The 71,577-nt window shown below is 41.1% G+C and overlaps 5 protein-coding genes across 7 annotated transcripts in view; 3 read left to right on the top strand and 2 right to left on the bottom strand.

The window, feature by feature from the left end:
• mzt1 (mitotic spindle organizing protein 1) overlaps window positions 1–54 on the bottom strand; it is a 3,239-nt gene extending 3,185 nt beyond the window's left edge. Inside the window, exon 1 of the mRNA XM_074646258.1 lies at window positions 1–54. This exon is cut by the window's left edge and continues 288 nt beyond it. The gene's annotated coding sequence lies outside the window, so the exon portion shown is untranslated.
• On the top strand, window positions 38–5,900 carry bora (bora aurora kinase A activator). 3 transcript variants are annotated; one of them, XM_074646255.1, is made up of 12 exons: window positions 38–194; window positions 476–636; window positions 1,510–1,616; window positions 2,494–2,539; window positions 2,646–2,724; window positions 2,874–2,918; window positions 3,035–3,091; window positions 3,187–3,467; window positions 3,639–3,801; window positions 3,945–4,531; window positions 4,663–4,803; window positions 5,138–5,900. In XM_074646255.1, exons 2-12 carry the CDS (start codon window positions 481–483, stop codon window positions 5,156–5,158), a joined length of 1,683 nt encoding a protein of 560 aa, XP_074502356.1. In that variant the 5' UTR covers window positions 38–194; window positions 476–480; the 3' UTR covers window positions 5,159–5,900. The 3 variants fall into 3 exon arrangements, with proteins under 3 accessions (XP_074502356.1, XP_074502357.1, XP_074502358.1); XM_074646256.1 differs by having other exon boundaries at window positions 128–222; XM_074646257.1 differs by lacking the exon at window positions 38–194 and adding an exon at window positions 252–350.
• Window positions 5,901–7,871: 1,971 nt separating this feature from the next.
• Window positions 7,872–16,713, bottom strand: dis3 (DIS3 exosome endoribonuclease and 3'-5' exoribonuclease). The gene is made up of 21 exons (XM_074646260.1): window positions 16,384–16,713; window positions 15,298–15,455; window positions 14,960–15,156; window positions 14,642–14,715; window positions 14,342–14,509; window positions 13,962–14,126; window positions 12,871–12,984; window positions 12,535–12,672; window positions 12,234–12,380; window positions 11,981–12,097; window positions 11,801–11,902; window positions 11,395–11,459; window positions 11,145–11,229; window positions 10,863–10,990; window positions 10,445–10,531; window positions 10,146–10,302; window positions 9,592–9,806; window positions 8,973–9,141; window positions 8,499–8,660; window positions 8,266–8,388; window positions 7,872–8,133 (listed from the first exon to the last, which is right to left on the bottom strand). Exons 1-21 carry the CDS (start codon window positions 16,600–16,602, stop codon window positions 8,065–8,067), a joined length of 2,859 nt encoding a protein of 952 aa, XP_074502361.1. The 5' UTR covers window positions 16,603–16,713; the 3' UTR covers window positions 7,872–8,064.
• Window positions 16,714–18,175: 1,462 nt separating this feature from the next.
• Window positions 18,176–41,513, top strand: pibf1 (progesterone immunomodulatory binding factor 1). The gene is made up of 18 exons (XM_074646261.1): window positions 18,176–18,704; window positions 19,747–19,847; window positions 20,462–20,660; window positions 20,785–20,904; window positions 22,814–22,947; window positions 23,224–23,332; window positions 23,450–23,569; window positions 23,673–23,734; window positions 23,895–24,020; window positions 24,497–24,595; window positions 31,197–31,362; window positions 33,218–33,368; window positions 33,757–33,847; window positions 35,009–35,111; window positions 37,259–37,389; window positions 39,339–39,423; window positions 40,866–41,045; window positions 41,342–41,513. Exons 1-18 carry the CDS (start codon window positions 18,429–18,431, stop codon window positions 41,393–41,395), a joined length of 2,307 nt encoding a protein of 768 aa, XP_074502362.1. The 5' UTR covers window positions 18,176–18,428; the 3' UTR covers window positions 41,396–41,513.
• Window positions 41,514–43,851: 2,338 nt separating this feature from the next.
• klf5a (Kruppel like factor 5a) lies at window positions 43,852–54,639 on the top strand. The gene is made up of 4 exons (XM_074646262.1): window positions 43,852–44,306; window positions 45,264–46,407; window positions 47,546–47,605; window positions 51,772–54,639. The coding sequence occupies exons 1-4, from the start codon at window positions 44,127–44,129 to the stop codon at window positions 51,948–51,950; spliced, it is 1,563 nt and encodes a 520-aa protein (XP_074502363.1). The 5' UTR covers window positions 43,852–44,126; the 3' UTR covers window positions 51,951–54,639.
• The last annotated feature ends 16,938 nt before the right edge of the window (window positions 54,640–71,577 follow it).

Below are 71,577 nucleotides of genomic sequence, written 5' to 3' on the forward strand. Positions count from 1 at the left end.
CTGTAAGCGGAAGTGACGTCACGTCTTCACTGATTGGTCCCCAGTAACTTCCGGCAGCGTTCCTATTGGCTGCTGGCTCTGATGGGCGAAATTGAAATAAACGTTTGAAACCTCTCGGGGCTAAATTGTTTGCCAACTCTTCAATGACGATTGTTTTCTAGCCGTGTGTTCACAGTCCTGGCTCATTAACACTTGTAAGTACCAGCAGAAGAGCGTTATATGGTTAGTAATCAAATGTACCTTTTATTTTGTGAGTAAAGTGTGTTAAGAAAGAGGACAGGAGGAAAGTAGTAGCTAGCTAACTGCTTCCGTCCAAGGCTAATGTTCTTACTGCTATAGAAACAGTCAAAGTGATGCAGCTAAATGTACCAAACTAAACATGTTGACTCACTATACAACAACATATAGGCTGTGGTTTGAGTGGCTTTGTGTCAGGTGTGTGTCTGAAATGTCCTTTTCCCTTTTCCTTCCACAGCTAAGATGATGGACCATGTTGAGCTAACGTCAGAGATCACTCCAGAGACTCCAGGCAGACCTTCAATCAGAAACCCCTTTGAGAGTCCTAATGACTACCACCACCTCCGGGAAACCCTGGTGCCAAGCCCATCTGTCTTCAAGTCCAAGCCTTGTAAAGCTGTGAGTTTGAACACACCTCGCACCTTTTAGACCTACTACTAGATAGATAGATAGATAGATACAGGAGATAGATACAGTAGATAGATAGTTAGATGTATAGATAGATAGATAGGTAGATAGATACACTAGATACTAGATATATACAGTAGATAGATAGATAGATAGTAACTTTATTGATCCCGAGGGAAATTCAAGTTTCCAGCATCACAGTTCCATAGTGCAAAACATGTTAGTAAAAAGGCAGTAAAAAAGTTAGTAGTGCAAAGTACAAAAACAAATATACCAGATATAAAAATACAAGGAGATGAAGAAAACTGTTAAAACTGAATATAGTGCAGGGTAACAGCTGTGATACACGACTATAAAAAAAGTGAATATAGTGCAGAAGAGACTGTTAAAAATGAATATAGTGCAGGGTAACTCAAACACGCTGAAGACATCGAGGGAGCAACAAAGAGTCCTTAGACCTACTACTAGGTGACACATCTCTTGCGGCATATATATATAAATGCTGTTTAATGTCCACATGTTTGGCTCTACTGATGATATGTAGATTCAAGATTCAAGCCCTTTATTGTCATTGTGTAGTACAATGAAATTAGATTGTGAAAATCCCATAGGTGCTAATGAAAAGATAATATAATAAAAGAGAGGGATATATAATAAATACAATATGTATATTGATGAGATGACAGTTTTGCCAGATTATTGCACAAAGTGTCGGTCAGATAATTATATAATTATTGCACAGCATCATATAATTATTGCACAGAGTGATCAGCATATGTTATTGCACATATCCGTAACAGTAGATTTAGAGTATTATATAGATTTATAGTCTTTTATTCACTTCCTCATCTGTCTCTCCCTCAGACTCCACCCAAGTTTAACTGGTCTATTGATGAAATGGCCAGTCTGCTCCCAGTACACATAGACCAAGAGGAAATCCAACGACAGTCTTTTTACCTCAGCCAGACAAGGTATGTACTGAAACACAGTAGTCCTGGTAGATATGCAGCTTATAAAGGATGACATTGTGACAAAATTGAACTTGCTTGAAGAGGTAAGCCCATCCTGATGTATGAAATGCAGAGAGCAAGTCAAAGATGGCACTGGCAGGGAGTTCTCACATGCACGTCCCCACATCAACATATAACTCCAATTTTTCTTCTTACTTCATGTTCCCTCCCGCATTGAGTACAAAGTCCTAACGTTAACCTACAAAGCTGCTCATGGATCTGCGCCCCATTATCTCTGTGACCTCATTCAGCTGAAAACTATGGGCAACAGAGCGTTCTGCTGCAGTGCCCCCCCGACTCTGAGATACTCTGCCTGAAAAACGGGGTGGCTGTAGCTCAGTGGGTTGAGCGGGTCGTCCTTTAAGCACAGGGTTGGCGATTCGATCCCCGGCTCCTACTGTCTGCATGTCAAAGTGTCCTTGAGCAAGACACTGAACCCCAAGTTGCTCCCCGGGCGCTTCAGAGCAGCCCACTGCTCCTAACTGCTTAGGATGGATTAAATGCAGAGGTCAAATGCACCTACAGTTTATGTATATGATGATTCTAATAAAGTTTTAAAGTTTAAGTTAAGCTCATGATTGCACCCAGTCACCTTAGCTTTAAGAAACTTCTTAAAACACATCTTTTCATCACCATCAAACAACATGCTTTTAACAACAGCTGTTAGAAATCTTGTCATCTGCCCCCGTCGCTTCCTGCAATGTTATGTGTTTTTATGCCTGATGTTCTTGTTTTTGTCTGCTACTTTGGTTCTAGAAAAGCACTTTACAATTTATAACATTTATTACTGCAAATAAATGTATTATTAAGTCACAAATCCTTTCTTCCAAACATCTAGGATGGATTCTGACATTGAGGAAAAGCGTCAGAGTGCAATTGAGCAGGTATGGGATTCTAATCGTCTAATCACATTGTTTAATGATAGAGAAGTTCATTTATCAATGATTTGTTTATTCATTTTGTAATTCATTTGTCTGTTTCCCAATAAAGTTTTTCACCAAAGGAGCCATTGTGCCCTCGCCCTGGGCAGCACCAGACAGCCGTAAAGCCCCTCAGATGTATATGAAAAGTAAGTTTATCTTAATGTGTATATTACTTTTTAACTCCTAAAAGTATTATTTAGTAATTTTCCTTCCTGTATTTTTGTTTATTGTGGTTTTATACATCATTCAAGCATTTCATGTTCATGTTACTGTATTGTGTCTTTTGCACTTGTAGGTTCCAAGTCTTCAATGATTGCAGAGGAGCCAGAAAAGATCTCAGGTCGGTGTGTTCTTTGAGAGGGTTTGACTTCTACAAACAGTGCTCCATCTCTTTTGTCTTTCCTTCACTATCTACTAACGTGTTTTTGAGCTATCTTTATTATGTTTCTTTTACAGTTGGTTGTCAGACAACGCTTTCGTTACCTTTGGCTTTTGATTTGGAGAAAATACTAGGTAAGTCTCTAATAGATGCCTACAGAGTCTGTTATGACAGAGCATTGTACTATCAAGTCACCATGTTAATCTGTCTGTTTGTTCCCTCTCCTCAGGGGATTATTACCGCGACGAGGTAGCGTGTGATGCCGTGCAGGAGAGTCTCAGTTCTTCCTCCCTAAGACGAAAACTCTTCCTCGATGGCCAGGGCACTTACAGTGGTTCTGACAGCTCCAGCCCGCCAAGCCCAGAGAGAAGCCATGCCGCTCAGGAGAGGACGTCTCTAAACCGAGTAGATGGAGCTGTAGGAGGGGTTGCAAGTTCTGACGGAGAAGCTATATTGTCTATCTTTTGCTCCCCTTTGTCCTGTGGCGTGTCGATTCCGACTCCCTCGACAGTGAGTAGAAAAGTGTAGGGAAGCAAAATGATAATTATTTCGGTAATACCTCTTCTGTTAATTGACTAATCCTTTTCTTGCTAGAGAACTGCAGATTTCGGTCCTTCTCAAAAGCAGTAGCGTAACTTCAAACTGTTAAACAAAAATGTATGTCCATTGTCTTTACTGTAGGGTCAGTTCTCGTCCAGTCCCATCCAGCATGGCTGCTTCCGGGACTGCAGCCTCGGCAGCATCACCAGTCCTATGTTCCCTGATAGGTCGTCTCCTGCTGGCCTCGTCTCCCCCACAATTTCTCCTATTGTTGCACATGCAGCACGCACACCCATATGCTCAGGTAGATCATTTATCTGTTCAAAATGTAGTATGTAAGTATTTAATACTCTTATCAACATGGTAGTGGGCAAATATGTGCGAAATCAGTGCGATGTTAACTAAGTTTCTCTTCAAACTGATTCTCAATCTGTGTTCTTTCTTTAGCTGAGAGGAAGCAGCCGAGCAATTTGACTCCACGCGGTGCTCCGCTGGACACACATGCCACTCCCTGCAATGTGAGTCCTTTTGTCGAGGGTTGCTCTCCCATCCGTAGCTGCTCCCCACACCAGCTCCATTGCCACAATGAGCCCCAGCACAACGGCAGACCCAAGCCCCGGCCCAGAGTCCGCTGCTGGGCATCCCCTCCCCTCATCTCACCGATCCTCAACCCTAAGCTCCTAGACAACCAGGAGGCTGAGCACCAACTCCCCTTCTCCTCACCCACCTCCTCCTCCTCCTCGTCCTCTTCTCTCCCCCCTATGGAGCTAGATCCAGCTTCACCTCTGGCCTGCGACGCTCACCCCGCTGACACTGAGAGAGTTAGCCTGGATCCTATGGAACCCATGAAAATGGAGGAGGGCAAGGAGGCAGAGATAGAAGGGAGGATAGAGGATGAAGAGGAGGAAGGCGGAGGGCTTTCGGGACAGCTGACCAGCTCTCGTATGGGCAATGTGTCAGTAACGGAGAACTCTCATATGTTTGTATCTCTTCTGGCAGAGGGAAGCAGCATACGCTACGATTCCAGCATGCAGGTGTGTGTGAGCAATTTCATCCAGGCAAAACTAAAGAGCTACTAACTTACTCTTCAATGAATGATTTGTTATTTGTCATTTCATATTGGTATGTTTGTCTAATTGAATATTTGCTTTTTGTGTGTGTTCAGGTGGACAGTGGATACAACACTACCTCAGCAGGCACAGCCAGTCTTATAGATGGCCTCAGTTCAGACTGTCACGGCAAAGAGTCCTTCAGTTCAAACCTGGCAGAGGAAGCCTTCCATCTCACTCGACACACTAAAGTAAAGGTAGGTTAACCCGTTACACACAAACACAATCTGGTGGATACGTGAGTTTGTGTTTTTAGATCTAGTGCCAGCACTTCTTTTAAATACATTCCTGAAATTATCTAAGTATCATAAATGCTTGTTTGCCACAGAACTTATTTTCTGCAATAATCCGAAACCCCAATGGAAAAATCCCATTGGCTTTTTGTCGAGGGAACCCAGGGCGATGCTAACTTCCTGGTTGGCCTACAAAAATACGTCATCCCTGGAGCACTTTATTGTGCATGCTTCAAGGCGTTATTGTCTTTTAGTTACTTTTTCCTTTTCAAATCACTAAAAGTATCTTCTTTTCCAGGTATTTTATCCTCACCACTGAGCCATCTGATCGATGCACTTAAAGGGATGCCTCTTCCAGTGGAAGTTTAAGGTGATTATTTTGCAATCAAATACAGCAAAGTTTACACTATGTTTTGAAGCATTTGTGTTGCATTAATATGGTTAGGGTGAATGGGGTCAGCTGTTAAATGCAGTATGAACTGAGGGGTTTCACAAGTGGTTATTAGTTCTTTTCAAGGTTTAAAGTTCAAGTTGCTCTACCACAATACGTTTTATTATCACAGGTTAGAAGGGAGAACCCATAACCTATCTTAGTCCCACTGTAAAGCACTGAAAAGCTATAATTATACAGCAACACTTTTGGACCCAGTACTGTATACTGGTGTGATAAAGGGGAAGAAAAACATGTCAATTCTGTATCATTTGCACAACGGTAACCTCCTTGAATGCTGTATTGATGCTGATGTCATAATTTAAATTTTATTCGGTGATGGACCTGATAGAGCTTCACTTTCAGATGACATAAGATTTGTACTGTATTTATCTTTTTACAGTTTATCATGTTTTTATATGATGAAAGCTTTTTCTTTTATTGAATGAGTAAGAATTCTTAAAGTTCAGGTTACTTGTGGATGTTATTTGAATTGTTAGAATATTTATTCCTGAATAAGACATAATGAATAATGCCACTAATGAATTAAAAGCTGACTGAGCCATTTTTTTTTTAATATGTTTAAAAACGTGGGTTGGATCGTTGTCACATTAAATGAACTTGAATTCTTTGTCTGGCTTGAGAAGATTATTTTATTTTACATTATTAAAGAAGTTATTTTTGAGTTGGGTGTTTCCACAATGTTTTGTGTGTATTTAACTAAACGGCTTGGTCCAGACATGAGATCATATAACATGTATAATCACTCCATGTAACTGCATTCTGACAATTCTCATATTGTGGTTCACAAATCTGTTCAAAATATGTCAGTGTTAGAATAGAGGATATTTGAGAATATACAATAGTGACACGTTTCTAGACCCATTTTTGTCTTTTTTAGGGGGGACAGGCGGTCTTTAGGGAGAGATAGCAGGTCAGCAGTAGATGTCACATAGAAGTGGTGTACATCATCTGAAAGCTGGGAACCTGAAGATTAATTTAAGATGCAGCACAGCACTGTGTGTCAAGTTGATCTAGTCATGAATCAGAAATAAACAAATTAATTAATTAAAATAAATAGAGAGAGTGACAGAAGTATATGATGGCCATTCCTGTGCTTGATTATGTCTCATAAGTTTTTGCAGCAATTTTTGGGTTGATACCATTTGTTACACAGATTTGGTGCGAAATTTAAACATTTTTTACCACTCGAGAATTGATAAAAAACTCAATAATCTCTCCAAAACACCACATTAAGACACTAAGACCTTGAGGAACACCATAGAAAAAGCCATGCTGTGATTTGGTATCAAAAACTTTTGACATTCTGAGATTGCTACAAGAATTGCGTTTTTCGGCAATTGGATGGTGAGCGCTCCTGTCCTGGAAACTGCTCAGAAACCTATCTATCTAATCTACCTAGGAAAGCCATCCATCCTCTGAATGCCCATGGTCTCTAGTTTGTGGTTGTCACGTTTCATGAGGCTGTGATTATCCTAGAGGTCACCAAACGTCATTTTACACAGTGAGGTCAAATTCCCAAAAATTGTCTCACTATGTGAAATGGCTACTATGGGGACTAACATCATCACACATGAAAACAACTGGGCTCATTGGATCCACAAGAGTCTCAGCTTTGCAGTGATGCAGTGAATAGACTTCTAGAAAGTAGAATTTGGATGGAATAAACCTTTATAACTGTAAGTCGTTGGACAGAAAGTATTTGCACGGAATAAACCTTTAAGTTGTTAGAAAGTAGTATTTGGGTAGAATTAACTTATTTTGAAATATTAGGTCCATCCCTAGTTTCCTGTTAACATACAGTGAGAGTTGATGAGACGGATAGGAAAAGGCCCTTTGCCTGAAAATCTCTTAAATCCTGAGTGTGTGTGTGTGTGTGTGTGTGCATCTGAAAAAAGCATACAATTTAAACTGATCATTCAAAAACTGTAACAGATATCAAAAAGCCGACCGACAGTTTAATAGTTCAAAGTCTTGTAACCGGTTTAAAATTGAAATGGTGTCTGTAGCTGAAACGTTGTGGAAGCAGTTGAAGTTCAAAGGGCAGTAGGTTTAAGAGGATTTGAAGATTATTTCCATAGACTTCCATTGGAAAAAAATGTTGGAAAAGAAGTAAGGACGAGGAGAAGAAGCTGTACAGCATTCACACAATTATGACTATACTGACAACTCCATCACACTGTCCCCTGGCCTTCCCTCAATCACTCCCCACCTACCTGACTGGACCTGGAGCTCTCTGAAGACCTGCTATTAGCCCCACTAATGGATTTTCCTGTTGAACATGTACATGTAACTATCTAACATGGTATAAGGATTAACGTGCCTTTCAGAGAGTAATTTAGTAAAATGTAAATGAGTAATGTGATTACTCTCCTCATTCAATCAAAACATAGTTTTCTAGATTTACTTTGTGTTGTTAGATACATGATATGCCGATTCAGCATTCCCACAATAAAGTCGGTCAGGATCGCCGGCAATCCGGCGGGCCTCAGGCAGTTATGAACCACTTTCTGTGCAAGTACTTCTAGAGATAAATATTCACGCTGGATCGAGCTTACAAAACACACAGAAAAAAAATAGGTAAAAATAAAAAACACTTTAATGATTGAGTTACACTGTTACACTGCATTTATGACTTGTAGTCCCTGTCCTTGTCAATGTACCAATAAGTGTTTCATATATAAAAAGAGCAGTGTGGTGAATGTGAGGTTGGAGCATCATCATCACGGAGGATCAGCTGGTGGTTCGGGTGATTTACTGTGCTGCTTTCTGCGTCAGCGGTCCAGTTTTGGTTTCTTAGCCTGTGGTTCAACATCTGGGGCTGGAACACTCACACCAGTGATCTGAAATAAAGACAACTAACTGAAAAGGCTGGTAGTTTTGAGTAAATCCAACGAATTCTCCTATTAGGACAAACTGAAAACATGTTAACCCTCCTCAATCGAAACCCATATTCACTTTTAGTCAGTCCTTACCACCGGGTCAATCAGAGCCATGCGGATCTTCTGGTGCTGAATATTGGAGGCGTCCAGGCTGATGGTGACCTTCACCATGTCAAATATGTGGAAGGTGTGCTGCTCTACCTTCAGAGTGGGACCCTAAACACGCATATAGAAGAGATGTTTTAAGCAACACATCCTGTGATGGTTTTAGTTTATCAGTGTTGATCTAACCAGCTTTTAAAAAAAAAAAAAAAAATTTTTTATACCTCTTCATCAAAAACAAGTTTTGGGGCTGCCTTGTCTTTGGCCTTGTCAAAGAAGACCGTTCCCTCCAGGCCAAACTTGGGGATGAGCACGATGATTGCGTTCTTCCTCACAAACAGAACAAACCCCTCTTCGTTCAGTATGCCTCGGCTCTTGAAGAACAACTGGAGAGAGATCATTAAAAGCGTGAATTTGCAGCGAGTTATGCAGTAATGGTGTGGGGTCTGTTTGATTCCAAAGGTTCATGGGGTTATAAATGGACATTATGATGACTCTTTATCATAGACATTGTGATAAATGTCCAGCCCCCCCGATCACTACTGCGCAGACTCTGGCTCCAAATAACGTCAAAATCTCAAGATGATCTCAAGCTTCTGTATCCGAGATATTTTGGCGTCACTTTTGTACAGCGGGAGGAAGTGGAGACGCATCGTCCATCTATATATATATACAGTCTATGGTCCACATGTGTTTACCTGTGAGTGGAAGGCTACAGATGCCCTCTGTGCATACTGAGACATTTTATGTCTGTAGTTGAGGTTGTTGGAGAGGGCTGACTGCTTCTGTTTGTCCATCAGATCTGGGTAGGTGCTGTCTGCTCCTATGGCCACTGCCAGCAGGCGGTGGACTATGATATCTGCGTACCTGTACAGGAGGGCAGATAAAGAGGGTGGAGGGGGAGGACGGGAGGAGGGAGAGGTTTAGATGGAGAGAAAAAGGGTAGGAATATGGATGACAAAAGGAGGTTAGTAAGAACCGTGCTGTGGTAGTTTCTCAATTTGTGCACCCGTGTTAGAAAAGGTCTGACCCAATATATTAAAAAGGGATAGTTTGGGTGTGTTGAAGTAGGGATATATGAGGTACTGATCCATAGTCAGTGTATTACCTAGAGTAGATGACGTTAGTAGATCTCCAGTTTGGAGAAACGGACAGGAGCAATGTACTGCTGTGGATGGAATCCGTGCGGTAACTCCTGTCTGCTTCTCCAAATTGGGGGCGATGCCGACCTTCATCCACTGTAGTTAATAAACTGACTGTGGATAAGTACCTCATACAGCCCAAATTCAAAAAACCTGAACAATCCGTTTTTCATACCTCCTAATAGGTGACGTGAAGTGTGTATAAATGGGTGAAGCGAGGCCGTAGTGGTGGAAATCGCCGTCCAGGCCAGAACAAAAATAGACAGCCTGCATCATGCAGCGAGTGGCCAAGATGCGCAGTAGCGTGTTGAAGTACGGGAAGCCGTCCACTCTGGCCACGTCGAGGGAGTCAGCCAGCGCCTTGGCCGAATCTGTGTGGATCTCCACATCCTGGAGAGAAAAGGAAACAAAAGTGTTGACACCTTAAAATATAGTTATGGTAGAAATCATGAGCATGGTTGTTTTTATGTAGGTGATGTTTTATCATTGATTTTCATTCACTTCTGTTTGAGTCACTGATTAAATCTGAGATATGGGCAGTGATTCAACGGTCTGGAACCAGGTTTGAATGTGATTCAGCTCATATTTTGAAAATCTAAAGCTACTGCCAAGCAATGGACAACATCCTCCATTCATTACAAGGCAAATTGATCCAATTAGCTCAAGAAACAAGCATATAACTTGAAAACCAGAGCCAAATGTTCTGCATGACCATCCAACTCCACTCACCTTGGACTTTGCAGCCTTGAGCAGGATGTCGTAGTTAGAGGGAGGCGGTGCCGGATGTTTCCTCAGCATGGCACAGTCTGGGAATTCATCGTAAATCTTCTGGGCGACTGAAATATTGGCCAGCAACATGAACTCCTCTACCATGGAGTTTGTCTCCCTAATAGCCAAGAGATGGGTTTATTTGCACATGTCCAAATCACAAAGCGTTACACACTAAACAAATCATTAAGGATGAGCTTTTGTGAAGAAAAGGGTTTCAAAAAGGATTCTGCAGAATGCTCCTCTTTGAAGTTACCTACATGAGTTCTTTGGTCTGGAGGTCAATGGGGTCGTGGGTTTCACTGTCTATGTGGAACCGGACCTCTAAGGATGACAGCGTCAGCGCCCTGAAAGATATCAAAAGCAGCATTAAAACACAATGCATGTTAAAGTCCCAGTGAAATGGAGGTTGGAGAGTCTTTAGTTTCTGTACTATGAGTATTCTCCAGTGAAACGAAATATTTGAGTGATGTACAGTTACAAGAGCAATTTAAAAAAAATGCGTTAAAGAAATTAGTGGCGTAAAAACGAATTTGCATTAATGCGTTATTATCGCGTTAACTTTGCAAAATAAAAACTCTAACCGATAGCATTTTCTGCCCGTAGCATTAGAATCTACCATCCTACATTTTGTAAATCTATTCTCCGCCTCTACTACTCCTAACTCCTCGCCCTTACCCTTTCTCTATCCTATGCCTCTTGAGTACTTTGGCTAGTTTGTTGAGACCTCGCAGGCTCTTGGTGATATCATCATTCTTGGTGGCGTCATCAATCCTCATTTGGGCCTCAGCGTAGGTCAAAGATGCCTGTGAAACAAGGAAACATAAACAAAAATCATACTTAATCATAATTTTGTGTCTTACAAATGGATAATGAAAGCAGGTGGTATTAGCATCAGTGCATTTGATTCACACTTCACCGCAAATAACATTGAGTATATTTTCTCTGTTGCTACTATACCTTGGAGTTAATGACACTTTTTGTGAACCGGGTCTTAAGAATTTCAGCTTTGTGGTTTATCTCCCAGATACATGAGAAAGCCAGCCTGGTAAAAACAAAATAAATAGAATCAGAGACAAACATTTTAACTGCATTCAGTTGAAATCAGTCAACTGGAATAGCAAAAACTATGATCTACTGTATTTATTCACTGAAGGGTCATTGTTGATATTGATTATTGTGTGAGTGTGTATGTATCTCTAGTCCTCACCTTTCCACATTGGAGCGTAGAGAGCAAAGATTGGAGCTGAGCAGCTCAGGAACCATATCTATCCTCTAATGGACAAAACATTGAAATGATTTTAGTTTGTTTGGAGTCAAAATATCATTTCATGAATCAATCAAATACTAAAATCAACTATTTAGTGACCAAGGGAAATCATTTGTTACAATATCCAAAATTTCTTGACTGAATTCATAAATAGATTTTTATAAACATTCAATACTGTCACCAAGTGTGTTTGGCACATTCAGACGGCATATATTCAGAGATTAAAAGATGAATGGAATAGTGAAAAGACTTTTCCAAATAGAAAATCACATGGCTTATGGGGTTCTTATGAAATTTAATGTTGGCAGTGAAGTTTAAATTCGGATGTTGTGAAAACACTCCTTACTTTGCCACACAAGTAGACAGTGGTGCCGCGGTTCGCAGCCTCTTTGTCCATAGCGTTGCAAGGTCTGATGAAGTGACTGACATCAGCAATGTGGACGCCCACCTACAAAACAAACACATACTTTAGGCTCATGTGAAATATAAACACAAATATTTTTTCTACTTTATAATGTATGTGTACCTCAAAGTTTCCGTTGTCCAGCTCTCTGCAGTGCAGGGCATCATCTATGTCTGTGCATCCAGGAGGATCCACACTGCACACGGTCAGATTCCTCATGTCCTCTCTCCTCCCCATGTCCTGTTGCACAAAACATCAACATCAATAAATACGCAGACCTATACATACATACGGATGATAGACGCCTACTGATAAATGATCAACAAAACTGTGACTAGAATACTGCTCAGTGTATCTCAAGAAAAGGCTGTCAAACCTCTGGTGTGATGGCCCACGGCATCGTGGGAAGGAAGCTGAGCACAGCCTGAGAGAAGGCCTGATGGGGGACGTCGTGCTCCAGCAGCAGCACCTCCTGCTCCGTGTCCTTGTCGCCAGCACATCCCAGAGTGCGCACAAAGTGACCCTGGCCAAGAAAAAAAAAAAAGACTAATTTATCTGTCATGCTAGAGAAGTGTGGCTTCATATGAATGTAGAAAACTTAATTCAATTTCCTGTCAAACTTTGGCAAGTGGAAGATGAGGGATAACTAAGTTATAACTAATTTGGTTCCAACTCACATTTGGATATCTGGAGTGTTTGGGCCAGCCATCGATGGCCACCATGATCCTCTGGCCTGCCAGTGTGGATGCCTGACGGGTTTCGATGCGAATGCGTGGAATACGGCGGTCTGCCGGGGTGAAGAGGTGACGGGTCGACTGTACGAAAAAAAGAGAAGAAAAGGGATGGTCAAATCTGAGGCTAAGAGAAAAGGAAGTGCTAGTAAGTTTGTACAGTATACAGAGATTTATTCATTTAAATAAAACATTGCATTTTGAGGACAGCTTTAAAATTTCAAGCCAAACAAAAAATAAACTGTGTATAATATTAGGTATTATAGAGCCGTCTAGACTTACCTCTTTAATGTGGGAGAGATTGAGCATGCCGCAGAATGGCCTCCAGTTCCTTTTGATGATTCCCACTACTTTGCCCGTGGGCTTCCTGGCTGCTTCAGCTGCTGATATCCTCAACTGCTCAGACACACAGGGACACGCAGGTCATTAAAAGGTACAATGTGTTGGATTTGGGCGCAATCTAGTGGTGTGGTTGCAGATTACAACCAACTGAGTACCCCTCCGCTCACGCCTCCCTTTCCAAGACTGCGGTAACTTGAGCCGCCAAGTGCAAAAACCGTGGTAACGCCGTTCGCCTCGCTCAGAGGCCATCCTTACCATGATAACACTACTTTAGGAGCAACAGAAGTCAGACACACTGGTGTCACACACTGGTCCTTTAGGACACTGTTGCTACAAAGGCCAAAGTGGGGTTGTCATTCAATTGCATGTCTCTTTTTGTGTAGCACAGCACCCAGATACTGTACACCCATGCCAGTAAACATTTCGACTATAACACTATAAGAAACAGCAGACACCTCCTTCAACTGTAATGGTATGTGTCCACAGAGTTATTTTTTATCGCGAGGGATCGCTTCGCTTCCCAGCATCGGACGCTTGATGGGCTGCCACTAGACACAGGCACCTGATTGGACGAATGCTTTCCCTCGTGGGCTGCTGCTCCCAGCTTTCAAACCGGAATCAACATGGCAGCTCGTTCGTAAACTTTCTTCTCTTATATCCCTAAAATAGTTCACTGAAATGTGTTTTTGAAAACATTTTATGCGAGGTATAAGCCATGCAGGTGCTGAATCTTTATTTTAGATCAACAACGGTTAGTTTAAAAGTTTCTCTGGAGTTTCCAGAGGCGACAAGTCGCGCCGGACGCCCCCGATTTGTATAAAGTAGCCTAGCCCTCAACTTTATGCAAATGAGGAGCGGCAAACGTGACGCCCCGTTTCTCGAATCGCGCCGCCACGCTACCAGGATGCATTGCACGGCTGCTTACATATACAATGAATGGGAAGCGTAGAAAGGACGGAGGCTGTGGACATGTACCATAAGAGAGATAGCTCAGTCTATTAACGCTTCATTTCAGTCAAACCTAAACTCACCGCTTTCTCCTCCTCCTCCTCTTCCTCGTCATCGTCCTTTGCTGCGCCTTCGTCCTGCAGCACGACAGAGGAGGGCGCCACCCACTGATCGCGTGGCAGCAGCTGCACGGCAACCACATCCTGGTACACTGCTCGGTTGAGGTTCTGAAGACCCTGGAGGAGAACCTGGCAGCGAGCCGAATGGACAGTACAGAGCTTTTAACATTCACATGCTCTTTCCTATTTTATGACAGTCAATTACCTTGTAGTAAATCCTCTAACTGGAAACTCACTAGATGACAAATTCTCACCCAAACCCATGTGAGGTCTGAGAGATTCTTACATGTCCAGATTTTGGATAATTGTTCAGACAAACATTGTACATTCACAGACAAACAAACCTCTGTGCTGTCTTCCCCCTCTCCCTGGACAAAGACTGTGGCCTCCAGATAGTTGTCCCTGCTGGCCCTAAAGGTGCCCTGGATGAAAGAGCCACTCTTGATTCCTGCTTGGATCCTGGACAGAGGGAGGTGCTCTGGGAATATCACCCTGCTGCTAGTGATCTCATTCTGAGAGAGGAATGAAAAATAAATTAAAAGGAAGGAGAAAAGTGCAAAGAAAAGGCAGACGCGTAAAACAGGAGATACAGATACAAAAATAGCTTTTATTTCTACATGGAAATAGTACAAAATTGTTTTTACCTTGTCATCATTGGACAAAGCTAGACGATCCACAAGCTCAGGGTTCCCTATCAGACTCTTGATGTACTCTTCACCTAGAACGGAAGTGAATAAATGCTTGTGACAAAGTGGTAAATACTAAATACAGCTAAATACAGGCCTTAGGAGGCTTCAACTTGCTGAAACATTGATGGTGGTTGAATCCGAGCGACTGTTAACCCTCTGTCTGCAAGTTGTGGTAGAATTTACAACAATGTTTTTTGTGTTCTTGATATGCAGAGCAAACAAATTGCGATTGTGCCCCATGATATTCTCTTTCTCTGAAGAAAGACCACTTACATCTGTACACCAGCAGGCCGCTCTCTTCTGCCTTCTGCTTGTTCCCTTGATCATTGGTAAGGAGGACCACCTTGAGTCCGTCTGCGTCGGACTCGGACGTCTTCAGGTGCTGGCTGTACCATTTTGCCGCCACACGGATTGCACGGTCGTTGCGGTCATTGGCGCTCTCCCCCGGTTCCCGTTCAATGAATGTCTCTCTGGAAGAATAGAAATTACAAGGGTATAAGGGTGACAAGCAGTCAAACACTTGTGTCATGCTTTTCACACTGATTACTTTTACTTTTTACATATTACAGTCATGCAATTAAGATGTTGTGATGCAGTAAAAAGGTCAGTACCTGTGGTGTTCATTGGTAAAGGTGTAGAAGTGTTTCTCTTTCTCATGTATGATGTCCTTCAAGCGTTTATAGACCGGTGCACTGCGGTGGCGTACTTCCTGCAGCACAGTCTGAAGGATTATCACATTACGAATCACAGGGTCTTCCAACACGTCAATCTGAGGGAAACAGAAATTGCAAAGAATAGAATCAGAGCTGTTCAGAATCAGGTGCAAAAGTTGTGTGGGTGGTGTGAATAGAGAAAAGGGATGTTATAATGGCCAAGAATCTAGGAACCACCATCACCTAAAGTTATGTCAGACCTCCACTGCAACTGGTCAACATACTGACATTCTGCTCATCATCAGGTTCATACTTGTATTTTGTGTTTCTACTAGAACATGTTTACATGCTGTAATGTTCCAAAAAAAACTTTATTTTTCTCATACTGTCTGTCTGAAAATACCTGTATTCACCCTCTGTCTGAAACGCTCCGTTTTAGTGCATTTCCACGGAATTGCAATGGAATTGCGTTGCTAGGCACAACACTTTGGGTCCATGTTTACTACCTGTCGGCTGATGTTATTCACATACACTGCAACCACGAAATAAACTGGGACACATTTTGAATGTTTACGTTTAAAACCGTGTAACAATATTGTATATTTGTGACATCACAAATGGACAGAAATCCAAACGGCTTGTTTCAAACGCACAATTTCTGAATACGGGGCTGTGTGTGTATTTCTCCATATATATTGAGCGTTTTGATTTATAAAGCACTTAAACCTGCTATATAATATAAAAGACATGAAAATCTCGTTGTTGTTTTTTTACAATATGGGACCTTTAAACACCAGCTAAGGACACACACAAATAACACTATATAGCTTTGTGAAAAGAAAAACATTAACAGCACAATAACCACAAGATGTGATAATGCATTTTGTATCATCACAATACATGAGAGCCCCACAAAACTGGGGCTACAACTCTGTATAGAAACAATTATATGTTAAGATGTCTGTGAATCATCACATTAGACTGCTTGATGATCAAAAGGACCTTTTTGTTTGAGTGCAAAAATGAAATGGATTTGCATTTTACCTGATGCAGCACCACATTGGTGTCAGGCATCACATAGTGTGGATAAGCACACAGGTTGCTCTCTATAGTCGCGTCTCTCTGCAGCTCTGGGGACTCCTGTTTGCATTCAGAGCACACTTCACTTCCACACCAGATATCATCTCTTAAATAATGCTCCCGCACTATCTTCATCACCCCGCCAGCCCGGGTCTTCTTCATGAAGGTTTTAGACTTCAACATGATGGCAGTAAATGCCTAAAAAAGGTTAGATCCTGATGTTTCTCCTTATAGCATTTGATGACAAGCAATGAGCTGCTAGCTGCACATGTGTAAACTAACTAACTGAGTGGGCCGACAAAAGCTTTCCCAGAGTTTTGATAAACACACGAAGGCGGATTTCAGTTACTCGTTATCGTGTGTGTTAATATCTATTAAGAACCCATGTTAGAAAATAATACACAAGTTATGCATTAAAGCACATTTTACGGTTTTTTTATGTAAAGCAATACATCTCTGTGTTTAGTTTTGGTTGGCCATCTAATGCTTGTTCAATGAAAACAGAGCAGAAGAAGGCAGAAGAGGGATAGTTCATAAGGAGTAGTTGGTTTTATAGCGCCCCCCTGCGGTCAGGAGGAGGTACTGCATGATATGTTCATTGTAACGACCCACAGGCGAGTGGGCGTTCATTGTACTGCAGGCTCATCACCACAGAGGGCGCTGTAGTCAAGTCAACGCCACTCAACTAGTGATGGGAATTTCGGCTCTTTTAAGTGAGCCAGATCATTTGGCTCAGCTCACCAAGAACAGCCGGCTCTTTCGGCTCCCAAACGGATCTTCGTTTTACCACTTCTGCCTTTTATAATTCAGCCAAATTTAGCTTAAGCTGTTTTGACCTATGATTAGTGTGTGTTCACATATATCACTTAAAGGGACTGTTTGTAACTTTCAGAAATGCTTGTTAACAGCGACACCTGTGGCCGTTAAGTCAACGAAAGTCAGCGTCGGGCTCGCGCTTGTGCTTGCTCTACATAGACATGAACGAGCATCGCTCAAAACAGTGAGGCGACACACGTCAGCTAAAACCACAATATCACTCTATATTTCACCTGCTTGGCAGTAATGTTAGCTGACCAGACGAAGGTCTCTCCATGAATCACTGCTGATCCTAGTGTTGGCTTTTCCTGCTGCAGCCTCCGGGGCTGCAGCAGGAAGAGAAGCGTTATCATCTCCGACTGCGTCCGCAGGGAGCCCCGTCACTTCACAAGACACGGAAAACCTCTGTTGGTCTGGAGGAGCTGCAGCATTTATTTCTGCACAAACGTCCACTAGATATTCTCAGAGCTACGAACTCTTCTGCAATGTGTAGTGTGCGCGCATGCACGTGAGGTGGAGCGAGCTGTGAGTGAAGGCAAGCAGGCAGAGGAGCAGAGGAGCAGTCTACAGCAGAGACTCCGGCCCCGAAGACTAAAGCTACGGTCTCCTCCGTGTCTTCTGGCCACAATCAGGGGGTTGGAGCAGGAAGAGTTGACACTGTTTTGCAAGACGGGCTTCACTAGATATAACTTGCGTTTTTTTGGTGCTTCTGTGTAGTTTGTGTTGGGAGTCTGAGTCTGAACAGCGTAGCCTCACGCGCATGGGAAACCAACCCGGTAGATCTATACTTGTAAAAAGTTACAAACAGTCCCTTTAATTAAAGAAAAAAGAAAGAAAAAAAAACGTCTCCCGGACAGGAGCCGGCTCTTATCGTTCACTTAAAAGAGCCGACTCTTAGAACCGGCTCTTTGAACCGGCTCGTTCGCGACCAACACATCGTAGTGGAGCTGTTGGCGGTTAGCAGGCGGCTTGAAGCGGGACCCTTAAACATAAAAACACTCCGTCAGCTCCGGGGTGTCACTTTGACACAGTTTTGGGGTGTAGCGGTATATTATACTTTACTTTATGAGTACATTTCTAGTCTGTTTGAAGCGATATATGCTAACTAGACTGGTGTTCAGTGCGGGTTTGTTCTGGTTGCTACAGTAACTGGCTAGTTAACGTTATCTAGCTTTGACCACAACAACACAAACATGCCTCCCAAGAAGCAACAGCTGAGGCCGACAGCAGCCAACGTGTCCAGCTCCCTGGACCTGGAGTCGGAGGACATCAGCCTGGAGACCACCGTGCCCACCACCGAGGACATCTCCTCGTCCGACGAGCAGCAGCAGCAGCGGGACGGATCCCAGAAGGTGACCCGCCAGCTGATCGAGAGGAAGCAGCTGCTGCACAACGTCCAGCTGCTGAAGATAGAGATGTCTCAGAAGACACTCATCATAGACAACATGAAGGCTGACCACATGGCCAAGGTAGAGAGGAGGAGGAGGAGAGGTGGACAGTGATTTCATTTCATTATGTAGAATACAAAAAAATAAAAAATATATGTGTATGTATGTATACAGTATATTGCATGTTATATTGCATGTGCATATTGTCTATTATAAATTGTATATTATAAATAATAATTTGCGCATATAAGAAAAGATAACAAAAGTCAATATGATTAAGTTAAATATGTAAGTAATGAATTGGTATTTTGATTAAGTTATATTATAACATCTATTATATATTATATTATATTATTAGGTATTTTCATGACGATAATTATATCAGTAATTCATTTTTATTTCTGTATGACACAGATTAAAGGTAATAATTATAGTTAGAATAATTATAAATAATAATAATTATAGTTAGAAAAATTTAATTAGACTATATGTATGGCTCAATAAGGAAGCTGGTTAATAATTAATAATTTACTTATGGAGAAGGGGGTGGGATTAAATAAGTTTATATTTCTTCTCACTCCTTTTCAAATATGTAAATTAAGGCATCAAGTGTTTGACAATTTGTTTTTCTTATGCTTTTCATTGTATGTAAATACTACTTGTTTCTGACTGTCCACTTGTTGGTTTGATCGTTCTTTTTCTTTATTTTTTATTAATCTTATTGACTATTTGTTATCTTTTCTTATATGCGCAAATTATTATTTATAATATACAATTTATAATATACAATATGCACATGCAATACAACATGCAATATATACATACACATACACATATATATACACATACATTCAATGCACATTGCACTGCATGCACACACTGCATACCAAATATACATATATATAGACATCTATACATGTATACAATACACAGCATCCGCTTATGTGGATATGTGGGTGTAACTTATCCCCAGCTTGTGCCTCATATATCATATTATTCTCACATTATGAGAGGCACGAGTTACTTGTAGCTACATATGCCCACCTGACAAAGACAGATTTCCAACATTTTATTTGTTGGAATAACCCCGTGATTGTTTCCATGCATGTGTTTTATATGTCAGACTGAGGAGCTGGAGGAGAGGCTGAATGATGCTCTACATCAGAAGCAAGTTTTGGCCCTGAGACTGGACAGCCAGCTGAAACTGACTCAAGAGGACAACAGGTGAGAAAAAAGTGGAGGTGGCGATGGACAGTGAAATATGCTTTAGGAAAACTGCCAGGCCACTGTAGTTGTTGATTTTTGTTGTTTTGAACTATGTATATTTATCAAGAAAAGAAATAACTCTTGAAAAGGATGATGAAAGTGCAGAAAAACTGACAAATTTATACACAGTTTGAGCAATTCATACTTGCCGATTGTTTCTCATTTAACATATTTTTTGTTTTCAAGAATTTTCTACAGCTACAGTCGTGTTTTGACAGTCATCTGGTCTAGCCACAATTAGAAAACACATCTTACTGGACAAACGGAAAAACCAAACACTGGCTCTAGATAAGGCGATTCTTGCTTTCACATCGGCCACCATAGTTCTCCTACACGCCTGGCTCAAGGGAGAAGCTTCAGTTGGATGCAATCTGCAACCTCACCACTAGATGCCGCCAGATCCCACACACTGCATATTTTAAGATGATCTAGAAAATATGAAAACTTGAATAGTGATATGTATTTGAAGCATGAAAAAGGTTTTAACCAAGATAACTCTACATGTGTTAAATTATCTATTCCGTCATCTAGCTGGTAAGCTCGAATGTGCTAAAAAAGATTGTCATCACCAGGAAGCAGCAGGCTCTGCGTAAGCAAGAGATGGAGGCCATCCTGCTCAGGCAGCAGCAGCTGGAGGAGACCAACCGGCAGCTGTGTGAGAAGGCTGGAGAGCTGCGGAGGTCTTTCAGGGACCTAGACATCTCCCAGAACAGGTACCAGGAGCTCCGCGACCTCCCTGACGACAGAATCTCTATACAGGAATACATAGCTGTGAGTATAGGGGAGCTCGCCCTGATCTCTACAGCACCTTGTTGAACCAGAAACACAAGATATGATACAGTAACATGTATGACGAAGCTGAAATGGCGACCCTTTCTCTGCGCTGTATGTTTAGATGCGTTTCTACGAGGTGGTGACTCCTCTGCGGGTTCAGCTGGCTGAGCTCAGCGTGAAGAGAGGCAGTTTGACTGAAGACCTGGATACACACAGAACCCAGATGAGGGCTTTAATGGAGGTACGGCACACATACACAAGCTTGTACCAAAGATGCTCTATAACAAAGATGACTCATTACAAACTCCGCCAATGGTTTGAAATGGTATACACTTCCTGTCTCCTCAGTGGACGTGATCATAGCATGTTCAGCATCCCCACACCTCGTTTGGAGTTGTGAACATCGTGTGGATGGATGAGAGCAGATTGGGTTCTATTTGCATAATTAATTTATGTTTTCTTTTGCGAACATTAGATATTAACACATTTAACAGTGATATTTATCATTATGAAAATTAGCTGACATGTTCTGCACACAACAAACAGCGATATCCATCTGAGAATCACTAATAATGATTAATGTTGAATATGAATAATTAATAATGATGTGGGATTATTTCTTATTTCATGGGCTATTTTCTGATTTATACATTATTATTACATACTTATATATGAAAAAACATGCAAAACTAAACACAAAGCATTCGAATACTGATTTAGAGGTCGATTACCATGGCAACAGTCGAAGCTCCATTGCATTCGGGTCAGCCTTAGTCCAGTCAGTGGTTCCCAAAACTTTTCTGCAGGGCCCCCCTTTTGTAGATAAAAACTTTTATCATGCCCCCCCACAGGCCAGTGCAGAACCATGCATCAATAATATTTAGCCTCGCCGTGCCCCCCCTTTTATAACTCTGGGCCCCCCTTAGGGGTCACACCCCTCCAGTTTGGGAACCACCGCCCTAGTCCAATACTTATTTTGGTGACTATGGGGCGAAAGATTCGGTCATAATCTGTGTTCACTTTTTTCCATTAGAGTTAATAGACTCAGGACCTGTCGCTAGTCTCTTAAAGGGGCGGGGCAGTGGGGAAAACCCACGTGACACAGATACAGGAAACTGACTCCCAGTGCACCATCTCCTTTCTGTACTGTCTCTGCTTCTACTACACCTCTGTGTTGCATTCTCTCATCTTTCTGTACGAGTTTACATGTTTTGACACATTTTATCTCACTCACTCGTGCATTGTATTCTTTATGTTCCATCACCATTTTTTATTTCTATTTCATCTCTGTTGAAATCATAGACTGTGTGTACAGTGTACAGTTCCAATAAACATAACTTGAACAACATATCATCAACAATGCCCTGCTTATTGCAGCCTTTTCATGTGTTTCATAAGTCCAGAATACCAATCATCAGCTGCATTTTTTTGCTTTTTTTTAAACGCTCAAGAACAAACAAACTTTAAACAACCACTCTCTCCTCCAGGTGTTGAGTCACATATTTAGAAAGCATAGTCATGAAGAATGCAGAAAAAGGTTTAAGAGGTGCGGTTACCTTTAACCTAAATGTGAACAGGCGCGAGACACGTAAGCCACCTGAAACGTTAATGCTAGACGTGTCAGTTACTCAACCTCGAAATGGTAATTTTCACAACCTGCAGTGTTTAGAATGAGAGCGGTGTGATTTACAAAAAAATGCCATCCAGTCAATCAAGTCAACAGTGGCCCTGTAGACATACAGTTAATGACACGTTGATGAGATAATGAAGTAGCACAGAAGGCAGGGTAAGAATCAGTGACAATCATGAGACCCTTTGAGAGTGAATGAGCGTCGTTTGAATGCCACAGAGTATCTAGACGATGCTACTGAACAGGTGCTTGATGTTACAGTTTCCCACTTAAATACATCCAGCAGGTAAATTACCCATCAGCTCAAGAGCGCTCGAGAAAAAGGATGTGATGTTCACTGCATGAATTTGCTATTATAGAATCGTCAGGGACTGTATGACACTGTTAAGACAGCATGCAGTGAGATGCTTGTGGACATTTTCTTGACAGGGATTCTTACTGAATTCCTGCTTATTGCACAGAGTAGCTAATAATATGAAAACGCCATGTAATGAAATGTTCTGTGTTTGTGTTTCCACAGAGCTACGAGGAGGAGCGGCGGTTACGTACTGAGTTGGAGTTGAGGAGCCAGAGACTGACCCTGGAGCTGGCCGATACCAAACAGCAGATACAAGAAGGAGACTACCGCCGAGACAACTACCCTGCCGTCAAACGGTGTGTGTGTGGGGGATAAGTTTGGGATTAAGTCAGCCGTCTACCTTTGACTCCATTTGAAGGCTACAGTGCAGTTTCGGAGACCTTATGAAGGAGAATCGGAGCAGAAGTTTTTGAATGTTGCGTGCATCATTACTTTAGTATTATTTAGTGTTTTAGGTATCATGAAAACAAAACTCCAGAACACTTTTAGTCTAGTCTAGTTTCCCACCTATATTTAAATTGTGGATATGCATGTTGCAAGTTCAAATGTATGTTTTACACTGTGGTTTATAGTGAGCGGGACAACTTCGAGGCAGAACTGAAGGAGTTAAAGAGAAGATTTGAGACACTAGACTCGACTCACACCGCAGTGACCAGAGAAAGGAACACACTCGGCAAAGAGGTGCTTCACACACATACACACACTCACCGTATATTTAAAGTCTCTTTGGTTGTACTGTATTCTGTTAGTTAGTTTATATTTATAGTTAATAGTCATTTTTCTCTTCTTGGCCTCCAGGGGGCAACATTGCAGCAGTCAGTGACTCTCCTGCAGAAGGACAAGGAGTACCTCCACAGGCAGAACATGGAGCTGAGTGTCCGCTCTGCACATGGAGAAGACCGCCTGGAGAGACTGCAGGTCCATTCAGTTGATCAGCTAGGAGGCTCATCTAATACAACAAGCATTCAATGATAGGAAGGAGTCTTCTAACGTGCTCTCATTTCTTGATTCTGTGGTCCAGGTGCAACTAGAAGACACTAAGAAGGCGAGGGAGGATGCCTACGAAAAATATGTAGCATCCAGGTTAGGCTCTGCTGTTTTACACATTCAGTCACTGACAGCCAATGTTCTAGTGTTTTTTAATGTGGGAGACCTAAGCTGTGCCAAAACACTGATATTGAATGTTTTATCTGCCAGCGACATTATGATTCAGTCTGTTTAAAGTTTCATCTTTCCTCTACAGAGACCTTTACAAGTCAGAGTACGAGACCAAGTTGAGAGAGGAGCTGGAGAACATCAGGCTGAAAACCAGTCAGGAGATAGACAATCTGCAGAGAACGTCCAGGGAGATGTATGAGAGGGAGAACAGGTATCTGTCTTTTTTTATATAGAAACAGAATGTATGTATGTTGGTAAAAACTATGAACAAATATCAAGTGCTATTCAGACTAGATTATTATTTAGCTGACCAGTTTTCAGACAAGACTTCAACACTGGTGTTGTGTATCTAAAAACAGAAGTCATTTCATGATGTTCATTCTTAATGATCATGTGCAGGTGTAGCCTGTAATGTTATTGCAGAAAGCTGTGTCTTCATTTGTTTTTATATATTGGGGCAATGTTTTAGGGAAGAGATGAATTGTGCACACACCAAAATTAATAAAGACAATATGTTTTTTTTTTTCAACCACTCATCTAACATAAGCAGCAATTGAAATAATAAACACATATGCAAATATTTCAGAAGAGGAAGAACATCATAATAAAAGAATAAAGGCTTTTTTATAATGCACGTCATACCAGAACACGCTGATGCCTTTGTACTATTTGCGTGTATTTGATCAGGAACTTGCGTGAGGCCAGAGACAATGCGGTGCTGGAGAAGGACAGAGCAGTGGCTGCTGACAGAGACACCCAGTCCAGATATGACCAACTGCTGGAACAGTGAGTTTTACCATCCATCACACACACAGGTGCCCATACAGTTTATATCATACTATGTTTACATATATGTTGAACATCGACAGGCGGGTACAATTTAGTTTTCTGCTTTTTCTTTTGACAACAACTCAGACAGTAAAGTTTGAAGTGTCAGTCAAAGGATTAGTTCACCTGATTTACAACAAAAAACACATTTTCTTCCTCACTTCTAGTGTTATCTAGCCATGCAGGTGAATTGTATTTGTTTATCATAAAGGAAATGCCTCCTTTATTTAGGGACAAAGTCAGAAAACAAAAACAAACCAGACCCCTCAAAACCTGGACAAATAAATCCAAACATAAAGTATATACCACTAGAAGGAAGGGACAAAGTAGTTTTTTTTTGTGACTCGGGTGAACTAACCCTTTAATATGGTTTAAAGTGGGAGCCAGTAAACAATATATAAGCTGCGTTCCGATCCACAGTGTACATAAACAGTAGTCCCTACCCCCTGCTCCCTGTTCCGGGAATGCCAGTTAAGGGAACTTCCCTCTACAAAATTCCTGCATTCAGAACACCCTGCAACGTCACCAACGCAGACATCACTTCCTCTGTGCGTTGGTAACGTAAACACCTCGGACTCCTGTTGCTGCTACTGTGGAAATTTTACACTATTGAAATAAAATATTGAATATCTCCTACCGGGACCCTGAATTAATAGTTGGATATCAATAACATTACCGTTAAACTCAGCAATACTCAGCGAACAGCGATGTCTCCAGAGCACAACGCCGACCGCAGCTAACATTAGCGGCAAGCATAGCCCTATGCTTGCGCTCCATCGAGGCGCAATGACTGATGGGTAATCATGCTTGTCAACCTGCAGTGAGGTGAAGAGCCGTTCTTCAGTTCTTCCCTACACAGTTCACAGTTCTCTTTGAACTGAACATTTTCACTTCCTACGGTTTGGAATCTTACTTTACATGGCTGAATACCTTGTGCCACATCCACTTCGCAGGGAACTATTAGGGCGATTGGAACGCACCCCTAGTATAGTAAAAGCTGCTTTATGACTAACATAGTTTCATTTTTTAAATCAAATCTTTTGTCTTATTCTTCTTCTTCTCAGTATTCACCATTTCTCAAATCTGCAGCAGCTACCTGCAGACCAAGTTGCACTCAATACTTTTAGATATGCATAAGTAATTAATACAAGATGTAGTATTTTAGCAAACATCGCCATTTGACAGTTAAACACTAAAAACTAAAGTTGTAGTCCAATAAAAACCTCATACAACAGCGGCTTTTACTTCCTGAATGCATTCAGGCTGTAATAAGGAGAGGAACTTCACCTGAGGGTAACTGTTAAACTGTCAAGACAACCTGGACTACTGTATTTGGTGCAATTTTCTGTTGTCAAGCATCGGTGAATTCCAAATATGACGGCACGTAGTTGAACCACATCATTCCGCATCTCTGTAGTGTTAGCTTGTTGTGTGCGGGGGGGGGAGCCAAACTAGCAGGCATCATTGTAGGGATCGACTGATTATCGGCCTGGCCGATATTCGTCATTTTGCCGATTATTGGTATCGTTATTTTTTTTAACCGATAAAATAAATGAATTTATAGATGCGCTACTTTGGCTCTGATCAGCCTCCTCTCTGTGTCGGCCTGCTGTCAGTGCTCTCCACTGTGCAGTCTGGCTCCATGTCCCGCCAACAGCACTATCTGATTGGTTGTACATTATTAGCAATAACCAATCAACACTGAAAGCTGCCGCTCCACAGACGTGCAGAGATAACACACAGACACAGACTCAGCTCCGTTGAGCGAGCGGGAGCTGAGTCCTCTCTGTAAGACGGAAGATATTGAAGTTGCAATAAACATCCCAATCCTCTATGCTGAAGTTGCAAAAACACACACAATCTTATGATCTATTTATATGATGACAAGCGTGCCTAGTTTCCCAGTTACACCGCTGGAAATGTCAGAATAATGCAGTTGTTGCAGTGATATTCAGTTAACGAGATAATGGTGCTTATTTATGTAGCGTTAGTTATATCTCTGAGTAATGTTAGTGACGGTGCAACTGAAACTTATTTTAGCTGCTAATTAGCGAACGTAAAATGTAAAATGTTGTTGCTGTGTCTTAGTTCTAAATGTATTTATTATTATACCATAACTTATATTCAGCTTGAGATCCTCTATACCTCCCTGACAGCTGTGAGCTTGTTGTTGCTCTGATGCTGATGTGTGAGCCAGTGGCAGTCTGTCATTAGCACATGTTGTGGGAGCGGCAGGGCTTTGGAGGCTGTGGTTCACCGTCTCTGAGTAAAGATCACATGAACGCTTTGCTGTAACTTGGGGGGCGGGGTGGTCAGGAGGTCACAAGGAATTCAGAGTTTGCTGAAGGACAGTTTGATACTAGCAACTGGTGTCACTGGCCCGGTCACATTTTAAAGGACTCCTCCTCCTCTACCTTCGGGTAAAAGGCATGCGCAGTATTATGACAAAAACATCTCACTTTCACAATATCACTTATCCCGAAGCAACCCACATCATAAATGCTCCACTGGTTGCATAAACAAGCACAAGCGCTTTTACTTGTCACTTTAAGGGCCTGAGCCATCTGGTCGCACTGCTGTATTTATTACGGTTACTGTATTGTAATTATGGCAATGTGTTAGTAGAGTATAATACTTTCAGTGCAGATTTAATGCAAAGTGAGAGTAGGGCTGCAACTAACAATTATTTTTAGGGATGCACCGATACGACTTTTTCAGTCCCGATAGCAATACCTTGGCTCTGGGTGTCGACCGATGCCGAGTATCGATCCGATACCAGCGTTTGATCAGCTGTTTGCCTCACTGTGTGAGAGTCACTGGGATCATTCTTTTATGTGTAAGGCAACATCAGGCCTGACTTAAAACAACTAACTTTGTAAAACAAAATGTAACAAATAAATACAGAGATATAAATTTACTTTATTTTTATTTATTATTAAAATAATAAATACACCAACAACTTGGTAAAACATCTTCAAAATTAACAGGATTCATTTAAATAAATAAAAAAAATTAAACATTAAACCTTTTTAATGCAGCAACAAATTGGTCAAAACTTAAACAGAAATTCAAATTCTAGTATATACGTAATGTATATAGTATATAAACATACAACTGAATTGAATAGATCGGCCCGATTGTCACCGATACCCGATCCAGCTATTTTAGTCAGTATCGTCCCGATATCCGATCCGGTATCGGTATCGTTGCATCCCTAAGTATTTTCATTGTCGATTAATCTGTCCATTATTTTCTTAATTAATCGATTAGTTGTTTGGTCTATAAAATGGTAGAAATTGTCAATCAGTTTTTCCCAAAGCCCAAGATGACGTCCTCAAATGTCTTGCTTTGTTCACAACTCTATTATATTCAGTTAAAATATTCAGTTTACTGTCATGGAGGAGTAATGAAACCAGAACATATTCACATTTAAGAAGCTGGAATCAGAGAATTTTTTCCCCCTTAAAAAACTACTCAAACTGATTAATCGATTATCAAAATAGTTGGCAATTAATTTAATAGTTCAAAACTAATCGATTAAATTGTTGCAGTTCTAAGTGAGAGAAAGGATACCGTGTAATTCTGAAGACTATTTTGATGCTGAGGAAATCCCCTTAAACTGTGGCCAAGGATTTTGATTAGCTTCTTCAGACTTGCTTCAGTTTTTTTTCTTGTTCTTCACAAAGCTGTTGCATTGACAAAGCCCTTTTGTTTTAGTTTTTTTCAGATTTTGCATATTTTAATTTAATGCTACTTTGTAGTAATTTCTAAGCATTCCCAAACATCCTCTCAATAATTTGTATCCAAGTTGCTCGTCACTATCTCTGCCCCAGGCAACAATGCCCATCTCAGTATAGCCTCCAAAGGTGCCTCTGGGTCATGGCCTTGTAGGAAGTTTCAAATCTTGCGTGGAAATTGCAACAGCTATATTGTGAGCCCTGCTGCGCGCACGCACACACACGCACACACACGCACACACACGCACACACATACTTTAAGCTGGCAATTTTTTTTTCTTTTTGGAGGAGTTATTTCAGTCAGCCTCCTGATTGCAACGTGTCCTGTTTTTGTGCTGCATACAAACGTATCTGTCTGTGAACAAATGATGTGTATTTGCACCAGATTTTTCTAATCAGACACACATTTTGGAAATATCGAAAGGAATTATGTCGAAAAAATGTGTTTCATGTCTTAATGTACACTCATGTTTCGGTACTTAGTGAAGCATTTTTGATTTTGTTTTAGAATATTGTATCTTTAACAGACAGACAGAGACGCTCACACATACACACACACACACACACACACACACACACACAGCAGCAGCAGCAACAGTAGTGTTCCTGTCCTGGGTTACTACTACATACCAGTCATTTCTCCAGATCCAAACCACCAGCTGTTGATCTTTCCATACACACACACACACACACACTTCACTCTCCCTTGCTCTCTCTCTCTCTCTCTCTCTCTCTCTCTGCTGCGATCACATTCCCTCTCTGTGTCCCATCGCAAGCCAGCAACGACAGATGCGAGCCACAAGCCCTTAACCCCTAACCCCACGCATGCCCCTATTTTTGGGGCAAAGAATGAGGCGGAGAGGCTTGAAATGGCGTCAGATGATTGTAGCATAGAGGAGCAGCTTGAATCTCAGCGCTCTTGTTTCAGAATGCTGGCTAACAGGCCAGTTACGGTGATTGACTTGTTCAAAACAAAAGACAAAGTACTGAGTATGGTTTTCCATTTTCACCTCTCCAACAGACCTGAACTTTGCTGTGACGAAATTGCCTCACGGGGGCCCCAGAGTCATGTGCTCTGTAGCTGTCAATGTTGGCATTAAAATAAATTATAATTTGAAAGGACAGAGAGAGACTGTGGCTCGCTATACACTCCTCTGATAAAGTACGTTTTTATTAGGAACGTTTTTCGTCTTCGCATCTAGATCGCAGCCGCCCATTGATACAAGAAGCCATGAAATGTCGACCATGTGTACATGTCTGTCACTGTGAGCACAGAGCTCAGGCCTGCGCTCTATGGATGATGAAATCCTATCAGGTCAGCTGTAATCGGGAGTTATTAATATTATCCAACCAACCTCCATGGTTTAATAGAGTCTGTGTGTGTTGGGGCTTGAAAGCTCCCTGAGGAAGAGCACTAGGCTCAATGACCGTCGCCTGTCTTTGGTTTACTTTAAGGGCTGCAGCTTTCGGTTGATCTGTTGATTGAGTATTGTTATTAATCAGTTAATTGTTTAGTCTGTAAAACATCTGAAAATAATGAAAAACGCCCTTCATAATTTCCCAGAGCATAAAGGGATGTGTTTGAGTTAGAGATGTTCCGAAGGCTTTTTTTTGTCCTTCCTGATACTGAGTCCGATACTTGCGTGATAAAAAAAAATCATTTTATCATTATTATTATTATTATTTAACAGCTTGTTGGATTTTCCACTGTGAAATATTGCCAAATGGCTGACGTTTTCCTTGCTCTGACTACCGTTACCGTTACACTCTCCACTAGCACCGCACCTGCAATCAGTTCTTCTTCGCTGCTCTAAAAACAGTAGTTGCCAGTGGCGGACATGATACATCCAGGCGACAGCACAGTGAAGGCTACTGTTTTGGTGCAGCGAAGAAGAATTGATTTTCGGTTAAACAAGGTGATTTTGTTCTGGGTTAATAAATTATGGTATCGGATCGGGGCATAGACTGGCGTACTCGCCTATACCCGATACCGAATTATGGGCAGTATCGGATGCATTTCCGATACCGGTATCGGTATTTGGGAAGGTGGAATCAACAAACGTATGGCTGTCTGATAAATGACTTAAAAGATCAATCTTTTATCAAAATTATCAACAATCTCTGTTCATCTTGTGTTCTGTTTGCAATGTAACGTTGATTGACATAAGAACGTTTGAAGGTGCTTTTAACTGTCTCTGTGTTGTGTGCGTACTTTCCCATCCACACTCAGTTATGCAACAAGACGTTGACTTAATCCAGAATTATGTCATCTGAAAACCGAGAATACATTCCATCTCTTTTCTAATTACTAACACTTAAGTTGAAACACGTTTCTCCAGCTGCCAACAATATGATGAAAGATCAAACAAGACCAAACATTGCTGCAGGTGTCATTGAGAAATACATGCAACCAAATAATTGAAGACCTGCCTTCCCGCTTGGTGACTAATAGTAATACTGTAGTTGCCAAGCTGTCAGGCACCACAGAACACTTTGAACATAAAAACTCACCGTAAAAAATGTTCTTTGCTCAAGGCACGCTAAATAGGGTCTTCCTTGCCAAATCCAAAACTAACATGTCATCATGCTTATATCATCAAATGTGATTGTATCTATATGAGAGAATACACTGCAACACATGTTTGAAACCACCAGTCGTGCCTGAGCTCAACCAGGAGCCAGGAGCTGAGGTTACTTTCTGCATCTGTCTGCACCAAAACACATTATCCCACTTTATTAACACACCAACTCACATTCATATTTAGGCAGCGAAGTGTGTGTCTAACAGTCTACGTTCCACCTGTGTGTCTCCATCCATGCAGGTTCCGTCAGCTCCAGCTGGGTACTGACGGCCGGGTATCCGAACTGTCCAGCCAGGCCAAGCTGCACTCCTTCGAAGCTGAGCGCGCTCAGATGGTCAAGGAGGAGACGGAGAAGGCGCTGGCCCAGTGCCAGGTGGAGTGTGAGAAACAGCAAAAGAAACTGGAGGTACTCTAAACATAAAGACAAAAAGGACAAGATGTTTTACTTGTTATAGGGGTATATCCGTTTACTAGTCTATCGTAGTGCACTCTTAATTACTGCGTGCCCCTCCCTCTCGTGATTTGATTTCAGCCAATTAAAACTAGGGTTGGTAATGTTGACATACTTGCAAGAGTATGCTAGATTTTTTAAATTATCCAACGTACATATTTTTTCATAGGGGCGGGACTTCTCTATTGTTAGTACTTTTTTTGTGAGAGCATTTTATTTATTGATTGCTGTCGGGATGTAATGACAATTTCAACTAATATAACAACATTTTTTACGAAGAATACTACCAACCCTACCTTTAACTTTACTCATTGGTTTGAAGTTTAGATAGATATTAAATAATGAAATGTGTGCATATGCCATTAACAGATTCAGAAACCCCCTTTGTTCATTCAAATTCAATATTTTCAACAGCAAATAATAATCAATATAACTGTGCTCAGATTTGCAGATTGTCACCTTGAGTGTTTCTTTAATGAAAGTCTCAAGGTTCTTCATTACTCCTCAGTAACATTGTGAAAGCTAAGGTAGTACTAACGTTGCTTACATGCTGCAAACATCATATGAATACAACCAAAAATGATGCGTTAATCATTGTTCTGTCCACTTAGGGAGTCCATCCGTAGTACTTAAAGATTAATGTTCCACTCTCTGGAATATGTCTATCTCTCTTTGTATGTCGGTCCGGTGGCTCCATTCTTATCTCTGTCCACTGTAGCACACCCATTTATACAAGAAGTTAATTGAGTGCAGATTGTTCCTGATGTCTGGATGCACTTAGCTGAGGTCCACCTCTTCACCTGTATTTAACCATGTCCTGCTCGCCAGAGGGACATGCATGGTGAAACGATGTATTGCACTTGATCATGGAGGGAAAAGGAAAGGATGAAGATCTTTTCTCTTTTTACACAGTGAATGAAGAGCTAGTTTAGGTTTGGAGTTTGTTGTTTAGCTTTGCTTTTGTTTCAGTTCTTTATAACAGTGAGGTTTAAAGCTATTTTTGTAATAAAAGGCCTTTTTTATTTAGATTTCTTTTCTCCTTTTGTCCTTTCACTTCCGCCTTGTTGTGAATGTTTTTGTCTATGCTTGTAATGAAAATGAGGAATGGTAAATGTAAACATTTTTTAGTAAATGTACACTTCTATACTTTTCATATTGACTATGACAGCGACTCTGAAAGTCTAACAGGAGTTTCAGTGTGAATAACATAAAATACATTTCAATCTTTCAAACTGATTGAATGAAAATTGAGAAAGTTATTTAATTTAATTTCAGCTGATAATTAGTGCTTCAATATTGTTTCAACAATGTTTTTCTTTTTGTTTAAAAAACTTAAAAAAAACTGTGTAACACAATTTGAAGGTTGAAAATTTCCCTTTTGTGTATTATATAGTTTTTTGTGCATGTAAAATGACTGCAATGTTACAAAGCCCAAAGTCCATGCCAAAGGGAGTTACTCTCCCCCACAGAAACACTGCTCGAAACTGCCTGAAACGCCTTGATGGAAGTCCTGTCTTTTCTTCCGTAACATGGTGATGTCACCAAGTAATACATTTGCATAATACCTGCCTAGCGGCTAGTTAAAATACAAAATACAAATATGAACCTGAAAATGAGCATCAACGGTCTTTTATTATGAGCATTATTATGAGCATAAAAGGTCCTATATTACCATTTAACATTATTTTGACATCATTTTGTAAAATTAAAAAAAAATTAAAAATTCAACTGGTCACCACAGTTAACAATGCTGAAATAACCGTCATTTGCTCTCTATCTTTTCTCTCTCTCCTGTCCTCCTGTCCCTCAGCTCCTGACCCAGGAGTTTTACAGGCTGCAGACATCATCAGAGAAGCGGTCGGCGGAGCTGCATGCTCAGAATGCCGAGCAGGCATCTCGGCTGGAGACGTACGAAAAGCTTGAGCAAGAGTTGGACGAAGTCACCATGCAGGCTGCCGAGAGTAAGAACCGTACTCATTAGGTTACACACATTACTGTGAGGTCAGAAAGGCGAAAGCAGGAACAAACACACACTGCTTCCTTCAAATTTCTTGGTCTGGCATCAGAGAACGTGTGTAATAATGTTAACAGATAACATCGTATTGGATTAAGATGAAGGGAACAATAATGGAAAAATAAGTAATTGCTATTGTGGAGCTGTAATTGATGTCTTTGTGACAGGGGAACAGAAATTAAGGAGAATAGAAAGATGTTGTGTAACATGACATAATTTTACTACAGGCTTGTCTGGTATTATTACAAAATCCTAACACAGTAGCAGGACAGATGAAAAACAGCCACACGTTGGAGATGTATATAGACCGTATGTGTGTTTCTGTCTGTTGACAGTTGAGAATGAAGAGGAGGCAGAGAGAGTTCTGTTCTCATACGGCTACGGAGCCAACGTTCCCACAACGGCCAAAAGAAGACTAAAACAGAGGTACAGCACATGACACGCTTCACATTTCAAGGAGAGGACACATTGGCCCTGTTCAGACCTGATATTAACATGCGTCTTGAGTGATCCGATCACAAGTGGACAGCTCTAAGTACAGGTCTGAACGCACTCAAGACGCATTGAGGACTCATTGAGATTCCGATCGCTCAGACCACATTCAGAGGTGGTCTGAATGTACCGTATACGATAGTGTATGGCCACATTCTTTTAGCAGTGTGTACGCGAATGTTTCCTGGGCCACGTTAAGGACCGCCTACTCAACTGACATCCGGCTTGGATCCGCGGGGTCTCACTGCGCTCCTCATGTGAATAGACAGGCAGACGCGAGTGCTTGTCTCTCGGACTCGCAGCATGGAAACGGCTTCTCTGCACAATTATTGTATCCTGTCGGTACAACAGGAAGTACAGGAAGTGCATTATTATCATACTGTCGCATGCTTCATCACCCAAGACGCATGTTAATGCCAGGTTATATCAGGCAGATATTGGATTTGTGCCAATACTTATTTGGTCGTGGTCACCAGCCGCAAACCGCAGTATACCTAGCTGGTATTGTTTTTACCTTGAGTCTGTGTCTTCGTGTATGTGTCATCATGGCAAAATGTTGTCATGGAGACAGCTACTGTATCGGGAACTACCACAGAGGAGGTTTTGAGTACTTTGCCAGGTGTTTATATTGCTGTCTGTCTGTGGACAGATATAGTCACCGCAATAGCGTCACAACAATGCAAGATGCAGTCACGAAACCTCATAGGTGTGTAGTTGAGATCAAATTGAAGGTCGTAGATGGGTGTGGTCTGAGCAATCGCACCGGAAGTAGGGGCTAGGAATTGGGGAAGCCCTCGGCCCAATTTGACGTCACAGCTGGTTTCAATCGCAACGTGGTCTCTAGTTTTTGCATGTTGTTTTTTCTTTTGTTTGTTTCTTTTCTAAAGGTGACACCGAATACGCTTGCATTTTACTCCACACTCCACACTTGATTTGAAGCATTCATGTTTAGCCAAAAACTCAAATTGATCCCAACTGCTGTGGTTGCATAAACTGTAGGGGTAAACAACGTGGAAGTACACACGAGTGTAAACTTGTTGGTGTTGTCATGTTTTGGAATTTCCAAAACTGTGATCGTGTTTGTGTGTTGTGCAGCGTTCACCTCGCCCGCAGGGTGCTGCAGCTCGAGAGGCAGAACACGTCACTGAGGAGAGAGCTGGAGAGACACAAGTCACAGGCAGGACAGATATCTGAAGAGGTAAACACACACACACACACACACAGCATGCAGGTGTGTGCCTGCCTGGGGACCGTCATTAATGATATAAAATTGAATTTAACATTTAAAAAAAACAAGACTCAAATCACTGCAAGTCAGTACCTGCAACACACACTTGTTTTCCCACTGTCACACTTCTCCTACAGCAACTCAGAGTATGTTTATTCCACAGCTTCTATCAAAGCCATATGATTTATTTCAACTGGTTTTTACCCCTCTCTGATGACATTACACGCTCTCTTAAAAGTGCTAAATTCAATATCCAGAGCATTAATATAGCAGCAAACAACTATTTGCAATGTAAAGATATATAGGAGTAATGTCTACCTGAGCAGAGAATGAAGTCACTCTCTCTGTATATGTTGTAATATGAGCTTCTCCTTGCTTCGTTGACATCGCGCGTGCCTTTTAGTGCATGTTCGTGCATGTGAGCGTGCCCCACTGGCTAGCTTATGTACGCTGCTCTGCACCGCTCTCATACGGCGGTTACAGCTGATGGACGGTGTCGTCATGGAAGCGCAGCATCCACCTTCCGGTTCCTCCTCACGTTCACACTGTTATCTTTCTGTCGGAACTTTCCCCGTTTGTTAGCACTGTTAGCACCGTGTTAAGAAACCATGTTAAGAGCAATTGAGAGGCAATAGAAATGCTCCCAATCCCGTATTTAGCACCTTTAAAGACAGACTACAAAAGAAAAACGAGAATTTAGCAGCTGGTGAGGTCGGTCGCCACATCAAATACACTTCAGGATTCCTTAATGAGAGTGTCCTCTGCCTTTTTTTGAGACTTTAAACAAAGTTTAACAATGGTCCTGCCTCTCTGATTCTCTGAATCTCCGTTTAAAGCCGTGCCAGGAAAATGACAGGTTGTTTGGGAGCAGACAGCAGACACCTCATGTTATAAGAGAAGAGCGAGGAGTTTGTCTTAGTACCTGTCACACTTGTTGGCACAGAGGGAAACAGTGCCAGAGACCGTGACGGCCACGCTCTTTACTCTCCCAACAACCCACCAGGCCAATCATTGAGGCTTTTGTTGTGTTTGGCATATCGTGTGCAATGCTGAGACTTTAATTTTGGGTGTGTGTATTTTGTCTGTGCGTGACTGTGTGTGAAGTGAAGTCACATGTCTACTACTCATGCCCTGACGCTGAAAATCATCCAATAAGGTTGAGAGCTTTTGCTTTGCTTGAGAGAACGACAGCTCTGGCTACCAGTGCGCTTGCTTCTTTTTCTTACTCCTTATTATAATCTCAATGAGAGGAGAGATTGTGCAAACTAGAATAGAGAGGCCGGGCAGGTTTGAGACTAAATAAGCCAGCCATTCAACTGTCAGGTGTGACTGACTGGCAATCGTCTGGAATGCCTCATTATTCATCAGGCGTGAAAGAAAAGGGTGAAAAATTATACTTTTTATTCACCAGGAAGGGTGTTAACCACTTAACCACCCACACAGACGCCCTGACTAAGTAACTATTGTCCTTACCCTCCCACCCAGTACTACTCACTCACTACAGGCTGACTGTAAAAGTGGTTTAATGTGTAACACCCTAATTGTTTGGCAGATGTTTAGCATGATACTGACTGAGTAATATTGTATTACACACAGTACATTTTGACTCTTATATAAGGGATCATCAAAAAAACAACTATAAAGGCGCTTTTCTGACAGTGATCGCAAGAAAGAGGTTGTTAAGATTATGAACGTACACTGACTACTTTTAATAGAAAGGATACAACTTGGATACGCCTTCATAAAAACTCACATTTATGGGCACTCAAGCAACCCCTGATGACATCAGAGATAAGGACATTTTGGCCGTGGTTGTTGCTTCAAGAGTCATTCATACATATCAGACAGAATTTATAACATTAACCACATGTAAAGTCATTTTTAAAGTGGAATTATTGCTATCATAACTAAGTCATGTTCAGTGTAATGAACATCATGATGACAGACGTTCAGTTCTCCACGGATCGTTGACTCGCACAGCACGTTAAAAAAATGTAGACCTGAGTCTCAGGTGTATTATTAAGTGAATGGGGACCTTAGTCGACCCTGACATTGTGTACGCAAACTCATTTCTCTTATAATTGGTCAATTATGCACATATTTGTGTTGTTCCACAGTTGATGGCAGCCAACCAGCTGTTACAGCAGACGCAGCAGCCCTATAGCTACCTGATCGAGACCGTGAGACAAAAGGAAACACAGATCGCCGCGCTGAAGGAGCGCCTCGCCTCGCTTGAGGACGATGTCAGGTACATGTACAGAACACTCCTTCACACAAGAGGAACACGCCACGCTATACGAGAAGGAACTGAACCGAAAAAGAAAATTAATACGCATGATTTTTCTTTTTTTTAATTGAAAGTGATTAGGTTTCATGTTGTGCCAAACTCTTTGTTCATTTTATTAGTCACATTTTGTATCTTGTAATTTACTCATCGTGGCAGCAGGCCATACCTCTCCACCCTTGGGTGTCTCTGCTTTCTCCCTTTCTCCCTTTGTATTCTTCTGTGCCTCTCACACCATCATCATTATGTCCTTATGCAACGCTGCATGTGTGCATACGTTTCTCTATGCCAAATAAGTGAGCGTTTCACATCAGCTTCCTGGCACTGACCTAAATCTCCCCTGTCCCCCCCTCTGTATTTTAACATGAGAAATATGCGAACTGACAGACTGCAGGTTTTCTCTTGCTGCTCACTACCACCGAGCTCTCACCTGAGGCAAGCAGCAGAGCGAAAAAAAAATCCTTTAAAATCCCAATAAGCTTCTCAAATCTCCCCATCTGACAGAGATATTGAAGTCTTCCTGTGGCTATGCACTGCTATCAGTTTAACAGCAGAGACACATATTCTCACTTGATGACATACAGCCTCTCTGTCTTCTTAAGTATTGATTTTATTCACACTTTGTTTGGTGATATTCAAAACTGACAACAACAGTGTTTCAGCAGAGGCAGATCTCAGTCTATAAGACCCACAAGTTTAAAGGTTTAGTCCAGACTTCTCCGTGAACAGCGGCGAAGCTACCAAGCCACTGTTTCAAGAGCTGCAAGATGATTTGCTTTAAAGCACCACCATCACAAGCTCCTGCCTGTGTGTTTCACAGCCCCAGGGAAAGAACACTTGGACAGTACTGTAGAGAGTTTTTCCCACAATATAGAAGCCTAACAACCTTGTAAAAAATATTATGTAGTTTGTTTTAGAAATTCATGACTCGTGTTTAATTTATGGCTTGGCTGTTGAGGGTTTTATTCCACTGATTTATACTCACAGCACTAGTAAACCAAACTGCTGCCATTTAGACATGTTTGGTTTATAGTCCAGCATTTTTTGCATACTTAAAGGTGCTAAATTCAATATTGGGAGCATTTCTGTTGCCTTTACATAATAAATAGTTGTTTGCTGCTATATTAATACTCAACATCCAAATAATAATGTATACCACAGCCACACCTGATCCTGTGTTGACCCTAACCTGACCCCTACCTAAAGCAAAATAATAAAAAATCTAATTAACAATGGACATCTACTATATACAGTTCATTATTAACACCCCCCCCCCCCCCTCCCCATTTACTGACGTCATCACTTTAAAAGAAATGACAAATTTGCATAAAGTGATTCAGTGTATTAAATTACTTTTTTTAATAAATCAACTTTCTTTAATGAATAGAATAACGTCAGTGCCTCCCTCTGTGTGCAGCGGGCAGGAGAGCAAACCGTATTTTGAACACAGTGAAAATGTTGTTTTTGAAAGGCTAATATAATACTAATAATATTAGTGGAGCCTGATCTTTATCTGCAACTGTGCAGAACTAATGGGTTTAAACAGCATGTAGTCTACTAAGTAGCAAAAAAGACTTTTGTATAAATTATCAAGTAAGTGTGTTATTATGATTTTAATTATACATGTGCAAATGTAATTTTGACAACCTCAGAGCAGACAAATCCTGGCACACCCCCTGTGAACTTTGGTACCACCCGAAGGGGGGCCCGGACCCCAGGTTGGGAAACACTGCCTTAAAGAATCTCATATACCATCAATCAGTGATTCACAGACTAACTTGTTCAAAAGGTTTCCCATGACGCTTTAATTAATTAGAATGTTGAGTTCATAGCTTGCAGGAAGTACAGTAGTGTTTTCCTCTGTAACTCGAGATGTGCTCTCTGTCTCTGCCTGTTTTTGGGTGTAACCCCAGTTCTCTGAGGAAAGAACGGACTGCATTGCAACAGGTGAAAAACAGCATGGCTGCCGATCTGGAGAGACTCCTCAACCATCGAGAGGTACCTCATGATGAAGATATTCGCCGTTTTCTTTTTTTTGTTAGCTACGATCATATGTAGTTGTGACAACCACATTCAATGTCTTCCATTCTATTCCAGTACATTGGGCTGTTTCAGATTGTTGAGGAACAGGAAAGTCAAAAAGAGCAAAACCTCCCTTTGAAAATAGAGATTTATTAGTGAAACCAACATGTTGCAGCACATGGCTGCTGTCTGCGTCTGACAAGGTCAGAGTACTGCGGTTGATGATGTAACTGCTAAACCGTGGAAACATACAAATTCTCTTTTCCACTTTTCAAACTGAAGCAAAATATGAAAATCGTTGGACATTTTCAAAAAGGGGTACCTGTGAGGGTTTCTGGACAATATTTGTCATTGTTTTGTGTTCTTAATTCATTTCCAATAGTAAATATATACATACATTTGCATAAAGCAAGCATATATGCCCACTCCCATGTTGATAAAAGTATTAAATACTTGACAAATCTCCCTTTTAAGGTACATTTTGAACCGATAAAAAATGTGCGATTCATTTGTGACTAATGGTGATTAACTATGGACAACCATGTAATTAATCGCGATTAAATATTTTAATCGACTGACAACCCTATTAAAAATATTTAAATATAACTTAAGACAAGGAGGAGCAACAAATTCTCACATTTGGGAACGTGGAACCATTAGATGTTTGGTATTTTTGCTTGAAAAATGCAATTAATCAATTATCAAAATAGATGCTGATTAACTAATCAACTAATTGATAAAAACAACTAATCGCAGCGGCTCTAAAATACACAGGCTTTTAATATCCAGACAAGTTATTGCACTGTGTTGCAACGCTTCCTTCAAGATTGCGTGTGCTCGTATGCGCGTGCACGTGGGAGTGTGTGTCCCCCCCAAGCCAGCCGTTTGCTGTTTGAAGTATGTGCCCTGTCACAGACAGCTGTTCCTCAGCCTGGCTGTTTGGGATGCCACTGGTGTGTGCGTGTGTTTTTGTGTACGTGTGTGCGCTCGTGCGTGTGTGTGACATGCCAGGGCTCATGTCCTCAGGGGTGATAAATAGAACCGTGAAATGGCCCAGAGTCCTCCCCTCTGCCCTGCTGCCACCCCTGCAGACCCCTTGAGCTTGTTGAGCTTATTGCAAGTCGTCCCATAGTTGGAGTTCAGCAGACAAAACATGTCACCGGAAAGCAGCAATAAAAATTCCTGAAAACATACATTTTAAAGCAAATGTTTCACAAAATGTTGAAAAAGTATTATCTTAAGATATATACTATTTCAAACATACAAAATATTTGTAATACAGAATTTACGTCAAAATGTACCTGGTGATTTCTGGCATTTTCGACACTACACTCGCAGTTATGACTCATAAAGATTCCTGTTTATTGTTTCACCCTTGTATTCACATCCCTATTTTCATGAACCATGTGATTCTCCAGGAGTTGGCGGTGATGAAGCAGGTCATGATCAGCATGCGGTCCGTACAGGGAGAAGCTCCAAACCTGTTGGAAACAGATAAAACTGCTGTCAGGACCTCTGTTGCTGGAAAACACCAGTCCAAACGTATCACCAGGACCACAGAAGAAGAGTCACCAAACAAACCCAAACCCACTGTGTTTGTAAGTGTCTGACTTGGCAACACCCTTATATGAGTCACACCAACTTAACCTGCCTGGACAGAAGTTCAGAGAAAGGAGCGCTAGGAGAAGACATGAAATGATAAATTGCATTTTTTCATTTAGTTTCATTTGAGCTTTTCACTGCAGTCGGCTGAGCAAAGATAAGCTGTAGTGTAAATCTATGAATCATGAGAATGTCAAATATGTGAGAATATCTTAAGAATCCAAACTCCTGCTTGTATGCACTTCATACTTTTCTAAACATCATTTTTCTTCTCTGTTTCTTTCATTTGCAGACTAATAAAGAAGTTCCTGATTGGCACCACAAACTGAAGCAGAAACCCAAATGAACACCCATTTATTTTACTACTGGTAAATTAATTGTCACTCAGGGCTTTAATAATATTATGATTTTATCAATGTTTTTCAAATTTCAACAACTTTTGAAATACAAAAACAGAAACCGTTGCTGGTGTCTGAGTGTTTTGTTGTTCTCATCCTTGGTTACATATTGTTCAGAGAGGATAAATTCCCCGCGGACTGGTCCAAAACCAGAGGTATTACCTTCCACGGGGTACACATTCCTAGCTAACTGACTGCCCAAAAATTCCTCTTTCTTGGCAGTGGTCTATTTTATTAGGTCTGTCTATCATTATTTCCTCATCTTTTCCAGGTTCGCAGATACTGGTGGCTACAGGCAAACAGCATTGCAGGAACCTTAGCCTCTGATTTGCACGAGCTGAGGCTCCTTTGGGTTTAAATATAGACATAGTAGGCATACCTTTTATCATTTCAGACCATGTTCTTATCGGTGTCATATTAAACTCCACCAGAGGACTGCTTTAAAGCTGTTTTGCCTACAATACTTCACAGTACACCACTTTCTTTTCTTGTTATCGGACATGGACAGAACATGCAATATATTAGAATTTGTTTTAAAAACAATGTGTATCACTTGTATGACAAATCAGCTTTTTCGTACAAACTGAAATGTGTGTCTGAGTTGCCATAGAAGGTGTTATCCATAATAAACTGTGATTTTAAACACCATCCAGTTCACACAACAAAGATGTCCTGTTAAAAAATGATTTAAAACCTCTCATTATCGCATATTAAAGAGGACCTTAAATGCTTATTTTCAGGTGCATACTTGTATTTTGGGTTTCTACTAGAACATGTTTACATGCTTTAATGTTCAAAAAACGGTTTATTTTTCTTAAACCGGCTGTGCTGCAGCACTTCTTTTAAAATGAATGAGTTTGACAACCTGTATTACATAGTGGAGGTGTGAGGTTTGAAAGAAGCAGGCATTTAAAAAGGCTTTGGGGTGTGTTATGAGAGACTTACTTGCTGAGTCCATTCTTGTTTTAATGCGTCTCTTTTACAACTCTCAGCTTTATGAAAGCGATATAAATTGCCGGAATATGCCCTTAAGGGTTTACAGTAGACAAGGAGGTATTTAGATATATGTAGTGACATTATGGCAAAAACAAAATAGAATATTAAGAATTTGATCATAGTTCCTGTAAAATTGATCTCTATATAAATTATTCCATTTATTAGTGCTATTAACATGATAATAACGCGTGATCGCAAATTTGTTTAAATGCCACTAATTTCTTTAACGCATTAACACAACCGATCTTTCGGAGGTTGTAGCTGGCTCTTTAAAGCTAGAAGATACCGGCTTCATACACAATTATAACTAGAAAACCTAAGGAAGCCATTGGTACCAACCATGTCATACTAGCTTGTTGATAAGGAGGCTAAAAAATGCTCCAAAGTTACTCTAAATTTTGGCGAGGAAAAACTGTCATAGCCATTTTCAAAGGGGCCCCTTGATACGACGGAGTATTAGGGCCACACTGAGGGAAAAAAAACGAGAATTCGAGAATAAAGTCATGAATTTACGAGAAAAAAAGTCGTAAAATTACGAGAATAAAGTCGTAATTTTACGAGAGAAAAAAACGTAATATAACGCCGTACCTTAACCTCAAGATATGTGAATGAAAATGGGTTCTATGGGTACTCACGAGTCTCCCTTTACAGGCATGCCCACTTTATGATAATCACAAGCAATTTGGGGCAAGTCATAGTCAAGTCAGCACACTGACACACTGACAGCTGTTGTTGCCATGTTATGATTTGAGCATATTTTTTATGCTAAATGCAGTACCTGTGAGGGTTTCTGGACAATGTTTGTCATTGTTTTGTATGTTAATTGATTTTCAAGTAATATATATTTACATACATTTGCATAAAAGCAAGCATATGCCCACTCCCAAGTTGAAAAGAGTAATAAATACTTGACAAATCTCCCTTTAAGGTACATTTTGAAAAGATAAAAAAATGTGTCATTAATTTGTAATTAATATTTAATTAATTTAAATAAATATTTAATCGATTGACAGTCCTAATATTTATATATTTTTGATATAAGATAAATACACAGGATTTTGGTTTTGAATGTTGAGGTTGTTTATTTAGTGTACTTGATGGGTTTGTCTGTAAGCTCATCTACTTAAAAGTTGGTTTACAGACTGTTGTAATTACAAACAGTGGATTGCATATATGAAAACAGCCTTTGAAAAAAGGGAAAAAATAAAGTATAAAAAAAGAAGATAAATACACAGGAGGGGAAAAAAATCACAAAAATATGTTGTTTAAAAAAAAAAAAATTGGTTTAGGTGAGTTTAACCTTTATCCTTAGTGGGTTGTGTGTATGTGGTCTGGCTGGTCCTGTGTTTCACTTTACGACACTGTTGTCAGTGCATGTAGATGGAGCAGTAGGGCGGTGGCCAGTGAATGAATGATCAAAGCCTCTTTAAAGGCTTGTGGGCGGTGCGTGTTTCTGTATTTACACTGAGCCGCTCCGCCCTGCAGGCAGCACATAGAAAACTGTCTGCGGGCCGGTGGAGGGATGAAACAAGTGGAAGGAGATGTAGCAAGACGGGCACGCATTAATAATAACTCCTCCACCACCACCAACACACACCTCGTCAACTCCTCTCTCTCTCTCCACCGCTCACTAGCGTCCTCCTCTTGGCATAGCGAGAATTAGCGGTGCAGCATCGGAGCTTCATGGCCGCGACTATGGCGCTGAGCGGCGGCGGTGGAGGCTCCGGCTGCAGCGGGCAGGAGGAGCACTTCTTCCCGCTGCAGAAGACGAGTCTGCCCGCTGGGTTCCCTCTGGAGGACTCGGCGCTGTTCGGCTTGGACTGCAAGATCACAGACAAGACTGGACACAACGACTACGCACAGGTTAGAAAAACAAACCTTATAGTGATGTATTGCATTGAATGGGCGTGGCAGATTGGTTGTAGATATATATATATATATATATATATATATTTATTTATTTTTTTTATACTGGCCTCCTAAATTTCCATCCATTTTGCATTATTTGTGCATATAATAAAGCTCGCAGGCTGCAACCAGCTGAGCCTGTAAACGCATTCACTGCATGTTTTCTGTGGCAGCCAGTTGCTCCACCAGTTGTTGGTTGGTTTCTCCCCCTCCTCCTCTCCCCATCATACCATGCTGACAACAACTGACTCCAGCTTCGGACAGAATTAAAGCTCCCAGCAACTCTGTTTCTCAGTTAAGCAAGAAACTTGTGCAGCAGCAGCAGCAGCAGCAGAGGAGAGAGCTGCTATATAACAACAGCTGGTAGGATCAGGAGCCCTAGAAATAGCAGCCCATCCCCAGACTGCTGCTGCTGCTGCTACTGCAGCGGACTAGTGAGGCTATGGGTGTTTCCCTTATTCCCTTTCATGTTGCTGTTTCATCCTCTGCTGTAGGGCTTCTCCAACTTTTATACCTTGCCTTCAGATTCACAGGACCACAAAGTTGTTCGTGCCAGTTTGATCAACCCTCCATAACTGCAGATGTGCAAAATATCCCTAATGTTTTTATACGAGAGAGGTTATTAGATCAGATTTCCGTGGCCTGATCCTCAACTGTTGTTGGCCTGACACAGCTGGCGGGTTTTTGAGTTCAGCCTTGCAGCCAGAGAGGGAATGTGGCAACTGCCTATTGATGACTACTTGATAAATGTTTTAGCGGTGACGGTCCTATCAAAACCTTTTGTCTTCTCGAAATAGCGCCTCAGAATAGTTTCACGGTGGCTCACGAGAAGTCAGAAGTCCAAAGCTGGATGCATTTCATTTCACCTCTAAAAGCTAACTTCTTGTTTGTGTTTTTTTTTTGTGTCAACAGGCAAAGTGTGAGATGGACAGGTATCTCTCCCCTCTTCCCCTTCCATCTCATGCGGACGGCCAGCAGAAGTCACAGAGAGACGGTGCATCTACGCTGGACCAGTTCTTCACTGGCGATCACAACGGGGCTCCCTACACCCTCAACATGAATCTTTATTTCCCCGACGCTGCCTACCTGAGGATGGGCTTGTGTCAGCAGGTGCGGCACCCTCAGCACCAGAACCACACGGGTCTCGCCCATATCAAAACAGAATCTGCCTCCCCGTGTTTCTCCCCCAACATACAGCTGCACTGCCCCAGCACGACGCCCACCGGTAGCTGCAGCACATCTGGGCACGGCCCCGGCAGTATTGCCATGGAAACCTCAGCCATAAACATGTCGTTAACAGGGTTACCGGACTTCACCAGTGTTTTCAACCAGTCGGGAGGCAGCCGCGACGGCGATCCGGTGCCGGAGGTGTTCATCAAACAGGAAATGTCACCGCAGTTCGAGCAGCACGCTCTCCACCACCATGACAACAGCGGCTCGCTGTTTCAGCTACTAAACTCCGGCTTGGACCATCACCATGGCAACGGTATGGAGGCTCAGCATCAGCAGCAGCAGCAGCATCATCATCATCATCATCAGCAGCAGATACAACACACTTCCACTTCCACACTCCACACGCCTTTCCACGGTTTGCCGGTAGCTTCTTCTGCATCCCAGCAAGAGCAGACTGCCAAGCCTGCCTACTGCGGCCTGGTTGGCGGGGCGTACACTCATCCTCATGCTCAGGCGCACCCCCATTTCCTCCAGCAGCAGGTGCCCTACTTGCCGCCCTCACCGCCGAGCTCAGAGCCCGGCAGCCCCGACAGGCAGAAGGAGCTGCTCCACACTATGTCCCCTCCTCCCTCATATGCAGCCACCATCGCCTCCAAGTTGGCAGGTAGCACCCCTGGACTCGGACCCGACCCGGGACCAGGCAGCCTAACCCTGCCCCTCGCTACAGGTCCCACGCCGGTCCCAGGCCAAGCCGCAGGCCTTCCCCAAGGGCCTGCGACAACCCCAGTCCCAACCCCAGCTCAGACCACCGTGCCTGCCCGCTACAACCGGCGGAACAACCCCGACTTGGAGAAACGACGGATCCACCACTGTGATTACCCAGGTTAGAACAATAACAATAGCATGCTGATTCTTGTCACAGTTGTGTACATGTGGGTTCATGTTTAGGTTAATATCTCACCCGCAAAGGTCTGCTTTACGGGAAGCCTGCTTTATTTTAACACACCCATGCATTTTTTAAAATGATATGTTGTGTGTAGGATGACTTTCCCAGGCTTATGAGTCACAATATGTACTATAGTCAAAGCAGAGCTCGCGCTGCACTGATATTAAAATATTTTGGCAAAGCAGAACATCAGTCACTACCTTTCAATTAAGCGTTTGGTTTATCACCTCAAACGGCTTGGGCACGCTCAGCCGTGAGTCCTCACGCATTGTTGTGGCTTCTTTAAACTGGTATGATTGTGTAATGAACCTGTGTGGGTGTGTTAATTAAATGTCTGTTCTCTTAAAGTAATTTGATCACACATAATTTGCATACACAACGATGCACACTTTAAATTGTTGGCTCTGATCGCTGTTGTACGATGTGCAGCTACTTGTAGGACATGTAATGTCAACTAGCCTGTGGCGGCGTGTAAAATAGGCTTAAGCGGAGCCTCCTGCAGCATGTCGCCACACGTCGGACTTCTATTCCATCATATCCACACACACTTCATCCAAGTGTATATTAGTCACGCTGCTGCAGCTGCTCACTGTCTAATGTTTGTGAAATTCAGTCATTTCCTTATTTAAAGTCTGAATGAATCTGAAGAATATCTCTCTAAATGTCATTCAAATGACCTAATGACCTTTTTGACATTGGAATTTACGTATTTTGTATAATATAATATGCAAAAGGTTTGGTAATCCTGAACTTAAAGTATCTTGAGTTTGATGTCAGACTAACATGTATATTGAGCAGTTTGAACAAAGTAGTATTCTGTGCGATTTTCTTGTAAACACGGCAAATTTAAACAGTGTTAATACCAAATACGACTGCTTTTAAACACAGTCATGTACTTTTTGAAAATCCGAAAACAAACATTTACTATATCTCTTTCCAAACAGCTTCTGCTTTTCATTAGTTCACATTTCTAGCATACCACAGCTCAGTTTATTGGGTAAGCACATATCTGACACGTGAATGATTTGGATTAAGCCTTCTGTTTGTGTTTATCTCCCTCTCTGTCTGTCGTCAGGCTGCAAGAAGGTCTACACCAAGTCGTCCCATCTGAAAGCCCACCTCAGGACTCACACGGGTAAGACATTCCTCCAATTATTGTCGCTTTTTTAAAACGAGGACTCGTCCCAAAAAAAAAAAAAAGAAATGACGCTGCCCACACGACTCGTATTTCGGTATCTGCGCTGGCACCATGTTGCTAGGCAGAGTGTTGTGTTCCTGGCATGTGTGTGTAAATGTATCCTACCCCATTCCCATCCTCTGCCCAATATACTATTCCATCAAAACAGGTGGAAGTGACACACTTCTGCCAGGGGATGACTCTCAGACTATGCGGTCAGCGCTAGACGCGTGGTGCCATCTCTCTTAGGATGCCTGTTCAGACATCGATGTTTAAATGCTTTAATACGTGCTTGTGTGGCTCGTTGGCCACTATAAATATATACAAGATCCGTCTGCACGGATACAAAAATATCTTAGATCGTCTTGTTCCTAATGCCACTTCAACCACCCAGAGCCTGTTTTGTTCTTGTCCTAAGAATGCATGCTCATGGGGGATTTCCTGTTGGGTCTCTAGATTATAGAGTACGATCTAGACCTGCTCTATATGAAAAGCATCTTGAGATAACATCTGTTATGATTTGATGCTTTATTAAAATAAATTGAATTGAGTCATGACTAGGGGTGTGTATTTTGGCACAAGAATCTGACGATACCATTCAATATATTGCGATCTTCACTCAGGCTTTAAAACTGAGCCTGGTACAACCTCTGAAAGATCGAATAGCGACCGGGCCCGACAGCAGGCCTTCACATTTTTAATAGATTAATTAAAAATCGATACAGTATCACAACACATAATATTGCGATACTCATTATTTCCTTACAACCCTAATCATGACTGTGTGTGCTTCAGGGTCCATTTTCCCTTTTTCTTTCCTTCCCTCTCCTCAACTTTCTTTCAATCTGTCTCCCTCTTTTACATTTAGATTTGCACTATTAGTTTTAGATGAGGAAAGTCAACAAACAAGCGCTTAGGTGTTGGGCCCCACCTCACTCCAGCTAACAAAACAAAGCTTCTGTTGATATCTACGCATTCCTCACTCATCTGGACACACACACACACACACACACACAAAACTCACTGTTACCACTTTTACGATCCAGAGTTTGTTCCATTTATGAATCCGAACTGCTTGTTCAGAACATCGTTGTGGGTGTGCGTGCCTCGCATTTCAGTTTTGGGAACATGACACGACAATTAGAACTGGCGTCATTCAAGCTGCAGGCTGATTGTGGTTATTGCAGTTATTATAGACCGCAAGATGAGGACACGACGCGTAAAGAGGGATGTAGCAGCAACTTCCTTATCCTCCGCTTTTGTCGGCCTCGCTTAGTTATTTTCTCCTCTCTTTTTTTCTCTCTCTTTCATTCATTTGATCATCCTCTTGTGTGCTTTGTGCCATCCTCCCACCTTCAACCCCCCCCCCCCCATTTCTATCTTTGTCTGTTACTCATTCTACTTCTCTCTTATTCAGCTGCTTGAATGCACACTTACTCATACACACACGCACACACACACACACACACACCTGTCAGTAATCTGTATGAGATGATTCCTAATGCGTTTGGGTCCCCGTGGGAGTTCCCACTCTAATCTCCATCAACATCCATTACCCTGATTGTTTGTGTGTCCGTCTGTGTGTGTGTGTGCGTGTATGTGTGTGTGTGTGTGTGTGTGTGTGTGTGTGTGTACTGAACACTCCTCCCAGTTCACATTTTTTTTTTTCTGTCTTTTCATTGCGTCTCCTCATTGTGTTCAGCTTCAGGTGTGTGTTTCTCAGTTTGATGACGATGTGGTTAATTTCGTAACAGGATTACTGTTGTTGTTTTAGCGTTTAGACGCTGCAGAGCTTGCTGTGCTTGTTTAATCGGAGTTGGTTCACCAAAATGACAAGAAAACAAAACATTTTCTTTTTTAACTTCTCGTTTAGGCTACATTTTATTTGTCCAGGTTTTGATTTTAGTCTGAATAAGTCAACAAATTGTCAACCATTTTTAGAAGTATTTTTTAACGAAACTCTTCGTAGCGAGGTCTGTGGACTATCCAGAGTTATGGGGACATTGTTTCTGTAAAGACACACTGTTGTTGAATTATTACTTGAGATTTGCAGGAGGATTACAAATAGTCGACATATTTCTCACTCTGTTTTTGATCATTAGAAACACGTCAATAGATGTTAAAAAACGAAGGAGGAAAAGAAAAAAAAAACTTCCAACCAGACAGCCCAGTTTCCATTAGATTCCATTATAATTGCTCTTGCAGCACTGTGGCTCCCTTTCAAGGTGCTCTTTGATCAATTACACGAAGAGGCAAACACGTTTTTAACTTCAATGTTATCTCACCTGACATTTAAAATGCAAATACCAAAAGGGACCAAAGAATGAAGAAGGAAATAGGCGAATTACTCATCAAGAATCAAGTTCTTTACCAACTGGTCATATTTCTTAAGCATCCATTGTTCCCAGACAGAGCTAAATTGGCCTTTGTTACGGAAGACATTTTGGCTTGCCATAGCAGGTAAAGCACAGGTGTAAATAATAACAATAACAATGACTGAATTCCATTGAGCTGCTTTGATTTCAGGTTCCTGGTATGGTGCGTGCTGACTCACTGTCGCTCTCACTGGAACACTTGAATAGAACAGAGCCACCATTACTAGGAACTAGGGCTGTCAATCGATTCAAATATTTAATCGCATGATTGTCAATAGTTAATTGCAATTAATCACAAATGAATTTGACATTAACATTTTTTTTATCTGTTCAAAATGTACCTTAAAGGAAGATTTGTTAAGTATTTAACAGAGAACATCAACATGGGAGTGGCAAATATGCTTGCTTTATGCAAATGAATGTATAAATGTATTATTACTGCATTTATCATAAAACATATGCTCAGATCATAACACGGCAAACTCAAGCTTAACAGGCAACAACAGCTGTCAGTGTGTCAGTGTGCTGACTTGACTATGACTTGCCCCAAACTGCATGTGATTATCATAAAGTGGGCATGTCTGTAAAGGGGAGACTCGTGGGTACCCATAGAACCCATTTTCATTCACATATCTGGAGGTCAGAGGTCAAGGGACCCCTTTGAAAATGGCCACGACAGTTTTTCCTCACCAAGATTTAACGCAAGTTTGAAGCGTTTTTAAGCCTCCTTTGTGACAAGTTAGTATGACATGGTTGGTACCTATGGATTTATTAGGTTTTCTAGCTTCATAGGATGCATCTTCACACTAGCTTTAAAACTGAGCCTGCTACAACCTTAAAATCCAAATGTCAAAATGTGTGCTGTGAGAAGGGCCCATACATAGAGCTGGTAGCAATGTGCAAGTTACATATTTGTGTTTCCTGTACAGTCTTGTCTTTGGGGTTTAAAGTACTCAATGAGTACATTACACACTAAAAATGTCAATTATAGTGTCGTAAAAATGTCAGGAAAAGTCTCAGGAAAAAAAGTCAAAGTACAGTATGCCATAAATAGATCATAAAATGTCATAGTATAGTATGTCATAAAAATGCCAGAACAAAAATATCTTTTAATGTCACAAAAATAAATTCCATTCACATCTGTTGTATTTGGGTGGTGGCAGAAATGTCAGAGGCAGATATCTCAAAACCTGGACCAATAAAACCAAAATGATCTGCATGGATAGATACCACTGGGTGAACAAATCCTTTACGCGCACCTTTGGGCCACTGGACCTGGGTTGGTAGTTGTGCTTTAGAGGGTTCAGGGTCAAGTCGCAGGCCTGGGGCTGAAAGAGACAGGTCATACAAGTTTTCAAAAAGCGTCTGAAGCTGAACATTATTGGAATGACAGAGTGACAGCAGAGAGACAGACTGCATCCGTCAAAGAGAAATGCAGAGGTTAAGGCAGACAATGCAGACGAGTAGACCGTGGGAAACTTGTGCAGCGTTAGTGCTTGATGAATGCCTGTGGCAGCGCTATGACTGTATACGCTGTTAGACAACTGGACTTTTCAGTAAAGCCTGTTCCCCCAGTTCCTCCACCCAACTGTATGAATCATGTAATTCAGGGAATTAACGTCTGTTTTGTCATCACTTCTTACAATCGCACATTGACACATCTCGGCCTCAGTGCTGCTGTTTGCTCAGTTTTTTTTCAGAAAAAAGCTGCACTCACTCATGCTTTCTCTCTTTTCTCCCGTCCTGCAGGTGAGAAGCCGTACAGGTGCACGTGGGACAGCTGCGACTGGCGCTTCGCTCGTTCGGATGAGCTGACGCGTCATTTCCGGAAGCACACGGGCGCCAAGCCCTTCCAGTGCGCCGTCTGCTCGCGCTCCTTCTCCCGATCCGACCACCTCGCCCTGCACATGAAGAGACACCAGAACTAGCAGCGTTTACACACACACACACACACACACACACACACACTACAAAAACACAAGCACTATCTTGAAACACACACTCCCATCTCCCACAAGTTACAAGCTGCCTGATGACACCACAGCTGCTCCTGGTGCTGCTATCCTGTGCTGAAAACGGTACGATAGCCTAACAAACATGTTGTTTTCTTAACCCAGAGTGGGACGATTCCGAGGTTGTAAAGCAGAAAGATAACGGCCAGATGAAGTTCCTGGTCCCTTAAAACTTCCAGATATACTTGGTATAGGTTTCTTTGGATGAATGCAAAGAAGAAAGAATTGTAACAAAAAGAAAACGGTAGCTCCAAAATGTGTCTCCAGTCCAATTGGACACTTTTGTGTGACTGGAATGAAAGCACTTACCACTCAAAACTTGTACATCTTTTGTCTCTGTCCTGACATAGAACTGGCTTCATATTTGTCTTTTCATAAAGGAGAAGCTTTTGTTTGCAAAACTAGTCAAGCCAAATCTTTGTTTACTCTGTGGTTTGTTAGTTTGTTCATATAACTGGAATATCCAGGTGTTTTTTTTTTTTTTTTTTTTTAACCAAATCCTTTGGTTTGCACTAGAATTGCTAATCTAAGCCTTTTTTGGCCCATGCATCTCATTCACCACTGGAACGATCATTATCACTACTGGATTGAATCTCCACACAAATCATTGCTGTTCAGATATTAAAAATTGAAGGCATTTATACTCTGGAGAGAGGGAAGATAGTGCAGGAAAAAAAGACGAGGGAGGGGTGGAGATGAAGACATAGGAAGATTTTTTGTTTTTCGAGAGAGGAGATCTGAGGACGACTGAGAAACAGAGGAAGGTGGATGGTTGCTAAAGAGCAGCAATTAGGTGATGAATTATTCATGTTGTCTTTCGGTGGATTTCCAACCAGAGAAATGTAAGCAGAACCTGTAGACGTATCCCAGAATTCACTCAGTTCAAACAGAATTGACTGTATTTGATGCACAAGCTTGAATTAAGCGTCTTCAAAATACAATTACTGTATCTCATCCAGCCTTTTTTTTTTTTTTTTTTACTTCTTTAAAATGTTTTAACCAAAGTATCATCGTCATCACAGACACCTTATTAAGTGCCTCCTTCTCTGATTTATGTGTTTTTGTTCAGTGGTAGCAGAGCTGTGATCAACATAGACAGTACTTTTAAACACATGTGGTGCTGTTTTTATTTCTTAATCTATTGAAATCTCTAGAAAAAAAGTGAATTTCTTTTTTTAAATTACAAAGTTTACCCATCATTCATTGTGATTTAACAGGCCAGGCCACTTTAGGGACATCCTGACATTATGTGGAAATTTTTAGTTTTTTTTATTAAAATGACAGTCAGTCCTCTCTCTGAGGGTTTTCACTCTCTGACTCTGTACACACTAACTTGCAATTTGGCTCTATCAGTCAATCGAACATGGATATGTGTTTTGTTAAAGGACAAGTTCACATTTTTTCTTAAAACAACATGCCCATATGTGTATTGCGAGAGTTATTGACTGCTGCAAGTGTTCCTCAAGCGATGCATTGTGAAGTTCAGCTGAAGATAATGTGAGGTTTCATCATCTTTCAAAGTTATTAGTGCAAAATTCACTCTATGCCAGCGATTAGCCATGTTTCCATAAACATATTTTTATGCACATTTGAAATATCACATTAGAAAAGCTGTATGGGAACGGCAAAGTTCGATCAAACTTCCTTGATTGCGCAAAAACGTTTTAACGCTCACTTGAGAAAGAGTTGACGGACAGAATGGGATATGGAAACATTTTTGGCAAATGAAGTCTGACGTAGCGAACATTTAACCCACACGACTGATCACCCTGAATTGAATCGGATCAAAATCATATCGTGGCAGACTTTGTGATATCAGCAAATATCGTATTGTTGTCCAAAGAATCGATAATGTATTGTATCGTTATGAAACTTACACCCCTACTAAAAAGAAAGTAACATTGGAGTTTATTATCAGCGTATAGTAACTTTGGTTGAAGTCATTCTGTCCCCCATCACTTGCATTAAAAACGCTCTAGGAACGGATCTCGTCACAGTCGGTGGGGACAATAGGAACAATTGCCTCAATCCAAAACTCTTTTAATGTACATATGGACACGAGAGTAGCGTTTTAAGACAGACTTGAAAAAATGTGAACCTGTCCTTTAATATACCCTTGAATGTCCATTTTGATGGTGTGATTTAGTCTGCGCCTATAACTGTATTTGTTCATTCACTGCAGGTAGCATAAAGATAATATAGCACTGTAATGTATCATGGTAAATCTGACTATTTATTTGATTGTGTAGAAGTGGGGGTTGTATCAGATCAACCGTCTTTCTCCCCAGCAAAAATGCCTTAATGTAAATATATGCACTGTAAATAACTATTGATTTTTTTGTTTGTTTTCCTCTTTTGTTATTGTTTTGTAAACAAAAGGGCAAAAAAAGAGAAAAATGCCCTGCATCCAAAAATATTTGAGCCTTTTTTTCTTTGGTTTTGTTCTCTTGTCAAAGATATTTTGATGCCATTGTTTTATATATTGTCCTTCCAACAACTTATTTTGTAGATTTGTTTTCTTCCTAGTTAAACGTTCCAAAGACAAAAGTTGTTTTTTTCTTCAACTGAGTGAAACCGATCCTAATAAAGTCAACTGACACTTTTACAGATGTGCTGAAGTTAATGGGGAAATTTCTTTTGTTACCTGCTAACAGCGACTGAATTCCAGCTATTATGTGCGATCAAACTTTGTGGTGCATTTGTTCATGAGTTTCGTATTAAAGCAGTTTTTTGAAGAGTAAGCCATGCTGTGCAAATAGAGAGTGTGGTGCCTGTGGTACATTAAAACAAGCCTCGCCAAGGCCTAAATGAAACGAATGAGACATAACCACACTTTAATCTCTTAAAATCTAAACATGGTCTCTGTGGAAGTGCTGATCCTCTGTGTCTGGGGTTTTCCGCGGAGATCCGACATGCTTAAACGTTTCAATAAACGGAGATAAGAAGGGGAAGATGTGGAGGAGAGGCCGTTCTCGTCCGGGACCTGCGAGTAACCTGCAGCACCCTTGCTGATCAACAAACAATAGTCCTTTGATGTCCCAGCAAGAGACAATGGACAAGAAAATAAATTTGACCAGCACTCAGGGACCGGAGGGGAATCCCACAGCATAGAAATGGACGTACAAACACGTGCACACACACACACACACACACACACACACACACACACACACACACACCATATGTTCTTGATTTAAGTCATAAATGTGACCCAGGGTCTCTGCTGTAATCTACCTCAGATGTCAGAGAAGAGGGAGGTGGAGGGGAGAGAGTGAAAGAAGTGAAATGCAGAACAATCTAAACAAAAGAATCTCTGGGGGGACCCAATCAACCACTTCCGTCCTCCTACATCTCCTCTCGTTCTCCTCCTCCGCCCTTCTGATTTAATTTCATTTTCTCTCTCTCTTTGTCTTTCCACGCACCGTATCCCCCTCTCCTCCCCGGTGGAAAGTATTGTATGAAAGTCCAGGGGCGCAGCTCCACGGGTCAGAGTGGAGACCGTTCTCATAACCTGCTCCGCTCCTCATCTTTCCCCACCCCCCTTTTTTTTTAATCACACACCTCGTCTCCCTTTAGTCCTCTCTGCTCCATCTTCCCCTCCACCTAAAACTCAAGAGGGGGAATTTTCTTCCTTCTTTGCCAAGTCTTCTGAATTATACAGAATATATGAAAATGTCAACTTGCAGTTGAATTTCTGAGTGTGAGGATATTAAAAAGTTAGCATGAATATTTCACACGCACACAAACACACACACACACACACACACACACACACACACACACACACACACACACACACACACAGTGGTGACGAGTGAGTGGGAGCTACCGGTTCATGTTTTGGATCAACTAAATTAATGTCACACATCTGGAAGAAGGCTCCTGCCTGCTCCACCCTCTGCTGTGCTGCGTTGGTGTGATTCCCAGTTTCCCTTCGTGTGTGTGCGTGTATTTGTGTGTGTGTGTGTATGTAGGTATAATGTTTCCAGTGCTCCTCTCTTGGAACGGACCACCCACTCAGAAGACCAATAGAAGGACTACGGGGAGCCCGGATAGACACAGACACATACATACACACACACACACACACACACACACACACACACACATGCAACTCCCTCCAAAGTCAACCATTCCCAATATTCTCAGAATAGAACATGTTGTTATCAGAGATTGAAGAGATACCAGAACAGCTGACAAGCTATCAAGAAGTAAAAAACAAAAAAGATAATATCGGAAAAATCGAGGAGGGTTACATTCCAAGACGCTAAGTTCATTTTCAAAAAATGTAGCTTCAGGTCAACTCAGTAGTTAGAAATGTTAAAGGTTTGGAATCAAATATCAGTTTCTCATCGTGGCTGCTGATACAAACCATAGACTGTATATAAGAAGTGGACGTAGTCACCGTGACGTCACCCATTGGTTTGTGGACTGCCGTTTTGAAGCCTCAAGTTCAACATTTTTACCGTTGTCATCTTGGTTTCTGGATGTAGCCTTCTTGGTTTTTGCAACCAGAAGTGACACAAGAGGGTGGAGATAAGTTCAACTGAATGCTGAATGAAACAGGCGACCAAAATGTTACAATTCACTTTCATGAACTGAAAACACACTGTGAAAGGGTTAAAGTTCTACGACGAAAACTCAGACAACTCCCAGATCGGACAACGCCGTGGTAGCAACCTGTCAATCACTAGGTAGCCACGCCCTAAAGCATACCCTTGACTCTAAATGGGACCATAATTTACTAAGTGAACATCATGCTGTATTGAAGAAGACTTGAAACTTGCGATTGAGACCATAAACTCATGTTTACAATGTTTACTGAGGTAATAAATCAAGTGAGAAGTAGGGTCATTTTCTCATAGACTTCTATACAATCAGACTTCTATTTGCAACCAGAGGAGTCGCCCCCTGCTGGCTATTAGAAAGAATGCAAGTTTAAGGCACTTCTGCATTGGCTTCACTTCTCAGACCTGGAGGTTGCCCACTATAGGGACTATAGCGGTTCTCTATAGGGGACTGCAACTTTAAGTTCTCCATAGAGAACCGCTATTCACTGCTGGAGGTTCACCCTGAGCACCATCTGAACCAGACGCTGGAGGCTCAGCAGGTTTCTCCACTATTCGCAGGGTTGGTGGGTCGATCTCTGGCTCCTCCTGCCCACGTGTCGAGGAACCCTTGAGCAAAACACTGAACCCCATGATGGTTAGGCCAGCGTCTTGCATGGCAGCTTGCTGCCATCTGTGTGTGTGTGTGTGTGTGTGTGTGTGTGTGTGTGTGAATGGGTGAACAAGAAGTAAAGCACTTTGGATAAAAGCACTACATAAATGCAGCATTTCACTCAGCTCAACATTAGCCTCAGCTAAAGATGAATTATTAACTGGGTAAATGGGGAAACTGGAACCAGGGCCCGAGACCCCCCCAGAGGCCCCATGATCATTTGTTTGTGCTTTGATTAATTGCAAATTTGTTTGACAGTGTGCACCACTAAACCAAATGTATAGTAAAAGATAAGGTGTGAAGATGTTTATATAATCATAATCCTTTCTTTTAGATGTCAAAATCTAGTTTTACTGTAACCCCTTAACAAGTAGCGGCCAACCGGTCATTGCAAACGGATCTTAAATCCAAGACAGTTTTCTATTTTGGGAGGCAATAAAAGCAACCCTGATCTTTGTGATTGTTTGAACCCATCACAGTTTATTTTAAGTTCTAGTGGAGATCCTAAATGTTTCATAGACCAGATATGACAGGATGAATTTGAAGTCTTGGGTTTATATATTTTACTCAGCGTAAACATCACGATACAGTATATGATGCAGTCACACAAGTTGGAATAAGGGGATTTCTTCCTACTGTACATACAGTGATGGGAAACAAAAGGGGAAAACTATGTTACAGAATAGCTTTATTATTTCAGTTGATATTATGCTTACATGGTTCATATTTCCTGTTATATTTGTGTTGGAATGACCACAAACTAACTGGCGCACAGCACTCCTCATTGGGTCAGGTTGTATTCCTCGAGCACTGCTTAGTCTGTGGGGCTCAAAGTAAATGAAGCTGGCTTGTGTAGTCTGCCATGTGCTCCGTACCTGATGAGTGCCTAAAAGCAACAGGATACTTATACACAATGTACAGAGATTTGGAGGAAGGTATCTTAGTTTAAGACCTCTATATCACCACATTTCTGATTCTTTTCGGGATTTTGGTCGAGTGTTGTGCTCATTAACTGTTTCTCCAGTTGGAAAAACAACAGAGTCATTGGGCCTCATGCAGAAAGTGATATAAGAACAAATTTCCTCTTATTTTTGTTCGTATCAACGATTTCTTCTTATTTTGTTAGTACCCACTGATTTCTGGGATTCACCAATGTTTTCTTATTTTTGCTCTTTTCTTAGGTAAGAGAATATTTTACTTAAGTGGTCGAGAGCACTCTTACCAAGACAAGAAAAAAAAAGAAAAAAATTGTATAGGCTTGTATTTTTTTTTTTTAATTTGAGGGACATAAAAAAACACATGAATATAATATAATCAGAATTATTCATTTAGATTATTATATGTTTATATTTTTACATTTGTGGGCTAAAGAAATACTATTGGTCCATTGAAATTAAGACTATAAAAACCCTCGGATGATATTGGGTGCGTTCAGCTTCTGAGTGTTTTATACTGCTACTACTTTCCTGTAATACCAGTACTGACGGAAAATTTTACTTTGTTTAAGTTTATTTAACCTCAATTTCACTACTGCTGAACTTCTTCTTACAGACATTCTTTGGTGGCATCTCTCCAATGCTTGGGCATGTGCCAGAGTATTTGCATATAGCACAACAGCTGCCTTTATAAAGTGTTTAAGGGGCGTTACCTATGCTAATAATCGGCCACATGCCTCCAATTTTTCATCATTCAACACACCTGGGTAAGAGCAGATTTGGATGGTTAAGAAAGTGTGGTGCATCTGGAGTTGACTTCTCTTAAATTGTCTCTTAACAGAAAACTAAGAGAAAACATGAGAGAAATTTACAGTTTTTCTCAATCGCTTTGGCTCATTTTTCAAAACAATCTTAACTTTCTCTAAACTGTAAATGCAATTGTGACAACTGTTTGATGGGACATCACAACTCTATTGCATGTTTGCAAAAGGTAGTAACTCATCCAAAACACTTCATTCATGCTTCAAAACCTAGTTATTGTGTCAATAAATTGGCCAACGCCACCAAAATGGAAAGTTGTTTTGTCATCGTGTGGTCAGAATGTTTAAGGGTTTTTTCACCATGTCAGTCAACTGGAAATGTTTCAGTACAGAAAAACAGTATAAACAAATCTCTGTTTTGTTCTACTTGTTTGTTGACACTGACTACTTACTGTACGATGCAAGAATGTCAGTTTTGTCTATCTGAATGCTGTTGTGTATCACACTGAGCTTTTTAGATTCCCATTTCAACAGTAGGTCAACGTTTACTGGGAAAAGTCAATACTGTAATAGTAACACAGAAAAAGGATATGCACATTTGTATGTATACAGTACATTTATTTGTGTAGCAACGTGTTACATGATGTAAACAGACAATTCACCTTTAATCTTTCATGTAAAGTCATATAGAGTGAACAGAAAATTTTGCCACAAAATGACATCTATGCTTAAAAAAACAACAACAACCCTGCGTCAAAGAAAAAAACATGGTTCAGTTCAAAAACAACAAATTGTACCTCATCGTCATAGACATTTACGGAATATACATGCATGCCTGACAGATTTTGATAATCGAATGGATCATTTTGCATGTGATGGCTCAAACGATGACAAAGTGTGAGAACTTCGCTGAGAATCAACTCATCAGTTTTGATCAGCAAGACGTGTGCAAGTGGTCATTGTGCGTACTCTTTTGCACAGATGTGCCAAAACACGTGCAATTTGCTTGAATGAATGAAACATTCAAATCTGCTGTGAACAACAAACTAATTGTTCAGAGATTTGAACTCACTGTTTTGAAATAAAAAAACAATTCTCATTCAAGAATTGAGCCAAAGCGAATGAGAAAAACTGTGAGAGAGTGTTGCCACGTGAGCCCCTATGAGAGCTTTATACACAGCATTGATACAGCTATACAAGTCAACATACAGAAACAGAAATTCTTAAATGGGCATATTTTCTAAGATCGACATAACAAACTGCTCTGCTATCCCTGATTCTGTCCTGACTGAAAATGATGCCAGGATGGATTTATGTCAGCCATCACTACTGACGGGTTCGGGCAAAGTAACAACCGCTCCCAAACATGGAAATGTCAGATTGAACAATGACGTGAAATTGCAATGCAGTCTGACTATCAGGCTTGGAGAAAGGAGGGATTACATGGTTAATTTTTGCCCCCCAGCAGGTTGATCAATCCCTGACATCGAGATCATTATGTGGAGGTAATAATCAATACAGAATCAGCACTGCTTCACCGATGATCATACAGCAGATCAAAAGGGGTTCAGCAGGTAGGTATGGCTTAAATACACTCTCAGCAAAATAGTGATTTCATAATCTCTCATTTTTCAAATAAAATACTTGAAATAATAACCGGCAGAGCAAAATATTCCTAAGTAGTTTCAGCTGCTGCTCTAAATGGCCAAGTCTTGTTTTTTTTTCACAATCACAAGTTGTTTTGTTTATTTATTTTTTCAAGCTCAACTCTTTGTCCCTGCCTCAGCGTGTGAAACGTAACAATGAAGCATCAGTTGTCAAGGAGTTTTAACATCACTCTGCAGTGACTAATAAGAAAAACATGACGAATCCTACGAACCACAAACCATCATGATAGTCTTAGTCACAGTTCCTGATAGAGCAAACATTCTGGTAATAATTCAACTATTAGGTCCACCTCTTGCAGAAATCTATTGATAGCCTTGAGCCTCCCAAAGCTATACTCCTTGGGTAGATTCCTCTGCGTGTTAAATGGGTTCAAAGGACGAACCCATTAGGCTTCCCTCCGTATCAGGCAAATGTCTTTGCACCTGCTAAACACTCAGGGCGACACCCTGCGTGGGCCTTCAGAGGATACAACAAAACCCTTTTGCTTTCACACTTGAAGTGCGGAAGTGGAGGCCCTTTTTTTGTGTGTGAGTTCTTATCGTGATTTGTGAGAAGAGAAAAGGGTCTGCAGGCTATATATCGTCCATACACTTAATCAAAGATGTTTGCTCACCGTTAACTCCTTAAGTATCGGGCTGTACTGGAAGCCTCCCTGACCAAACAGCTGATAGTTTCCTCTTGTCCTCTCACATGTTTTATGGTTTCACAGATTAGGGGCGATCGAGCACATGTGGTCGCCGTTTGGTTAGTCATACTGTCTTATAACTGGAAGCACACAGGTTCAGTCCAGCTTGAGGAGTCAGCTGTGAGACTCAATCACTCAAATCACCACAAATCTGAAACTCTCTACTGCATAAATTCTATTTTTAGGGGGGAGATTTGGTTCTCAGGATAATAAAAACAAGCAAAACAAGTTTTATTAGAACATACTGTACATATGTTTCTTTATGTAATAACTCAATATTCTTTCCAAATATATTTTATGAACCACAGCCTTTATTTTCTGGTTTCTAATTCCATGTTGAACCTCAGTAGGAGAGAGCGGGGTCGGTTGGTACAGAGCCTTTTTAGCAAGTTAGAAAGCAACTGTTCCTACAGGTGTATGCCATTCACCATGCTCATAGTCATCCACACCCTCTTCACTTACAACCTCACAGTGGAGACCTTCTGTCTATTCCTCACATTTTATTCACAGTTTTTAAATATACAGCATGTCAGTCAATGTTGGGCTCTTTTGTTATTTTTCTTCTCCCATACTATTTTTAGTTATGCCACATACAAAAAGCATATTATTTTCTGTCAGTTGATGCTGGTGTTAGCTGTCTGAACTTTTGTTGGTAGCTAGCAAATGAGTCCAAAGTTTGTCTGATCTCCTTGAGGCGGTTGGGACAGTATGTTTATAGTTCCTAGCTTTTTACAAATCACCAAAAAGCAGGCAAAAACAAAACTAAGGATTTCCCTAATTGAATAAGACCCACTGTGAAATTGCATAGAGCACAACCCACTTGAATATGCGCGCTCGCGAGTGGCTACACTGTTCAGACTCAGACTCCAACACAAACTACACGGAAGCACCAAAACCGCAAAGTTATATCTAATGAAGCCCGTCTTGCAAAACAGCGCTGGCGGCGGTCGGAGGACACGGGGGAGACCGTAGCTTTGGTCTCCAGGGCTGGAGTCTCTGCTGTACTCTGCTCCTCTGCCTGCCTGCTTGCCTTCACTCAGCTCGCTCCTCCTCACGTGCATGCGCGCACACTACACACTGCAGAAGACTTCGTAGCTTTAGGGTTTTGCACAGATATTAATAACATGAATAGTAGGCAGTAGTGTTAGCAATGGTCTGTGACTATCACGCATAAACCCCACTTCGACCTATTCCCCTCTACACCAATCCTCCCGGTCCTCATCCCACCCACCTACCTAGGAGTTCCATAAACACACATGCATACCAAGACAGGAAAAAGAAGAAGGGAGAACAAAACAAGACAAAAAAAGCCTAATATTAATTAAAATAGAATAATTAAATAAAATAACTAAATAGGCATTTTGAACAGATAAAAAATTTAACTATAGACAATCATGCGATTAATCAATCATTAAATATTTCAAACGCTTGACAGCCCTAATGAAAATATTATCATTTTAAAAAGGTTTTCTTTTTCTCCAAGAATTCTGTGAACAAGTGACATTGTAGATATAAGGTGTTCAAATTTAGACTGCATTTTTTTTCTATTTAATTTATTTTTTTTAGCCCAGAATAAGGTGTCCCAACCGACCCCACTGTCCCAACTCCTTGTACGTTTAACAGAATAGTGGCTTTCACAATTGGGTTGGGCTCTAAAAATAAGTTTAGCACACACCCGTATCTGTTCAGGGATCAAATTATTTTCATTGCTGTTCAAGTAGTCTGTGAGTAATGGAAGATTATTTGGTGTCGATCATGAAACAGAGATGGATCTCACATTTTCTCTTCTATTTTGTAACTGTACAACATTGCATTGAGTCAGCAAATAGAAAATCACAGCTTCGGAACATAAATGAAAATAAGTCTTGAAACCATCAATTATGCTTCTGTGGAAATTCATGCACATGCTTGTCTTGATTTAAAAATGTTAAATAATCTAATTGATGTCGACCTTTTCAGACATAGCGCAGCTCTGCTTAATCCCCAAAGTGTTCCCACCACAAAATGCCAAATTCCACCCACTTGAACTCCTCATTTGATTAATCGGAAACATCAGATATTGCAGCTTGTAAAACAGCAAATATTTATAAGTGGGAGAGTCAGAAAGACCTTCTGTTGGGGGATATTATATGCAGTAGAGGGTCAGTGACTTGTCAGATACTGATGACTTAAACCTGGGGCTAAAACACCACTGATTGTGCTCTCTTGTGTTATTCTAGGAGTGAATTTGTTCTGTTTTAATGTAAATGTTCATGGAGAAACCTTTAGTTCTTGTCATAACAAAAACCCACAGTCCACACACTAATAAAATACAATAGTGTCATTGTTAAGTTGTTTTCTTAAATACTGATCGCTCATTCTTTGGAAGACAAACTCCAAAATTTAAAGTCCCAATGAGCCAGTACTGTTGAGACTATCTGACATTCCTAATTTGATGTATTTCTATTGAAACATTATGCTCAGGCAGGACATAAAGCAGACATTATTCACAATTATGCACCAGTGGAAAACAGAGGTAGTTATGTTACAGGAGGAAATACATGTGATGGTTTTATTGCTGGGAGTTTTTAATTCTCACCAGTAATGAATCATCGTTTTCCAGGAAGCAGAAAGTAATAACATTTTGATGTAAAGGAAATAAAATTGAATCTATAAATGCATAAGATGAGTTGAAAAAGTCTCTTATTTGATTTCATTGTAATTTTAAAGTCACCATTTTAACTCATCGATTTGTTTTTACATGTATGAGTACTTTTTTTTATAATTACTTAAGCAGGCGTTATTAACTCAAACTGGACACTCAGGTTTGTGCTTTGATTTGCATACTAAACTCACTGGGACATTAATCATTTTCAACTTCTGGTTTGCAGCCAACACTGACAAAGGCACCGATGACAACCTGACATCAATTCAGGAGTAAAGCCTTGCGTCAGCGGTTGGCACGTCACCCAGTTTCTATGAGGGTTTCCTCCAGTTTCATCCCACAGTTCAAACACGTGCAGGAGGCGTGGATTACAAACTCCTAACATCAATTAACATCAAAGGCAAATTTGTGATATAAAGAAAAAAAAAAAATTTGACTTGATTTAAAGTTGCTCAATACGAAAATCAGAACATTTCTATTGCCTCCGCATGGCTCTCAATATGGCGACAACTGAGCCGGTGGCTCGCAGCTAAAGGTGTTAACAGCGCTAACAGTGAAAACAACAGTAACAGTGCTGACAGAGCTAACAGTGTTAACCTGGGGGGGGGGAACTGGAGGGTGGGTGCTGAGCGGCGGCCGTGAGCTAGCCAGTGGGGCACGCTAACCATAACTGACGTAACCAACGAGTCATGTGCCTAACAACGTATGTGACAAAATAAGTCAACGCTGTTAATACTACGGCACTTGCTCCGATCGTCGAATAACGCCGCAAGAGGGTTTACATTAGAGTTAGTTGAAAAGCCCAGTTCGTCACAAACTGTCACTAAAGACTGCCTCCATGCATTGGTTTCCGATTCCGAGGAGCGCTGCCCAAAATGTTTGACGAGTTGGGAGTGAGAACGGGTTGGATTACAACACACACAGAGGGACTTTATTCTCTGCTCAGGTAGACATTACTCCTCTATATCTTTACATAGCAAATAGTTGTTGACTATGAGCACCTTGTTATTTTCATAATCTAATCTAACTGGCAGCATACACACACACACACACACACACACACACACACACACACACACACACACACACTGACAGACATGCAGTCTCTTGTACCTAAAGGATAAGCACATAATTCTCGATGTGACATAATGAAAAGAAGTTCCTATTGCTTGTCCTAACCTGTCTGGCCAGATACTACCCTGTGTACACAATATTAATGTGTGCGTGAGTACTACACACGTCAAACAGGTTGTAAAGTTCTGTGGGTGGACAACCATGCCAGATCTGCTTCGTGAAAATAATCAGCCTTCTCTTCCCCTTCTCATTACCCCCCCCTCTTCCCTCCTCCTCTTCCGATGAGATAAAACATTATCCTATTATATGACGAAGGCCTCTCTCATGCCTGAATCCCCCTGCTGCAGCCAAAATATCCCCTAACACCTACACACAGTCACTGAACACATGGCTTACACGCACACACACGTAAGGAGGCTAAGAATCACACATCCCCTACCTCTCAGCCCCCTCCTTGCCTCCTCCGCTCTCTCCCCTTTCTTCTTCGCCAGCTGCGCGTCATTTTAACTGTTCTCTATGAAACCTGGTATTCATAACTGCTGGTCATGATTCCACCCTGGAGTCCTACTAACATCATGATGGTAACAGTTTAATCTGTCTGGTCTTGACCCTGTCCTGTTGTTTAGATGTGACCTGAGTGGGAGACAAGAGGCTCCCTCAGCACATGCAAAACACACACACACACACACACACTACAGCTGGGAGCCATTGTCTTCATGAGAAAGCAACATTCAGTCTGATCCTATCTATCTATCTATCTATCTATCTATCTATCTATCTATCTAATTAAGATTTTGCAATGGTGGGTGCTGTTCTGTATGGAGGACGGAACCTAAATAAATAAATAAATAAATACATAAATAAATAATTGTAGCAAAGATAATAATACGAATAAATGTAGCCATTAATTAATTGATAAAATGTGACATAAATTGATATTTATGTATTATTATATATGTTTAAATTTACTTCTTTATTTATTTATCTTTGTATTTATGTATATTTATGTATATACTGTATATATATATATATATATATAATGTATAAAATGTGTTTTTTTATTCATACATTTATTTATGCATTTATTTCTTTAATTTAATATTTATTTTTCAATGTAAGTATATATGTATGTATGCATTTATTTTAAATGCAAAATTAATTACAAAAAATAATTAATTCAAATTAATCTATCCATCTCTCTATCTCACGCAGAGAAAGATGGTGAGTCATGGGTGAGCAACCTCCAGTAAAACATGGCAGAGAGGTGTTAGATCCCCTCACACACACACACATGCCACCTGACTGGAAAACGACTACATGTCGTCCGCAGAGTTTCTCGACACGTTTGTGTAAACTCATTATTGTAGAGAGAACTAATTAGCGCTATCCCTGCCTGTTCCAAAAGTCCGCCCAGAGCCTTATCTAGACAGGTTTCTTAAAGGTCGTGTTCGTGAAATCATATTTCATGTCAAAGTGAGTGCCTGCCATTTTCCAAACGGTTCTTCTCGAGGCACGTGTAACAGTGTCGCAACAGGGCAGCAGCCACAGTGTAAATAGAAACATACAGACTGTGGTTAATCATTGTACATCATCAAGAATCAGTTCCTTTCTTTGACATAAATACATAACCACCCAAACAAAAAAAACATCATGTCGATAAAAGTGGCTTTTATGTGATTTCACTCTTTCCAAAAGTGGATGATTGCGTTGCGCACAATGGTGCATCATCCCACAGGTGACGCCTCATGACACGACGCTGACCTTCCGAGGCAAAATATCAAACGAAAACCATAAATATAATCATTACCTCGGTGTTGCTTAGCCCACTGATTACAGCGTAATGACATGCCGTAGAGGTGTGTGTGAGAGTGAGTGTGCAGGGGTGAGAGCTTGATTGAAAGAGTGTGGGCTGAGAATGTCATAACCTTGCACACATAGGATGGGTGGAGACTCCAGACATTGTGGAGACAGAGGTTGTAAACTTGGGAAAGTCATTTATCACAAACACCATTGTTAGTCCACTTTTATAGTATATTTCAGATGAGTAATGCTTTACAATATCACTCTGAGAAACCATACGTCTCAGTGCTTACGGGGATTACAAGTGATGAAAAACTGTAAAACACAGTTTAAACCGTCAGTATACTTACTCAGCAATTACAGTTATTTCCTGTCTTCATGTTGGGATGATTGATCAAGGTTACGAGCTGAAACATGTTGGTCTCACAATACACTAAAGTTGTTTTGACCATTTAGAATGAGGCCATATCCCTTCTCCAGGCACTATGCATCTCTTGTTTTTATCAAACGAACTGTACTCTAAACACAACAGTGAATATCATTCTGAACAAAACATTTTCTTCACTTGTTCTTGGAGCAGTCAGAGCATTGAAACAAGGCAATAGCCTATAAATACCTTGCTCACATCTGTTTACTCAAGCACTGTACTCAAGTCCAAGTTTGAGGTACTTGTATGTTACTTGAGTATTTCCATTTTGTTCTACCTTTTACTTTTACTCCACTACATTTTCGAAGCAAATGCACTTTTTACTCCACTGCATTTATCTGATAGCTTTAGTTTAGTTTAGTTTGTTAGTTAGTTTAGTTACCTTGCAGATTTAAATTATTACTAAGGCTGTCAATCGATTAAAAATGTTTAATTCAAATTAATCACATGATTGCCCATAGTTAATTTTGATTAATCGCAAATTAATCACACATTTTTTATCTGTTCAACATGTACCTTAAAGGGAGATTTGTACTTAATACTCTCATCAACATGGGAGTGGATAAATATATTTGCTTTATGCAAATGTATGTACTTATTTATTATTGGAAATCAATTAACAACACAAAACAATGACAAATATTGTCCAGAAACCCTCACAGGTACTGCATTTAGCGTAAAAAATATGCTCAAATCATAACATGGCAAACTCAAGCCCAACAACAACAACAGCTGTCAGTGTGTCATTGTGCTGACTTGACTATGACTTGCCCGAAAAACTGCATGTGATTATCATAAAGTGTGCATGTCTGTAAAGGGGAGACTCGTGGGTACCCATAGAACACATTTTCATCCACATATATTGAGGTCAAAGGTCAAGGGACCCCTTTGAAAATGGCCATGCCAGTTTTTCCACCAATACCAATGTACCAATGGATTCCTTAGGTTTTCTTGTTTCATATGGTACCAGCATCTTCACTCTAGCTTTAAAACTCAGTCCGCTACAACCTAAAAATTGCAAGTTGCGTTAATGTGTTAAAGAAATTAGTGGCGTTAAAATGAATTTATTTAATTAATCCAATAATATATCCTAATATATGATTCTGAAAAGGGCCATTCTGCACAATAAGTACTTTTACTTTTGGTAACACTGTGATTTTATGTACAGTAAGGGAATGATCTGAGTATTTCTGAGGATTTTTTTTGCTTGTTTTACTGTAAAAAAAAACCTCTATGGGACTCTATGATATCCTGATAAGAAGTGCATTTATATTGCACTTCATCGTTCTGTCTCCATTGAGTTCAGCAGCTGCTTTCATTGGCAGGCTGCAGTGAATCCATATATTGCAATGGCAGGAGGTGACCAAATCAATTGCACTCACTACAAATTATAACAATCAAATCAGAACAAATTGACTATTCACAATGTTAGCCAGTATTGCTGCCTATTTTCCCTCACGTGTGACACTCAATCTGTCTGTCTGTCTGTCCACTGATCGGGCTTCTCCTGCAGCTCAGCTCTCGACTCTACTGATGTTTTCTATTGTGCAACTTCTCCACAGGTGTCTCTGTTCTGTAGAAATCATTAGAAGTTTTACCTTCAGGCATGGGAGAGAGCAGAGCTGCCAGTCAGGCCTGTTTCATTCTCCGTGATGGAGACACACACACACACACACACACACACACACACACACACACACACACACACACACACACGCCGCTGCTCCACCACACGCAGTCAGAGGCAGGAATAATATTTTCATTGAAAGCTCCTTGCAGCTCTGCAGATGGAATAACATGCCACTATTTTTGCCAAACGGCCTCTTCCTGGAGGTACATGTTTGCGTAAGTCAGTCCTGGTTTTAGGAGGTCAGTCCGTTATGGAGCATGTCATCAATAAGGCGCAACAATAATTCAATTATACAGTCTCACTCTGGTGCTCGGACCAATTATAATGCATTTACCCACAATGGATGATCAATGAGCTGATGGTCAGAGCGACTTTGATGTGTCTGAGAGAATTATGATTTGCTGCCCTCTGCTGCTTTATCTTCACATTACATCTATAGTTCAATGTATTCTGATATGTAACACAGACAGGCCCTTCTCTGTGGATACAGTATAGAGCCATCAATTACAACATTATTGCCTTCACTAATGGCTTTGACTACAAAAACAATTTCCCTGAAACTGATCATATTATCTTCACTCAAACAGTTATTAGCTTTGCCTTTTACGTAATCTAAAGATTGATGGAAAAAGCATTACGAGGTACGAAGAACCCAAGTGAACAAACCCAGAGTGAATGAGTGAAATGTATCTTAAAGGTGCAGTGAGTTCCTGCAGCACATTTCCTTCAAATAAGTATCGTAGCTTATATTTGTTTGTTATTGTTTTATTGTTCCTGTTTTTTTTCATGCAGCTGGTTTTATGTTTTATGGTGGTTTTATGCCGTGTGTTTTGTTATTGTGCTGTTACTTTTATAATTTTTATAACACAATGTGTTTTCTGTAAGCTGAGTCACAACCCTGTTAATGAGGCTGCTGATAGAAATTAATTAGGGCTGTCAATGTTAACGTGATAACAAGGCGTTAACGCAAAATTGTTTTAACGCCACTAATTTCTTTAACGCATTAACACAATTGAACTTTTTCAGAGGTTATAGCGGGCTCAGTTTTAAAGCTAGAGTGAAGATACTGGCATCATATGAAACTAGAAAGCCTACGGAATCCATTGGTACCAACCATGTCATACTGGCTTGTGTGCGTGAAAGAGGTTAAATAACGCTGCAAACTTGCGCTAAATTTCGATGAGGAAAAACTGTCATGACCTTTTTCAAAGGGGTCTCTTGACCTCTGACCTCCAGATATGTGAATGAAATGGGTTGTATGGGTACCCACGAGTCTCCCCTTTACAGACATGCCCACTTTATGATAAGCACATGCAGTTTGGGGCAAGTCATAGTCAAGTCAGCACACTGACACACTGACGGCTGTTGTTGCCTGTTGGGCTTGGGTTTGCCATGTTATAATTTGAGCATATTGTTTATGCTAAATGCAGTACCTGTGAGGGTTTCTGGACAATATTTGTCATTGTTTTGTGTTGTTAATTGATTTCCAATAATAAATATATACATACATTTGCATAAAGCAAATATGTGTCCACTTCCATGTTGATAAGAGTATTAAATACTTGACAAATCTCCCTTTAAGATACATTTTGAACAGATAAAAAAATGTGTGATTAATTTGCGATTAATCGCGATTAATCATGGACATCATGTGATTAATCACGGTTAAATATTTAAATTTTGACAGCCCTAAAATGAATACAAGTACTAAATTACTTATTGTCCCTTTAAACACTGCATTAAATTTCATACTGAAAACTCATTTGGCTGCTTTGTGACTGTCAGGCTGTTGGCTACTGATTATATTTCTCACCTGTTAATCGCACAGCAGCCTCAGTATGGCCTGATATCTTCCGATAGGTCTCTATTAGTAATTTCCATGTTGCGGCTAAAAGCCAGGAGGCCTTTTGTAATCATGTAGCGTCAACTTCTTTTTAATCTTATTTATTTATCTTTCATTAAACTTCATCTCTTTTATGTTCTTTTGTACAGCACTTCGTAATCCATCCATCCATCTTCAACCGCTTATCCGGGATCGGGTCGCGGGGGCAACAGCTCCAGCAGGGGACCCCAAACTTCCCTTTCCCGGGCCACATTAACCAGCTCTGACTGGGGGATCCCGAGGCGTTCCCAGGCCAGAGTAGAGATATAATCTCTCCACCTAGTCCTGGGTCTTCCCCGTGGTCTCCTCCCAGCTGGTCGTGCCTGGAACACCTCCCAAGGGAGGCGCCCAGGAGGCATCCGTGCTAGATGCCCGAACCACCTCAACTGGCTCCTTTCGACGCAAAGGAGCAAGGACTCTACTCCGAGTTCCTCACGGATGACTGAGCTTCTTACCCTATCTCTAAGGGAGACGCCAGCCACCCTCCTGAGGAAACCCATTTCGGCCGCTTGCACCCGCGACCTCGTTTTTTCGGTCATGACCCAACACTCATGACCATAGGTGAGAGTAGGAACGAAGATTGAACGGTAGATCGAGAGCTTTGCCTTCCGGCTCAGCTCTCTTTTCGTCACAACGGTGCGGTAAAGCGAATGCAATACCGCCCCTGCTGCTCCGATTCTCCGACCAATCTCACGTTCCATCGTCCCCTCACTCGCGAACAAGACCCCGAGATACTTAAACTCCTTCACTTGGGGTAAGGACTCATTCCCTACCCGGAGTAGGCAAACCACCGGTTTCCTGCTGAGAACCATAGCCT

This window comes from Sebastes fasciatus, chromosome 9 (assembly GCF_043250625.1).
Source record: "Sebastes fasciatus isolate fSebFas1 chromosome 9, fSebFas1.pri, whole genome shotgun sequence".
Taxonomy (NCBI): domain Eukaryota; kingdom Metazoa; phylum Chordata; class Actinopteri; order Perciformes; family Sebastidae; genus Sebastes; species Sebastes fasciatus.

Coding starts and splice junctions, on each gene's coding strand:
- dis3 (XM_074646260.1), bottom strand. CDS start 16,602: ATGTTGAAGTCTAAAACCTTCATGAAGAAGACCCGGGCTGGCGGGGTG. Junction 14,510..14,641: donor CTTTGTCCAATGATGACAAG/GTAAAAACAATT, acceptor TTCCTCTCTCAG/AATGAGATCACTAGCAGCAG. Junction 8,661..8,972: donor CTGTAGCCTTCCACTCACAG/GTAAACACATGT, acceptor ATCTCTCTCCAG/TTGTTCTTCAAGAGCCGAGG.
- bora (XM_074646255.1), top strand. CDS start 481: ATGATGGACCATGTTGAGCTAACGTCAGAGATCACTCCAGAGACTCCA. Junction 2,725..2,873: donor CCCTCAGATGTATATGAAAA/GTAAGTTTATCT, acceptor TTGCACTTGTAG/GTTCCAAGTCTTCAATGATT. Junction 4,532..4,662: donor GCTACGATTCCAGCATGCAG/GTGTGTGTGAGC, acceptor GTGTGTGTTCAG/GTGGACAGTGGATACAACAC.
- klf5a (XM_074646262.1), top strand. CDS start 44,127: ATGGCCGCGACTATGGCGCTGAGCGGCGGCGGTGGAGGCTCCGGCTGC. Junction 44,307..45,263: donor GACACAACGACTACGCACAG/GTTAGAAAAACA, acceptor TTGTGTCAACAG/GCAAAGTGTGAGATGGACAG. Junction 46,408..47,545: donor CCACCACTGTGATTACCCAG/GTTAGAACAATA, acceptor GTCTGTCGTCAG/GCTGCAAGAAGGTCTACACC.
- pibf1 (XM_074646261.1), top strand. CDS start 18,429: ATGCCTCCCAAGAAGCAACAGCTGAGGCCGACAGCAGCCAACGTGTCC. Junction 22,948..23,223: donor AACTACCCTGCCGTCAAACG/GTGTGTGTGTGG, acceptor TGTGGTTTATAG/TGAGCGGGACAACTTCGAGG. Junction 39,424..40,865: donor GACTCCTCAACCATCGAGAG/GTACCTCATGAT, acceptor GTGATTCTCCAG/GAGTTGGCGGTGATGAAGCA.